At 37.7% G+C, this 72,089-nt stretch overlaps 2 protein-coding genes across 5 annotated transcripts; one reads left to right on the forward strand and one right to left on the reverse strand.

Moving 5' to 3' along the window:
* Nucleotides 1–6,937: 6,937 nt before the first annotated feature.
* Nucleotides 6,938–22,013, reverse strand: CEP44 (centrosomal protein 44). Of its 2 annotated transcripts, XM_086464253.1 has the most exons (12): nt 21,999–22,013; nt 18,619–18,765; nt 17,854–18,001; nt 16,731–16,877; nt 15,651–15,755; nt 14,052–14,180; nt 13,486–13,695; nt 10,448–10,517; nt 9,454–9,470; nt 8,262–8,381; nt 7,962–7,999; nt 6,938–7,142 (listed from the first exon to the last, which is right to left on the reverse strand). In XM_086464253.1, exons 2-12 carry the CDS (start codon nt 18,705–18,707, stop codon nt 7,094–7,096), a joined length of 1,122 nt encoding a protein of 373 aa, XP_086320379.1. In that variant the 5' UTR covers nt 18,708–18,765; nt 21,999–22,013; the 3' UTR covers nt 6,938–7,093. The 2 variants fall into 2 exon arrangements, with proteins under 2 accessions (XP_086320379.1, XP_086320378.1); XM_086464252.1 differs by lacking the exon at nt 9,454–9,470 and having other exon boundaries at nt 8,262–8,389.
* Nucleotides 22,014–22,381: 368 nt separating this feature from the next.
* Nucleotides 22,382–40,755, forward strand: FBXO8 (F-box protein 8). Of its 3 annotated transcripts, none has more exons than XM_086464126.1 (6): nt 22,382–22,397; nt 27,281–27,617; nt 29,830–29,956; nt 37,455–37,573; nt 39,197–39,393; nt 40,185–40,755. In XM_086464126.1, exons 2-6 carry the CDS (start codon nt 27,289–27,291, stop codon nt 40,370–40,372), a joined length of 960 nt encoding a protein of 319 aa, XP_086320252.1. In that variant the 5' UTR covers nt 22,382–22,397; nt 27,281–27,288; the 3' UTR covers nt 40,373–40,755. The 3 variants fall into 3 exon arrangements, with proteins under 3 accessions (XP_086320252.1, XP_086320251.1, XP_086320253.1); XM_086464125.1 differs by lacking the exon at nt 22,382–22,397 and adding an exon at nt 22,840–22,862 and having other exon boundaries at nt 27,279–27,617; XM_086464127.1 differs by lacking the exon at nt 22,382–22,397 and adding an exon at nt 25,389–25,404.
* The last annotated feature ends 31,334 nt before the right edge of the window (nt 40,756–72,089 follow it).

A 72,089-nucleotide genomic window follows, 5' to 3' on the forward strand; every position in this document is an offset into this window, starting at 1 on the left:
ACATCTTCATGAAAAAGGCAATATGTAATACAGGGAACACAGAAATGTTCCAACACAGATGCATGGAAAAACCTACAGAAAACTTGAATCACTGGTCCTTAATTTTTATATCACAGCTTAAAAAGGAATTTGATAAAGTATTCAGGCTAGCAATCTCCCACCATATCAGCACCTATTTTTCTGTAGTTCACACAAAAGCACAACTACTTTATCTGAAATTATCACAGCTGTCAACTAGTTTTATAACTACAAGAAGCTGGAGCTTAAGTTACTACTAATACATGAGCTCAAGTAAGTTCATGAACTTACCCTTTAGGTCCTTCCATAGATTCCAATAGAATGGTTTCAATTAAGCGAACTCTTAAAGCCAGACTACATTTTATTCCATCAGCTTTTTTCCAAAGCTTCCAAAAAAGTGGGCATAAACAATGAACCAAACCGCACAATACTCTCAGGAGGAAAACAAGGGAATCACTTAATTTTACAGTTGGAAAAAGCAAACATAAAGAAGTTACTAAAAGGACTTATGCAATGACATAGCAATAAAGACTCTATGTAATCCCAGATCATAAGTCAGTATGATAGGAAAGGCATAGCACATTCAACTTGATCACCTATGAAACAAACATGCACTGCTAAAACTAAGTGGAGAGTCTTTCTTATATTGATAGTAATGAAATGGTTTAATTAATTTTACATTAAGATATTAATTATATTGTCTAGCTTATCACTTTACAGTTAAACTAAGGCTGAGAGGAGGATTTGTTTCATCTATTTATAATACAGTGTGAACACCTACCTATATGAAATATTAAGTGCCTTACGTGTGCATACATGCTTATAACACAATACGAAAGGTTTCCAAATACATTCCCTGAAGATTCATTTTGCATTTGCCTGTACAAAATTGTCATTTTACATAGCCACAGCAGAATTTTTTTTTTTTTTTTTCTTTAAAACACATGAAAAATATGCCACAAAAATTGACCAGGGCAGGAAAAAATAAGCAGAAGCACATGTAATAAATAGAGTTATTTCAACACTTGCAAACTGACCAAATTCCAAAATGTAGATTCCTTTTAATCCTGTTTTCCATGTTTTTTTCAGACACATTTGCCCTTTCATTCAATCAATTCAAACATAAATTAAACAAACATACAATAAACAAGTTTTCATGAATACGTACATTGAGAGTTTGCATAGGAACTTCCTCACTTCTAGCTCACTATGAGCTCAGAGAAAAAAAAAAAAATTTCAGCAGTAAAACACTAACTTGACCCATTCTCTCTCCTGCTGCCCAGTTATTTATTGACACCACAGCATGCTGCTCCAACTGAAAGTTCAGACACAAATGTTGTATGCAATGTCTTAAGACGGATCACAGAGCTGATGTGGATGGGAAACCAAACCAAAACAAAACCCAAAAACCAAAAAACCCAACCAATACCCCTCACAATGTATTTTCAGAAGAGTATACTTACGTCCCATCAGTTACAAAACACAGTTCATAGCATAGTCAGATGGGAATGAGCTGCAGTGGGAGGGAATCCCTTAAACTGCCAAAAACTTCAGCTTTGTGAAAATATTCTCAGCATTCATGGAAAGTATTCAAGGCTCTCTAACTGCAGTTCTCTTAATCCCAGTTCATATTTCAACTTGCACTCAATGAAGTGCAGCAACACGAGGTAAGATAAGAATAGACACACAAGTGTGAAAGTTTATGAAGAACTTGCAGTATATTTTAGAAATAGAACTATGTCTTTGATTAAAATACTTCAAGGCATAATATTCTTTGATATCGCTTATGCTAAAAATTAATCATTATAAACCTAACATTGGCAAAATTGTATTTCTGCTGATTCCAGAGCCTAGCATCAAAAGTAATTTTGCTTTATGGTACATAAAGCTTCCTTTGTGGTAACTGAAAAGGTAAAAAGGAAGGGAAAACCAACACACGTTGCTGTTTTAGAACATCACTGCTCCACACTACTGGTTATTGTTGTTAACCTATAGAGCAGCTTTCTCCCAGATAGTAAAAAGCCTCACTACTTCCAAATCAAGCATCTGCTCTGGATAGAGTCTAAACAGAACGGCACAACTCTCCATGTCCAGCTCTCCAGGTCTAGGACAATTCTCCGTGGTGACATGCCCCTGTATTCCTTTGGGGCCTGGGCAAAGAGTTCAGGGGCTATTGCAAATGTGCTGTCCACGTACTAAGTATTGACATTCACAGAATTTGCAGCCAACTTGTTCTGACAAATATAAAAATCCTTCTGGATCCCTCCCTAATATCATCAAGCAAGAATGATTCATGCACACCTGGTGTTGGTGAATAGGTCTTAACTCCTCAGGTAATACACGGTCATCCAGGCTCACTGGGTCCAAAGGTGCTGCGTTTGATTTGCCTCTGCCGTAGTTTCCATAAAGCTTCTGTTCTCGGAATTACAGCATGAACCATTGAGCTCAAGTTGGACACGCATGAATGAATAACTTCAGTTGTACTCTCCACCATTTCTTCAGCTCGCTGCTTTATCCCCAGCACAAATCTTGCCATTTCACTTCCTGCTGAAGGAAAGCATGAATGTTGACTGATCTTGATCACCTTCCTCTTCCTGATGTGAATTCTGGCCTTGCATCGTCCTATCTGTTTGTAATGCCAAAATTTAACAGAAACATCACTTCTCTGAGTCCGTTGAGTACATAAAGGTATCCATCACAAACAAACTTTTCCCTCCCTCTCTGGCTTCAAATTGTTTTGGTTTTTTCCCCATCTCACAAGTAGAGCCAAGCAGAATGATTTTTGCAAGGGAACTGTGTACATATAAGGGAATTAAAGTGTAAGAAATAATGAGTCACACGATTTGCAACATGTGCAAGTTGGTTAATCACATGCCTTTGTTATGCTCAGCTATCAGGTGTCCACCTTGCTCTGCAACTGCCTCCCGACAACTGCCAAGCCCCCGCAGCTGCTCTGGTGCTGTTACTGCTGTGTGCATTGTGCAGATGGGGAAGAAGTGCCGCTGCAGCAGGGACTGCTGGTTCCCCACGTTCCTGGTTGCCCAGGGCTGATGAGGATGCTGGGATGGTGGGATGCCATGCCCTTAAGTCCTTCAATGTAAGAAACAACACCCCCCAAAGCAAAACAAAAACAATAAAGAAAAAAAAAAACAACAAACCTCAAGCTGAAGCCACCAAAACAGCAGGCACGCCTACCAGGCAGTGCTCAGGTCGCCAAGCTTTCCCCCTGCACCCAGAGTGGCTCCCCCCGCTGTTCCCCCCGGCCTGCGCAGCTCCTCCTTCTCCTCCCAAAGCAATGTATACTGCAGGCGCCGCAGCAACGAGCTTGCGGGCTGGCCCCCCTCCGACTCCCATGAGAGACCCCCGCAGAGTTGTCCCCGTGCAGAGTTGGCCCGCTCTGAAGAAAACTGACACTCTCATTGGGTACAGCTAAACTGAAGTCACAACATGCTACCAGCAGCTTAAGCTAAAAATAAAAATAAATTAAAAAATTAATGTATATGCAATATTTTTCACATAGTTTTGAAGAAATACTCCAAATAAATATACCACATTACCAGAAAAAAAGAGCAACAAAATTATTCAAATACGAGAATTCAAACAAGGTGGCTCCACTAATCACTGCTAGATTGACGGGGGAAAAAACAAAAAGTAACCTCCTTCCCCACAGAGTCTAGATTTCAGTTCTGCAAATTCCATGAGAGATTTTCTCCTTAATGGAACTGATTTCAAAACAAGTATTCCATATCAGGCAAATTTAAAAGAAAGTAAACCTATAAAAAGCATTTTCAGTCCAGATTTCTTCTACACCATGTTTCCTGTTGGACTAGAAATTGAATTGAGCCTGACACAGGATATGACTGAACCAGAACGGAAACACATAAAAGAACTCCAAGAATAAGCATAAGAAAATTGGATATACTTATAAGGAAACAGGACACACTCCATAATTAAGGCTTTGAGCTTTGAATACACTTCTGATGATGCAAAACAATTCCAAGTTAGGCATAAACACCCAGATATAACTGAACTGAGCCCGTCTCATACTTGGGTACAACGAAACTTGAGTGATCTACAATACAAGTATCAGATCTTAAACATCAAAAGTAACATAAAGAATATATTCTAGTGTCACAACTGCAATAAATTTCCTAGTATTTAAGGCTCTGAGCACTAAATTCCACAACATGCAGCAGTATAAACCCAAACTGAAAACATACCTAAAAAAGGTTATCAGATTCCTTTTCATGTTACAGATTTGGGGTGAGAGAATTCTTATTTTCTATAGCATGTTTTAATTTCAGAAAACACATTAAAGTGCATACTGATGTTAGATAAGACAGACTTAAAAAAAAAAATCTCAATGGGAATCCTGTAAGTTTTAATAAATGTAGAATCTTGCTAAAAAAAATTAAGTATATTTTTAGCATTCAGTTTTAGCATTCTACTTTAATGCAATTATGCTTCATTACCCCACATATAATGCATAAATAGTTTCAGTTATACATGGTGGAATTATTCTATCGATGGTTAAGGAAATAGAGTTGTCAAAACAATTCTTACCTATAAAATTAATAATATATTTTTTTAAATAATAATTAAATTCAGTAACTTCAAGAAACAGCAGTAGCTCCATTAATGATTTATAATCACAGAATATGTATCTTCAACAACAGGAATTTTTTCCAAGTCATTGGAAAAAGCTACGCATGATAGAAACTATACTGAGGAAAATTGTCTGGTTTTATTTAACTTGTGTTTTGGAAGGTACCTAACACTTCTTGTCACTCGGCAAGATCCACCCACACAACTGTCGGCACATGTAGAATGTCAACTCTTTGACTGTCGCAACAACGCTTGAAGCAGCACTGCATCAGTAATTATTAAAAAAAGTTGCTATTTTCAGTCATGACATGTATTTCCCAGCATTGCACTGCTTTCTGAAATTTTATTGTGACATATACCGTTACTAGTACTGTTTCCAATGATAGAACTGAATAGAAAAAAAAACTCAAACATGTAAAGAGGGTTTGAATGAACTACGAGTATTTCTTTTTCAGAAGATGCTACTACCTTCCAAAAGCAAATTTCATTTCAAAAACGAAAGCAAATATGAAAGACCTTCAGAAAACCAGCTCCACTGCCCTAGCAGCAAAACACCCCTGGCTTCAGTTTGATAAAAGCGAGGCCCTGTTTGGTCCTGAGAACAGGAGAAGCAAAACCTTTAATTACAAAAGCTGAATCCCATTGTGCAGAGAAAAGCACTGCACTTAAGCTTCTGGAAAAAGGAAATAGTTGAACAACTCTGGATTTTCAATTTTGCAGTACTAAGTATAGATGATATTAAACTGCACACTTACAGAAGGACCTTTTTCTAACACTTGCTGCATCACTCAGATGAATTCAATGATAAATCCCTGTAACTTGAATCATTTATATTGACTAACACGTCTCATCTTTGCCATAACATCCACGAACAACATTCATTGTTCTGGTTCCTGACACAAACATCATCAAATATCATACAGAATAATTATCTTACTTGACATAAAAGCCTCTTCAATTCCAAGGAAGAGAGGAAAAGTTAAAGAGAGGTAATATGCAAAAATATTTGATCATTACTGGTTTAAAGCAATAACTTTAACTGTATAGGAATATACTTTTTTTGTCCTTTGGTAATCACTCTGGACAGATTTCCACAAGATGGTGCTGTAGTCCTATTTTAGAAAATACCTAGTTTTTCTGTCTAGTTGGTCTAACGTTTAGGGGAAAAATCTCATTTTGTTTCGTTGTTAGGTTAATGAACAGTGATTTGCAAGGTCTATTTTCAATCACGGACTTTTCAAAACATGTTCACAGCATCTAACTTTCCCATTCTTTTTTTTTTTTCTTCCTCGAAACAAATGGAAAAGCAAGTTCTGCTGTAAAAGTCCAAAACCCTTCAACTAAAGTTTATATAACATAATGGATCACCCTATGTTCAACTGTTTGTATGTAAAATGAAGTCAATTTATTTTTCATATGGCTACAGAAAAAAAAAAATCATAATTATTGTTAAAATATATAAATCACCTTTTACAGCACAATGTCAACCAGCTGCTTTCACCTTCATTTGTGAACTCTGCCAAAAAAATCTACTGGTTTTGTGATACCAAACTCCAAAAATCTATTTAACTGAAGTGAGTATTATAGCACAAAGAAACCTTGATATGATAGGCTACCAATTTACAAAGAGTAATAAATAAATCTTACCAAACCTCACACATCATTGTTTTGATTATACAATGTTTATGGGAGTCTTACATCTACTTACATCTCTGAAGAGAAATTTTAATATGGCTTCCAACCATAAAAACGTTGTGTATCTTTGCATAGTGGATGGTCTCCATCTGTGCTGCTGGTCTTAAAATGTGTTGGGTAAGAGCACTAAAACACTCAACTCATCTCTTGCAGTCAAGGTCTATGGACTTCAACATTTTAGCGTTTAGGATCAAACTGACCTTCACTTTGGCAGTGTTAATGGAAGCCATAATGTGTTGGTGCTCTCCAGCTCAGCATGAAAATTTGTATTTAAAAAAAAACTCCAACAAACCAACAGCAAAAAGGTACATATTTGAAATCGTGTATTTAAATTTTCATGAAGACTTATTCAACAGTACAGATGGTAAGATGGTATGTGAGAAAGCCTCTTGGGTGTAATACGCAAGTCCCAGCTGGAATGTTTCCAACAGGATGTAAACCACGGTCCTCAAGCCTGCACTTTAAAAAACATATTACTTAGCACACTGCTAACAAATGTCAACACAGAAATACACTGCTGTAATGACTTCACTCTACAAAAGTTGGTGGGGGGAGGAAGCTATTTGAACAGTTTTTAAAACCAAAATTGGGACCAGGGGGAGGGAAATCAATACACAGATGCATTCGAAAAATATTTATTCAAAGGAATAAAATCACTGGTGATCATTACAAATTTGATATATTAAAAACTTAATGCTGTACAAACACACATGTTAGTTCAGCTATCCATAGGTCTATAGAGACCAGGTCTGAAGACCTGTGCTTTCAGCTCTTCTCAGGAGGTGTTGCTCGATGTTTTCAACAATTCTGAGGTTTCTTCAATTCTGAAAATAAATTTTGTTTACACACACACACACTTATTAAAATATGGTAAAAACCAACTGACTTGCTTTTAACTTTCTAATGAAACCAGAATACTAACAAGCACCACAAAACCTGAAGTTTCCTCTCATCCCCCTTTTCCTCTGCAATTGCTTTATATTTTAAATGCCTACTACATATCAATAAACCTTAAGTACACATAAAGAAGTAACCCACACAATAGAATTAAATCACAAAAAAGGATACAGATTTTTTCAGGCCAAGCACTTACAGACTAGAATTCTCTTGCTAAAGAAACATTAAACAGCAAATTAAACATTTCTCCTCAAGTGCAATAAAAAGATTTCTTACCAAAAAAAATTTCATTACAGATCTCAGGACTAGTATCAAATACACCTAAATACAGTTATCACAATGCTTAGGCTGAAATTGGTTTTACTTTTCCTTAAATAATAAAAAACAGAGTTAAGATACTGTAGTTATTTTTCATTTCAGGAAGAAAAGTTGCAAGTACCAGGGAATGCCTATCAGAAGATAAATAATATTCCTATTCCTTGTCAACCCAATTCTAAACACTCTTTAATCTCTAGTTAATACCATTAAGAATACTTTCTATTGCTTTTCAGAAACCAAAACAGAGCCTCATCCCACAAATACAGAACTGTAAGTGGATTTATTATCCAGTGGAGTCATAAGGAAATGCCACACCTGATGTAGAGACCTTTGAGGTTTGGAACACATATGTACGTTCTCTATATGCCTTAGTCCAGTGCAGCTCCCTCTTGGGAAATGAATTCCTGCTGCCCTTTCCTATTACTTACATTTTACTTATCCTTTCCATTCTTTGTCTTGTTGTCTCCTGCAATTTAAAAGCAACAAAGTTAGTGAACTCTTCAAAGGTAACATGCTTCAGATGGACTTTCAACCCGAAAAATTCATAGAAAAAAAAGTGACTTTAAGCACTGTTTACATATCAAAAGGATTTTTATGAGACAGACCTAGATGTAGTTTTGCATAGTTTTCCTGTTTTTCACAAGTAGTATATACAACTAAAACTAATGCTTACTTGTTCTCTTGACCTCAGAAAGGAAATCAACTAAGCATTTGCCAGTTTTACTTACCTTTGAAATGTCTGTCAGATCATGAGAATTAATGGTCATGGCTTTGGGAGATGGGTCTGTGGATAATAGTGAACTGTATCCAGACGACTGATGATGACTCTCTGGCATCTCCTCCTTCCTCTCTGTATCTATGGAGAAATACTCGTTTTTGTGTCACCTTTGCCTTTTTGCTCTCTTATTGCAAGGTCAGCTATCAAATAGCTTGATTTACAGTATGTAATAACAGAAGAGAATGCATTGTTTAGAGAGGAAAAAAGAAAAGCTACTGGTGAGGGTCCAAAATAGGTTTCTCATTTTCTTAAAACAAGGTAAGTGCAGTATACTATATATAACACACACAAGACAAATTCCAAAAAGATTACTAGGAATGCTATATTTATCCTGATTACAGTAAAACCAACACTTAAGAAAGTCTAATTACTGGATCAAACATTTAATGGTAATTACATTATTTTTATTGTAAACTGCCTGTTCAAACAATGTCTTTAATTTGTGCTAAGTAACCTGTCTTATAAGCAGCAGAAATATAAACAAAATTATCATCTTCTTGCTTAGCTTAAAATTTGTATCAAGCTCTTGCTGTTGCCCTAGCTCTCCTCCTGCTGGGATAGGTTTACCATCCGTCCAGCAGAAACACTTTTCTTTTACATTGGGAAGGCTTTGATACTCTTCGCAATTTTAAAATACTATTGTCAGGGAAGAGAATTTAGTGTTTAGAAAATGAGAAAAAAGTTTTCTCATACTCTTATTTTCAGTAAGGCCACCATCTATGGATCATACCTTTGGAACATGTTTAGCTACACTATTCTGTATTTAAAATCATATTAAATTATTTCTAATAAATTAAAATTTAAAATTGTTTCTTCTGTACAGCTCTGATTCCTGAAGAGCACTACAACCAAAAACAGCATCAAAGCATTCCGAGTACTGTACATCTCAGATTGAAGAGTTAAGACTGGCCGCATAACTTGTATGCCTAGAACTTCCTGAATCATATTTTAGGAAAACAGAAATAATAAATTCAGAAGAATTCCAGGAGTCTGAAAATATGAAAAGTCTCTTTCAAAGACCGTCAGCATGCTTGCTGACAATGAAGTCCACGAGTGTCAGTAACAGACCACTAAACTTATGAAAGGAAGCACACGTTACAAGCTCTCTAAGGTCTGTAAAAAGAAGGTCCCATTTCTGAGACTTCAAAATTGAAACAAACTTTGACATAATCAAGAAACTGCCTTCCTAATTTCCATGGAAACTGGATTACTGCGATTCCCGTTTAATTTCAATGCAACACCCCAACTGGACAAAAACACCTAATAAATGAGAACGGGAAATAGAATATCCTCCTTTCTACTGGTGGGAAGGGTAACAGCTGCCATAGGGGAAATAGGCCAAATTAACAAAGAGAATGATGCAAGGTAAGGGCTGAAGAGCTTCCTCTCACTGAGGAAGAGAGAATTACTTATGGCCTGGGGAATGTTTTTAATTTCTTTTCCACTTCAGGCTGTTTCATTTACTTCTTGTATGTTGTTAAAATTGAGTTGGAAATGGAAGAAAAAGATTTTGTCTTGGTGTTCAAAATAAGAAGTTTTAGAAAAAATGCTAATTGAATAGCTGCTAACTGTTTCAAAAGGGATGGCCCTATAGAGAATATTCAGCAGTGATTTGAAAAACAACAGGGATCATGAATGAAAAAGCCCTGATTTGTCCTGAGCCTTATTATAAAAGTAACAAAAAAAAAAAAAAAAAATTATAAATGCGACGCTATTTTGATTATAACAAAGTTGTGGCAGCAAATATAATGCCTTTTGTGCTTACAAATATCTTATTTTTAAAGCATTACGATAACTGCTTTCAAGTGCAAGTAATGTTAGTGTTTTTCACAGGTTTAGCTACAGCACCTTAATTAAATTTGCACCTTTGAGATTTTTAGTAAAATTATTTGTAACTATTAATTACTGTGAGATAGTTTCATTAATGCTTTAAAAACTATTTCAGTACATAAAGCTTCTAAAGAATAAATCACAAACATGAAATGACTAGCAGGTTAACTTCTAATTTGGAGCATGCATTTAAATTCAGAGGTTACTAAATTGCAATTGTCTACTTAAAAAACACTATTATAGTCAAGGTCAGCAAGAAGTGATTAGCACATGATGCGAATTAAAAAGAAAATCATTAATACTCACCAGGAGAAACTGAAATCCTACTAGAAGTACATTCTTGATTTATGTTGCTGAACTCTGTAGGTAAGTCTCTCTGAAATACAAGTTTATTGCATTTTAGGCATACATCCTGTTTAAATTATCTTTTGACTGAAAAGTATATTTAAGCACTAATTACATATGCATTTGCTACACCATCCAGATACGCTGGCACTGCACAAATGTCTTTACAGGACAAAACCTCCAAAATTTCCATACATACGCTGCATTAAAAAAGCTAGTCTACTTCATGGGGGCTTTTTAATATCAGTATTGCTGTTTGTAAACTGTTCAAAACTAGGTCCAAATATAATTCATGTAATTTAAGTGTGTGTAGAATAAACAGACTGTTCTTGGCCTGTGCTAACAATTACATCTTTACATTGTCTGCTGTCACCTTAATAAAGTAAATGTACCTTCTACTTCTGGTTGGTATTCAGAAATGCAGCTCCTCAGTCCTAAAAAATTAGCCTATAGATGAACTGAAATTCATTCCACTCAAATCCCTATAACTCAAAACTCTATTTTAAGCTAGTTTCCCAGGCTCCTAGATGAAAGAGGGCTCTTTTAAGAAAGGTTCTCAGTTTAGCTCTATCTAGCTTAGAAAAGATTGTTCACAAACAAGGAAACAAAATTAATGTTGCACTAACAATAAATGGTTTTGAGTGCAATTTTCTAATTTCAAAATAAAAAAAATCCAACACTCAAACAACATCTAGACTTTTTTCACCAAGAGTTCCCATTACGATTTGAAATCTCAGCTTTTGGTAAAGTATATCACTTTATATACTGGAGTAACTATATCAGTTAACAGGGTGATATTATACCCAAATAAGTGAATGAGGGAGAAGCAGTAGGTATTGTGTGGGAAGAAGCTGGAAAAAACTGTAATAATGGATACCTATTTAAAAAAAAAAATATATATATATCTGCACTGACTACTTCTGCTCAATTCCTTTCATTGAAACAGCTTTGGTAACTTTCAGACTTTCCCAGAGCTCAATGCACAGCTGCTGCTACTTTGGCAACAGCAAGACAGATCTTACGAGTGTTCCTGCTATGTTGGCTAGATGCCAGAAGTTCCCTGAAAAATGTAAGAGTGAGAAGAAAGAAGTAATTCCGAATTGTTTCTATATCTGTGAAGCACAACTTGGATGGAATTTCATGAAACAAAGCAGCAGCAATTCTCTGGCCCAAAGGATTATTTCTTGGCAGTTTTCAAATGCCTACTGCAAAAAAGTTAGGGTTTTGAAGAGTTTTTTTCCTACTATAAAAAACAGCTTATTCTGCTTTGAAAAAAACACAAGCAACAACGCTTCGCACAAACTACATTCAAACTTGTTTCTGTAGATGACTTCTTTCAGTAACATGCAGTACAGAAATGTAATTATCTTACTGAAAATTTTTGAGTGATATTAATGTTAAGTATTTTCCAAACATTTTCCAAGGTATTTTCCAATCCTTTGAACAACTGCAACAAACGTTACTGAAGTAATAATTAACCAAATTTACAGAAATAAAAGAACAAGCCTAGTCTGAAACACATGCTTTCCCATTCTGCTACCATCACAAATGCAACAACTGTCTCTTGAAGAGAATATGCTTGAAACAGGAGCAAAATTGTCTATGGCTGTTCAACTGAAGGCCTTTTGAGACTGCTGGCAGAAGAAAATGTTCACTGGTGGTGTTATTTGGACATATGTCCACCAATAATGAAGTATAATATCCGTAAGAAATTGATCTCAAACGGTAATTCACTCAAGCCATTACTGACCTGAAACTGTGTTTAAAAAAAAAAAAAAAAAAAAAAGAGAGATTGAGAATATCAATCCTTATAATTTGAGCTACAGCCTTTAGAAATAACCTAGTGATCAGTCTGGATACTTCTCCACTTCAAGACTTTGCATAACTAGCACACTTGCAAGGCATATAGAAAAAAACAAGTCTTGGTATACTAGTATTAGTGACGTTTTCAAATTTGCAGGGCCAGCAACACAGACAGAGCTCTTGGTTACAAGGAACTTCAACATTTTTACAAACACAGAGAAAAACGCAATACTGATCAACCGTTTTCCACATGGGTTTTCAACTTCTGGAAAACATCTGACTGTATCTGAAGGACACACAACATAAGTATGCAAATACATTTTGAAATTAAGCATGTGACCACAAAACTGATGCTATGGATCACTGCATCTCAAAATACGTACATAAGAAATCATAAGTACATATATAAAAATCATATAATATGCATACAAGGACCTTTCAACAGCATGAAAAATAAGTCTTAATGCCACAAAACACTTGATTTGCTCTGACAAATATGTCAAACGTAGCACTTTCACACATTTAAAAATGCAACTAACATCATGGACAAGAAATAGGAAGGAGGTAAGTGGGTGCAAAAACAAAACCATTGATTTGGCTAGAAATTTCAAAGAGCCACAAAGAATAGGACCGAAATAAGGATGAACTTTTCCATTAACCTTGTATTTCTCATTGCCATTTATTTGTGTCATCATTAGTTATAGAGAATGAAGACTTCTGTTCAACTGTATCAACAGCAACAACGTTTGCAGGCCACTACAAGAAATTCAGAATACTGCAGACCAGAATAAGGAAACCTTTAAACGTGTCACTACCATAACGAAACTCTTAACTACAGAAACATTAAGCTTTCAAAGACAGCATAATTAGGAGTCTTCAAAAAGCTTCCTTCTACAAGTTCAGTAGGAAATATAAACACACAGTCATCACTAATGAAAACAGGCTTAGCTATACCTGCTGTTCCTGCAAGGAAACAATTTCCAATGGAGAGCTTTGCTTCACAGAGCATAAGAAAAAAACAGAACTTAACAGTTAAGAAAAAAATACCACCAACTCTATAAAGAGCACTTCCGTTCAGATCATGCCTTTGAAAACAGTGAAAATGCATACATCAGGAGGCAGGAAGAGCAGAAACAGGCTGACAACATTTTGTCCAGGCAATTCTTGTTTCAGAAGAAAAACAGAAGTTAACGTACCTTTTGGGACTGCAACAACATTTCTGTTTCAAGAAGCAAAACTCGACTCAACAAGTTATTCCAGTCCTTCTCATCTATGATCACCTTTCCTTTCAGCTTCTCTTCTAAAACATGTAGTTTATCTTCCATCCCATCTAGCTTATGAAGCTTTTCCTGGCAATCAGCAAGCTGACTCTTTAGGAACTCAATCTGAGAATTATCTTCTATGACCTGAAAACATGGATAAGAACCCATCCTCTAAATTCAAAACAGATATAATTCATCATTTGCTCAATGAAAGTAAGTGGAATCTTCCTCAAGTTCAGTAACCACATACTGCTACGTTAGAATTTTTTTTTCAGAATTGCCATAATATGCCTATTCACGGAACTCAGCTTTTAGACTAAACTGTTAACAGAATTGTCTGTTGAAAGGACAGTACAATTTAACTGTCTTTTTTTTTCCAACTATTAGTTATACTTAAGGAGCACCCAGCTATCTTGTTAAAACCTTTATCCCTCCAGAAAAGCCCTATTAAGAAAATTTAAGAATACATGCAGACAGCATCTCAAAATAAAAGTTCTTACTTGTTCACATTTAATTTCCACAACATCATGATCTAGGCACAATTCTTCTTCACTACCTCCCTGTGCTGGAAGGGGTAGTGGATGAAGGTCACCACTAACTTCATTTCCTGAGTGCCGTTCTACTTGAGGCTTTTTTGAGTATGTTAAAGAAAAAAATAAAAATTCACTGGTGTATTCATTACAAGAACAGTTAAATTTTTCAGCCAAATAACTGACATAAAAGACCTATCATTTTAGTATTTATTTATTTAAATCTGACAATCTTATCCCAACTGGTTGCAAAACACAGAAATCAATGGCAGGCTGTTTAATTTGAAGAAAAATCATACAGACATGAAAGAACTGTAAAACAAATACGCACACACTTTACCGTATGTACTGCGTACCTTGGTTCCCTTCCATAAAGAGCAATGAAGGCATTAACGTCCTCTCTTATTGTAAGGGTTGTTAGATTTCTAAGTGTGGATTGGGAGGTATGAATCTCACTGTATGCATTAACATATGTATAGACAGTTCCAACATAGTAACTGCCACTCAAACATTCAGGAAAAAAAAAGTTGAATTAGGAAGATTAAAACTCTCTCCCTTGATAACTGTCAGCAAAATAGCCCTACTAGCTACACATTTCATTTCCTTTGAATGCTTCCCTTAGAGAACAAAACAAGAGACAAGTTTTGCTTTTCTTTCCAGGTGGCTTGAGTCCTATGATCACTACCTGCCACAAAACAAAATAAATTACCTAATGATTAAGAGTGCACAATGACTAGTTTTGTGCAGCATCTTAACATGTACAGATTCCTAGATGTTTTAGTGAAGCTGAAACTCTCCTCTCCTAGGGAATTCCTAATACATTCACATATATCCCCATTCAGTTCTAGCATTCAACAACTAAAAATGCCAGAGAAGTCATTCAAATTCTTTGTGAAGTCTTCCTCACTGCTAAAAGCAGTATTTTCCTTCTAAATAGAAATCACCAACATTTAATGTGCAGCCACAGTCCTAGAAGTTTTGTACAGTTTTACTTTGCACGCTTTTGACACAAAATATTAGGAAAGCTGTCTCCTCCACTAGCCAAGAGTAGCATAACACATAAGATCAAGTGTTACTCTTGTAAAACCAAAGTCAAGAGGACTGTTACATTAAGAAATCTTTACTGAACAGATTCATACAGAAGAGCAAAAAGTGTTTTGAAAGCTACATTGAAAACACTGCAATGTTAGGCCAAACACACTTCAATCCCCAAACAGGATGTATATTGTTTTTCCAATTCTATCTTCATTGTCATTGCTGTCCCTCCATTTGATACAATTCAAACAGCAAACAGCAGTACTAGATCATTACCACCAAGACTTTGAGATCAACTGCTCAGTAAAAGGGAGAAGCAATATCCTCTGTATTTCAGCTACTATTTCAGTCAACCACACTTTGGGGGGAAAAAACCAAACACACACACACACCCCCCCCCCCCCCCAACAAAATACTAGCCCTGGTCTGATCAAGCATTAAAACCCAAATGAAAGCACACATTCCAGAAAGAGCCTGACTTGCTACAAAATGAGATTAACCTTTATACATACAACATAAAAACTGTTTTCATACCTGTTTGAAATTCAGAGCACTGCCACTACGATCAGCAAGGACATCACAATTTGACCATACTTCACATCTAAAAGATCTGAGTTTTTTTCTTGTTTGGGATTTAACCTTCAAAGTGAAGAGGAGATAATATTATGTTTCTAACACAGGAATATTTTCCAAGGGGGGCAAGACATGGGGACAGGATAACACGTTTTCTGCCACCATTAACAGGCAGGAATATTGCATGACACACACACAAACGCATTTAAACCTCTGCAGTACAATAACATCTGGGAAAAAAAAAAAAGTTACGCATGACCCAGATTTACAGACAAAACAGATCTGGAAGTGAATGCCACATTCATACACCCACATTCATACACTCATTAATACCTATGCGAGGCTGCATCAAAACTGGTTCTAAACAGAAAAGACAACTTGCACCAGAGTTGAAAGACAAACAAATACCAAAAAAAATGTAGTTATGTCCCTAAAAGTGACAAAGGAAGTCTACAGAAGTCCTGAAGACTGTTATAACCTCAAACAAAACAAAATCCTGTAAAATATGAAGACTGAAAATTCCTTTCATAAAAGCACAGATTGATACACAACATACACTGATAAAAAATAATTTCTTAGCAATGTAAATCAAATGTGATTAATTAAAATAATTAGATTTGAGATATATACCACTGAACCACAAACACAAGTGTCTTGTTTAAATTAAATGTTACCAGACCTTCAACGTACCAGATGGTTTTGCTTTGTTTTTAGATCTACCTGCAAAGTTTATCAAATTGCAGAAACATTCACTAAGAAGTGTAAAATAAAATATATCACTTACTGTAAAGATACTAAGTACTAGATTTATCTTAATTCTAATATTTTGCTGTTTATACTACAAAGCTTGGGCAGCTTCACACCTTTTGTATACCTGATAGCATTCAAGCATCTTACACTGAAACTTCATGCTAATTTTCCCCCTATTTTGACTATCAGCAATGCTGCATCTTCAAATAAACTCATCTTCAGCTTCTACCTCCAGCATCAACCATGTCAAAAGAAACTTATCTTATAATAAAGTAACCATTTAATCAGTACCTTATTCGAGTTACTTAACTCCTTATGTTTTTTCACCACACAGTTGATAATGTCACAAACAATCTGCATTTTTCTTTCTGCAAAGCCGAACTGAAGAAATTGCTGTTTTGTTAAAACTGGTTTATATTGAAATTGATCTCGAAGAAGCTGCAACGAAATAAGAGTTTACTTTCAAAATCACCACATGATTTGTTGTAGAAATGCTATGCTCAGGTTCCTATTTTTCTACAATCTTTTCTTTCATTCTACACTTTAGCAGTTAAAACTTTTTTCATTTGGTTATTTATATATTCTCAGCTGTTTCTTCTAACTAGACTTTCAAAATACCTCTTCCAGAAACATTTCATTCTCATCACTCCTGTAAAGTTTAACTCACTCTGAAGATTCATGAAATGAATGATTGTAGACATTAATATTAAAAAGTTAAACAAAAACTTTCCAAGTGAATGCACAATAAAAAGTTGTATTAATCCCAGCAAATGCATCAGTAACAGAGCTAAGTTTGGCTCCCACAGAGCCTCTTTGGAAAGGAGACTATGTCCTCAGATGGAAAACTAGTTTGAGTAAGCTAGTATTCATTAATACATCAAGCCACCTTTTATAAAACTGTGCTTTTTGATATTTTTAAGGATAGTTCAAAATTATTTTCATTCAGTTAAGAATTTGATTCCAATTTTTAATCTGTGAAGTATTTGACTTTATATATTAATATGGCATGGTGTTTTAAAATTGCTGTATTTCTTAATTGTGGTTTCATTAAATTATTGAAATTTGCTGTGATTTTTTGCTGGTTATGGTTTCTTCTAAGGTCACTTCTATAAAACTTATTGCATAATAAATATTTCAGTATTCCTCAAAACTAACATAAAACAAAATATTACTGTTTCTGCACTTGTGTCAAAATTGAGATTTGGCTAACAACATCCAGTCTTACTTTCACTGAAATCTAAATAAAGACTTGCCACGCCATGACTTACTACTCACCTTCAATGCTAACAGAATTGCAGTTTACATCCATTGCCAAAAAAATTCACTTTCTAGTAAAACTCATACTAGATGTTTAATTTTTATGAGGCCATACTCAAAACTGTGTCTCTTCTGCAAAGAACATGAAGACAAATACCTTATAAATGGCTTCAATAAAACGCAAGTCACTCTTTGCTGTGAGTTCCACATCACACTTTACCAAAAGTTCTGCTATGTAAGTTGAAAAAGATGTAAAAGAATAGCTGATGATGGGTAAAAACGCAGCTGGATCGCCCTTTACTAACCTGTTAAGAAACAAAAGTATTTTACACAGCAGAAGATAAAACTTTTTAATTACATGAATTCAAACATCTAACTTGAAAGGTGTTTTAATAGAGGCAGCATGTTATATCCAATGGTCTCCTCCATTTTAAGGTTTTTGTTTGGGTTTTTTTTTTTCCCCAGGCGTATCTCATTCAGCAGTCTTTACTGTTATCTACAGAATGCTCAAAACAATGTTTGTGTGACCCTCATATAATTTTAACATTGTCAGGTCTAAAGCCCACCAGCATTTCCACCTCAATATTCAACACCCTGGGTTTTTTTAATCGTTATAGGATGAGATTTCCTGAAGAAAGTTTTGCTAGCACTTACAAATAAATTATAAAGGTGAGAGATTAATCAAAGAAAAAAACAGCAGAAGAAAGAAGAGCAAGACAGTGACACAATTCAGGATTATTCTAAGGATTGTCAGAACAGCAAAACTGTTATGTTCCAGTTCACATGTATCAAACCCCAACTTCCCACAGCCATATGCTCTGCTTACTCACCACTGGGTGCAATGCTAATATTTATACATATTTTGTTTACACATCTTGCTGTCATCATGTATTAGCATAAATTTATTCACACTGCCACTTACACCGTATAATCCACATCTCTTGGATAATTTAACAAGCGAAGTCCTTGTTCTATTTTCCTTAAACTTCCTTTTAGGTCTCCTGTTGCCATTATTCCAAATGCTATTCTTCTTTAAGATTATGAAATACATACAATATAGCACATTCTCCTTTAAAAAAAATAGTAACAGGATTATGTACACAAAAATTACAAAATTCAATAGAATTACCGCTGAAATTCAGAAGTTTTTGCTCCTCTTTTCTAGACACTACTATTTCCAAAGTGTTACAATACAGCACAGAGCTACGGCTCAATACCAATTAATATCAGTCATCATCTTCATTCATTCTAAATAAGATCAAGCAGTAATCCTCAATCTGACCAACTATCAAAGATCTTTAAAGATATCTGTAAGCACATTAAGAATTTAAAAACTGAGTGAAAACAAGCTTCTTCACTGCTTCAAAGCAGAAACTCCACAAGCAGTAAAAAACCTTTTGCATTCTTCAGTTTAGAATGCTTCTTATTTTCTTCACCTGGCCTCAAGCTCACTGGCCAAAAGAGCAATGTCTGGATGCATAAACATCAGAAGACAGGACTAGCAACTCATCACAGACTTTATTTCTCTACTTAGAGGATTAATTAAATACACTTTAAATTGTTCGGGGGGGTGGTGGGGGTGGTGTAACAGACTGCCCAGGTATTTCAAAATAGGTGCAAGTTTATTGGGTGGGTAACGAAAAGGTTCCAGTCAACTTCCACATTGTGACACACAAGTTGAGAACCTGCTTTTAATTTATTGCGGGCTTTGCTTCGCAAAAGAAAGAGACTCATCTAAGGACTCGGTGCAAACTACAAAAAGGTGCCTTTCTCCCTGCAGAACTATCCTGCAAGGAAACGGCAGACTGCAGGAACAGGGCGGGGGGCGGGGCAAAGACGGCAAAAGAGAATCAGCAAAGCATGAAATCACCACCATCCAAATCAGTTTCTGTATCTGACAAAGGGATAAACAAGGAAGCTCACACTTTTAATACGTTTTACCAAACAGCACCGATTAGTAAATTCTCAAACGGAAGAAGATGAGACCGGGGGCAGGGAGAAATTGCCATGAGAGATCTAAAAATACTGGCAACTCTGCCTGGCTGGCAGATAGTAAACATGCAACACCTGGAGCAGTACCTTCAAATATCAGTACTAATAAAGAACCTTGTCCCTCACTCTATTGCTTCAACATACATTTATATTTAGAGATCGCCTACAAATACTATTGATTGTATCTTGCAACCATTTGTTTATAAGCAACCAATACTAGCTTTTCTCCAACACAAGACTTTAGAAGCACAGACTGGATGGATGATAGCCCAGCTCTTAAGTCACAACTGAAAAACAAACAGCTTGCTTCTTAGCAACCTGGACAGACTGATAGATTTTGAGAAAGTCTATTAGTAAACTGTCAAACTCTGTGTTTTCTGAATCGTTTAGAGAAAAACAAGGGGGGAAAAAAATAGTTAAATACAGAAAGTTTACACCTTCCGAAAACAGTTCTCCTTCCTCACATCCCTGACACCTGCTTGTGACCGGCCTAATCCTCTACAGTACTTCCCCCAAAAGCCTCAGTAAAAGTAATGATTTCAGCTATAAAGCCTTAGAACAGAAATTTACTGTTCAATTTTCTGCCAGAACCTGGGAGATAATTGCCTGCTAGTCTTCATTGAATTTCTTTTCTTGCCAGAAAACAAACACTGTGAAGCCTAGCAATCCAAGCATTGAAGAGGCACTGCCAGACAGCCTATACATGAAGAGATATTCTCAAGATACAGAACTTTATATCATTTCTCTTGCTGATGCATGAGATTCAGACCAAAAGACCGAACGCTCCAAAGAGATTATGTCTAGCCTTGTCAGAAATGAATTCTGAGGGGTACTCCAGTTTGCAGCTTTGTTATTTGGTCCTACCCATTAAAGCAATGAGTCTTCTGGAAAGGAACTTCTTGACCTCACACTTCACTTATAGTAAAAAAAAAAAAAAAAAAAAACAGTTAAAGCTTGAACTCATAATGGTCTGGGTTTGTTTGTTTGTTGTTTTTTCTTCTTGTGCCTCTATGGTGTTTAAATCAGCAATCTTCAAGAATATGAAGATCTTCACATGTGTTCTGCCCTTGTTGAAGTATTTCCTTCCTATTTAATGATAAGGTTCTTCCCCTTTAATCATCAGATTCTGGGTTATTAGTCGTGCTAAACATAAGTACACAACAGTCATTATTAAAGGCTAGCCTTGAGTATTTGGAAATTTAGCCTTAAGTATTTGGAAACTCAGGCAGCTATTCTTCCTGCATTACCTTACAAAGTGATACACCCTAACCAGATCCGAAGTCTCAAAGAGTCTGATATAAAACTGAAGCTCTAATCTGCAATGCAAATACTCCTACCAGATACTCTGATAGAAATTCATCTAATCATATAGGCTGCTTCCCAAAAGTATCAACAATCCTTTCTACACCAGCTGTAAAACTGGCAACTGCCATCACTACTAACTGAATAGCTCAATAGATCATAAAAATAACAGGTTGGCAGAAAATGCTTTAACATCTCGGGAAGGTGAACCATGTAAAAAGTGGCACACAGTTTTGCCCGTAGGAATTCCTGACAGAACATTTGCTATCCAGAACAAAATCAGGTATTACAAAGTTTTAAGAGATGGTAACATAGAACTGTAAGTGGTTTAAAGAATAACTGTCAAAATTGCATATGGTATTCAAAGAACTAATGGACGTAAAAAAAAAAAAAAAAACCAAAAAAAAACCAAAAACCCAACAACAAAAAACCCACATAAAAAACACCGGAAAAGCCCACAAACAACTCATGCAAGTTACCGAGTACCTTAACGCTGTAAACACTGTCTTTGAAACATCTAACAAAAAGGACTTTTGATTTCTTCTAATTGTATTTAGACTCTTCTGTTAGATGGGGCGGGGAGCGATCACACCATTATGCGGAGATGCAAAAACGTCAAGGACAAATACCGCACTTCGCTACCGTGCCAGCTGCAACAGACACACTTCAAGCACACAGGATACCCGCGAAGAAGTGAACTGCACACGGAACCGCGCGTCGTGGGCCGGTTGCCCTGGGCGCCACCGAAACATCGGCGGAAAATAAAGTGTGTCCCGGCCATAGGCAGGGCCGGCGGCTGCGGTCCCGGGGCCGCGCCAGCCCGCTGAGGCGAACTCGCAAGAGCGGGACCAGGGCCGGCTCCCCACCCGCTCTTCCGAGCCCAGCAGGAGATCCGGCCTCCCCCGCTCCGCCCTGGGGCTCGCCGGCCCTAAGGAGAGAGCGGGCCCGGAGCCCCGCCAGCCCCCAGGGGCGACAAACCCCCGCCCCGAGAGAGACCCCGACGCTCACCCGCGCCAACAGCCGCGGGAACCCTTTTCCCGCCGGGCCAGGCCGCCCACCCCGGGGCGGCGGGCGCCTCGCTGCCTCCCCTCAGGAGCCCGCCAGCCCGCGGCGGCTCCCACCCGACGGCGGGTGCAGCCTGAATCAGCCGCCGCCAGCCCTAACTGCCGCTTCCGTTTCCCGCGCGTCCCTCCGCAGTGATGTCACTTCCAGCAACAACAGGAAACGTCAAACCTGCCAGGCGAGGAGACGGGGCGGCGGCTTCCCTGCGTGCCGGAGGGGCTTCCCTGGCTCCCACCGCCTCTCACCGCCGCCGGGGGCTGCTCGGCCCCTCCCTGCCCGGCGAGGCTCACGCACCGACTCGGGCCGGGCTCGTCGCGGCGGCGGTTGGGACCCGAGCTCGCACAGGTACGGGCCCCGCGGGGTCCCCTCGGCGGGGGCAGCCGGGTACGGATGGACGGGCGGCGCATCCAATCGAGAGCCGAGGCCGTTGGGGCGGCCCAATGACGCGCGGGGGCGGCACCCGCGGGGCCAGGCCCGCCGGTATCCGCCGAGAGGCGGGCGGCCGTGCCCAGGCTCGGCCCGGCCGAGGTGCCGGCTCCCCTCTGCGGTGGGAGAAGTGGGACTCGGTGAGGCGGCGAGTAGGGCGGCGGTGGCGGCGGAGCTACGTGGGGCGGCGGGAGGGCAGCCGTGGCCCTCTGCGAAGGGGGCTCCTCGGGGCGCTCCCGTCAGCTGAGGCGGCCTTGGGCGTGAGGGACGGGCTGTGCCGCTGGAGCCGCCGGCGTGGTTGCCTGGAGTCGGGCCTGAAAGGTTAGGGGGTCAGCAGGCCTCGGTTACGAATGCAGCTGCGATGAACGAAGCTTCAGCTTCGATAACGTTGATGGAAGGAGCGAACATTTTCCTGTTCAGATAACGTGCGGTCGCAAAGCAGCAGCTGTAGGGCTCGGCTACCGTAAAGCGGAGGGGGTTTGCATCGAGAGTGTACCTTGGTTTTTATTTAATAAAGTAGAAGCCAGCGCCAGTATGGCGTTAATCTAGATTGCATTGAGCTCTTCAGCACTACAAAAGAGTTTATTGTGCAGTAACAAAGTAGCATGAAGAAGGTATGTTGAAAATTGAAATCAGACTGATAGATGTCAGAGCCAGAGACCATCAGCGATTTTTAAACAGGCTTGGTGTTATGTTTGCTGTGATAGTTATTACAGCCAAGGTGGCAAGAGGTTTCAATTATTAGACAAAGTTACATAATTGAGAGTTTGGAAACATGCAGTTAAGTGGACTATTGAATCAGGAGATTTAAAATGTATGTTCAAAATAATTTTAAAATATGGTTCTGGACACCATTACTTAAAAGGCTTTATAATAACAATGAGTTTACTCATCTTGTTTTAGGACTGAGTTCTGAAAGCGTTCATCCTGGATTACTACAAAGCTGAAAGTAATTGCCTTATGGAGAAAATAAAGTGTGATTAGTGAGTGACATATAAGCTGCTGAATAGCTACATGCATATTAAAGCTTGTGACTTTTTGGTAGCTGGTTCTAGAATGGTTTAAATTGTCTCGCTTTGTTTCCTCTCTGAGTTTCTTCAGTTGCTACTTAAAATAGCAAATACATACATTTCTGTAATTTTTCATGTTAAAAAGACTTTTTAAACAATTTTTGGCAGTGATGTCTTCAGTATGAGTATGTGAGTACGTTATAAGAAGGCTAGTGTCTTGAATGAAATTGTTGGGTTTTTTTCTGTCTTGGAGCCACTTCTAGTGCTAAATGATTTCGTAGTGATTATGTTGTTGGTAATGTATAGCAATTAGCTCTTGTGTGGGGAGAAAAATGTCGATATTCTTGTTAGCTCAGTATTCCTCAGTAGAATGTATTTTGTGGACAGGAACTTCTAGCTGAATATTGCAATGAAGGTATTTAACTAGCAACTAAAATTTAGATATTTGATTTGGGGCCAAGTAGGAAAACTTGGTCCTGTGTGACCGATACCATATTCATTACAAGTAGTGCACGTAGAACAGAAAGATAATCTGACTTTGAAGAGGTTTAAAAGCTACTATAAAATTGCTGGATGCTTACTTGATAGCATAAAGTTCACTTGATAATTGACAGGGCACAGTTTGTTTGTGATTATCCTGCTGGTCTTGCTTTTGTCTTCCTGGTGTATTGTGATTATGAAACTTGTCACAATATGATTCCTAATAATCTTCAGAGCCTTGAATTTCCTATTACTCCTTTTTTTTTTCTTTTATTTAAACCATGACCAAATAATTAGTATTTTCAGAAAATTTTTAACAGTTGGGAGTAAAGAAATGTGTATAGAAATGTGGCTTTGTTATAATGATATAAACTAATGTCAGAAAAGATTGGAAAAATACTGACAAAATAAATTCCTTAATTTGTCTCACAAAAGTTACCTCAAAAAACAGATTTCTGCATTTACCAGAGCTTTCCTTTACTTAACATATACAGTTTACATAGAACAGGTTCTCTCATTACATCTTATAAAATGTAAGGTGTACTACTGTAATGTGGACATGGGGTTTTTTGCTGATTTCTACTGCCTTAGTGGTTAAGGATTTGAAGTAACAATGAGAAATTACAATACCTCACTCCTAGTTGTCTCTGTCCCTGAAACTGGTATTTTGCTGTTTGACTATTTTATCATTTTGTTTAGAGTCAATGCTGTATTTTCAGGCAGATTTTATTTTTGTTTTTTCATGAAAAGCTACACTGAGAAATTGTGCAGATTATATCTTAGTTAGATCTATATGTGTAAGTATATGTTTAGCTCTTTCAAAACCCTGAATTGATTACATAATTGAATTGAAAGATCATTATTATTCAGATCTGTATCTTCGGAGAGTGAACACAGCCTCCAAATTTGGCATCTGTGTATTTGAAAGTATAATGCCTTTTTGGCAGTTACTCACAGGGCTAAGGTCAAAAATTGGTTGTAGCTTCCCAAGATATTTAGATACCTGTTTACCAAGTACCGTATACTTACATAATTAACAAGCTCATATATAGTGCCTAGCAAAATAGGAACTTTATCTTAATTGAGTCCTTTAGTGTGGTGATAGTAGCCCTTTTTGAAATGTTGTGTTTGCTCAGAAACTTTCCTTTTCTGCTCTTTTCATCCCTTAGGAAAGTATCCTTTCCTCCTTCCAGCCCTTGGCTGTTACTGCCTACCCACACAAACTGGTTTTAACTTGATTCTTCACTGCACGCCACTGTATGCTCTGCCTGCTCAGCAGGGGCAATAGCAGCAGCAGCTGGAGTTGGAGCAGCAGGAGACTTGATGGATATATGCTTGTAGTCCGAAATACCAATTCTGGCACACCAACCACTGATACATTTAACAGCTGTTGATTTTATTGCAACAGCGCTTGGTGATCCTCCTTTGGGATGAAGGTTAGTAGCTTCCTTCTCCTTGGAGAGATTTAGTTGTTCAAAACCAGAAAAAGGTGGCACTAAGCACCTGCAGCTCCGGGAATGTCTCTTTTAAAAAAGTTGCTACCTCTTATTTTAATCTAGCTATCCAGTGAAAAATAAAGGCAGAGTTCTTCATCTTGTGAAGAAATATGTTTTAGTTACAGCTAGAAGTTTCATAAATTAATTGCAAACACCAGCATGATTCACTAAGGCCCACTTTCATTGAACTGTTCCTCCTTGTGTAGCCACTCTTTAAATGACAGACTGAGGTATAGCTTCCTCTCGTGAAGCAACTTTACTGGTAGCCCTAAGGACTTTTAGAAGTTTTATGCTGGAAGATGAGAATACCTTCTTTATACATACATTCCTGCAGCCAGTTTTATATCCTATTTATGGTGTGACTCAGTAAGCTTTTTTTAAAAAACTTGCCTGATCGTTTACAGCAAGCAGTTGGTCGTGGTTTAAACTGCCTCTGTATGATAAAAAAAAGAAGCCAAATATGTAACTGTACAAGAAATGAGAATAAAAATAATGATGAATTTATGTAAAATCTTACGTATTACTAAATTGAATATAATACATGTGCCTATAGTTTCTTCACAAGTGTGGTCTTATCTAGAAATGAATTCTTGAACTTCCCTTGAATGGATGCTTATGTAGATAACTGCTTCACCAGCCAGTTGAAACGTCTTGTCTGCTTCCATCTTGCTTATGCTTTTTTTTTTTTCTGTACTTTCTCTAATTTCTCCATTTTTCTCACATAATCACTCATTGCATGCATGGCTTGTTTCTTTCAGCTTCTGTAGAACAGTTTCCATTCTTAGAACAGTTTCCATTTGTGCCCAACCTTTAACAGTGTTAAAGCCTCATTTTTACTTCCCCGTGCTAATGTAATATACATAATTCCATGTATATGTGAGATCCTACCAGACCAGGCCATAAGTGTTTCATTTTTGAAAGTCAGCATCGGGAACCTGCAGATTACTGGTATGATCAGTTTAGTGATCTGTCATCATAGCAAAGCTTGAAAAATGAGACAGATCACCATATATACAGTACTTGTGATGCAATTAAGACAGCATTCCCATACTGAATTAGCATGATTTATTGTACTTTAATCTTCCCTCTTGGTAAATACAGGTGGTTACTGAAATTTGAGTTGTGACATTTGGAAATGCTGATAACTGACTAACATTCAGAATCCGTTCTCTTTATTACCATCTACAGCAAAGTTTGACAAAAAAAATAAACACAGCAATAAGTAAGATACAGAAGCCTTATCATGAAGTTTTTATGCTACTGCGCAAGAAAGCTTGAAAAGATATTTTGGGTGCTTAGAAACAAGTAGCTGAATCCTTAATGCATTATCATTGAAGTTGTTAAGCTTTGTCTTAATGTCAGTCACAGCCTAATTTTGGGTGCTACCCACCACTCAGGACTTTTTTGTTTCTTCTTACATTTTATAGCATTTCAGTGACTCTAAATAAGCTATTTTTATTAAATTTTAAAGGAAGTCTGAAGATAATTCCAAATGTTCTGATGGTTAAGGCTTCTTAACTTGCATGGGACATAAATAATGTTTGGTACTGTTTGCAGCAGCTTATTGTTAATTTTGTAACTCTTCAAGCATAGAAATTTTTGAAAAAAACTTCTATTTTTTTTTAATAGCTTTTGTTTTCAGTATTCAGTTGCTCCTTTGAAGACAGATCACATCATCAGCATAACTTGGACAAAACTCACTTTTTTTCTGTTCAGATCAGTCCTACAATTTTATTTTTTCCAGTGTGTGCTGAGTCTGTGTTACAAATATTTATAAATAGCTGTCAACGCTTAATTTGGATTTTATGTCTGACAGGCTCGCAGATGGGTCAGGGACTTTGGAGAGTTGCTAGGAACCAGCAATTGCAACACCAAGGATACAGCGGACAAGGCTACCTTACCAGAGAACGTGGTAGGAGGATAGCTACTAACAATGCTTCCAGTACAAGCCATCGAAAACAAGCCCAAGGAGGCATTGACATCTACCACCTGTTGAAGACCAGAAAATCTAAAGAGCAAGAAGGATTCATTAATCTGGAAATGCTGCCACCAGAGCTTAGTTTTACCATTTTGTCATACCTGAATGCAACTGATCTCTGTCTAGCTTCATGCGTCTGGCAGGATCTTGCTAATGATGAGCTTCTCTGGCAAGGGTAAGCAAAAAAAAGTATCACCTGGACATAGTAAAAATAATTATTAGAAGTTAGATTTGTCTAAACGTGCTTTTTGTCATTCTAACCTTAGCAAACGTTTCCTAAGTTAAATGAGATTTGACATAGGGGAAGCATGAATATAGTTTAAAAATGTGTTATTCTGGATTTCTGATTACTGTCAGGTTTTGCTGGAGATTACTATATACGCAGGTGTGCTGGTACAAGTGTACATGTATATTACTACACACTTGTTGTTTGATATATCATGGGGAAAAAACCAAGGACTTGTTTTCACTTTTGTATTAGCTCAAAGCGCCTTTCAAACGTTTGTCTTACTACATCTCTGAGTTTCAAACAAATAACTAGCTGGAGCAAGCATACCTATTCAGCTGAAGCTCCAGATAGAAAGGATTGAGAACTCCTCTACTCTACTACAATTGTCTTAGAGCAGCTTAAGTGTATGGTTTTTGAAAGATGGTGATGGAAAGGGGAAAGAAAAGGTCATTTCTGCACATGTGTCAGGTGGAATTTCTGCAGTCTAACAGCTGAAACACATTTATGTAATACATGCTGAGTTTGCATGTCCAGGAAATAAATAAAGGAACATTCTATCAAAGTAAATAGTGTAAGATCAAAATGTCATTAATTTTTTTTTTTTATGTTTTACAACATTAGGAAACACTCATGAAATCATACTTATCTTTAGAGTAGATGGTTAGCAGAACTTGTATCTTCTTTCACAATGTAATTCTTACCCCTTAACTTAACAAGCAGTAAGTAGTATTACTGTAACAGTTAGGTTATTGTTCAGGTCCTCTTTCTTTTCCTTTCATTGTGCTCTACACCTCTTCCTTCCCTCATCTGTTTCTTTGCCTTTGTGCATTTGAATTAAGCAGCTTCTCTTCCTGTCATGCTTTATGAACTCAGCAATAGGATAATGCAGTTATGACTTCTTAATCACAACTTCTTTGCTGTTGGGGACTGTTGTCTTGGCAGGAAACAGGAATTCTAGTGAAGATCCCACTAAGCTTCTAAATTTATGTATATCAGTATGAATTGTATTGTACTTGGTTCTTGGTATTGAAGCTATGCTAAATGCAAATAAATTCCCTGAATGAAGGCTTGTAGATACTATAGCTTCTTAATTGTATGCACTATATGTTCTTAACATACAGGGGAAAAAAACACTGGTATTTTCCTCAGAGTTCATCCTGGGAAATAGCTCAATAATTTTTAGTAAAATCTTACCAAATAATACTCAGTTCAAAGTATACACTTTGGTAGTGAAAACGTGTCCTGATTTAGCAAATTAATAAAAATCTCAATTTGCATAATCTCTGTAGACCTCTTAGTCTTCAATATTCCGCATGTATTGGATATGTTTGAGTTTCGGCTTTGGCAAGTCCTGTGGCTGCAGTTCCAAACTAAGTCCAAATAAGACCCAGGTTCCTGAACTGAGTCTCTCCCATGTCCTCAGTGGCTGCCTGCTGGGTCCTAAGCATTGTGCCTAATTATTTACAAAGCAGATGTGCTGAAGCAGAGCTACCAGTTCAATGGAAAGTGAAAGTTCAAGGGAATTTCCGGTGGTGTCATGAAGGAGACTGAGATGAGGGGCAGAAACTCATGAAACTGAGATGTGGAGTCAGGGTAGGGTAGAAGGGAAAGAAACTGGGAAGTGATGGAAGATAAAGAGGGATGGGGCTGGATCAAATAATTGGACTGGTCAAGCTGGAAAAAGGGACAGTCAGGTGGAAAAGGACAGACAGGGAAAACGGTGAGTTAGTGGCATAATTTTGTGCAGATGTGGTGTCTCACTCACTGCACAACTGGGGCACAAGAAAAGAGACAATTTTTTTAATCTGTCGTACTGCTGCACAAGAGCAACTTGTCGCAGCAACCCGGTATTCAGGTACTGGGAGTGCCACAGGTCTCAGCTGTGTGGGTGTCATTATGATGCCACCTACTGGGATATCTTTTGAGATTGCACTCAAATACACCAAAACCTGTGTGAGAAGAAAGCAATAACCATATAATTGAAGACTTTAGCAACACACATGCAAAAGGCTTTCTAGCAAAGTGATACAAGCAACCTGTTTCTAACTTTTCCTGTGGTTAGAGTATTTGGCTTTGCAGTGTTGATTACATTTTGCTTCTGTAAAATACATGAAATACAGAAAGGAGTTTTGATAATAGACTAATTTTATTTTCATAGGTTGTGCAAATCCACTTGGGGTCACTGTTCTATATACAATAAGAATCCGCCTCTAGGATTTTCTTTTAGAAAATTGTATATGCAGCTAGATGAGGGCAGTCTCACCTTTAATGCCAACCCTGATGAGGTAAGTGAACTATTGCTGACAGTAAAAACAGTTAAAATAATTGATTGTTTTATAATTATAGCCATATCAAAAGCCAGGTTTTAATAGGTGTTTGTTTTACTGTAGGAATGGTTAATACTAGGTTACAGCCCTATCCTGATCTTTTTTCTGCGTATGATACCTGTGCACATCATTTACATGGCTTGCCTCTTAAGTGCTCTGTACAGTGGTCTGACCTATGGATGCCAGAAACTTATAACCACATGTTGACTTAGGAATGAGGCAGAGATCCTAACTGAAGAGACAATGGTGAATTTAGAAAGGGTAGTAATATTCTTACATCAATTAAAATGCTAAAATTCTTCTGCAGGGTATGAGTTTGATCCCACTTCAGTTAAAGCAGGGTGAGGTATAAAGTAACACTGATTACTTGTGACAATTATGCTTTCTTGTAAGGGATGTTTAAATATTTCCACTCTCAAGGAACAAATCTTGAAATATTATGAAAAAGATGTACTGCTGAACTGTCCTAAAGACCAGTTTGATTTGATTTCTGTGGATGTTTGTTATGCATAAACATCATCTTTCTTTATAGTACATAGCAACATGTATTTACTTTCAAAAAATAGCCCATGTCAAACTAAAAGGGTTCAATTTTTTTTTTAATTCATGTAGCTAACTGGAAAAGTCAATTTTTGCTTTTGCTCTGTCACCTTTCAAAGAAGAGGAGAGTTAAGAGAGTAGGCAGCTTTTGCTTGGGAGATGTGCAATTAATGCCCAAGTGACAGTCTCTTTTTGTGTACAAACCCAGACTTCTGCTTCATGTTTCCTAGGAAAAGAAGCTACACAGTACTGAACAAAAAGTAGTATTAACTTCCTGTATGTGTTTATACCTACATATATACATATACGTGTGGTAATAGAGTAAATCCGAAGTAGGAAAAGGATTAAGAGACATGAAAAGGTATACTTCTGGGAGCCAGTGGTTCTGTCTGCTGACGTGATACAGAAAACATGAACTTGTGGCCAAGGGGTGAAATAAATAAAACAGTCGTGTGAGTTACTGCCATAATGTGATTTTGTTTAAATTCTTGCTTTATCTCATATTCTGTTTGATAAAGAAACCCACTACTTTTAATAGCAACAAATTACAGTATTTTGTAATTGCTCTGGTAGAGCTCTGCCTTGAACTGTGATACGCAGTGCTGAGATGTCTTATTAGCACCTTTCCACTTGAGCGATTAGCATTGATTTTTTTTCAGCAGGATTTTAGTAAATTTAGTAATAAATGTAAAGCTTTTCAAATGAAATGCAACATCTAGGTAACTTAAATGTGTTTTCAAGAATATATCAGGTTTTAATTGGTAACAGCTTTGTTCACCCAGATTTTTGTCTTTCAATTTGGTTTAACATAACTTTTCACTTACTATCTTAGTTTATAATATGCTGTTATATTCTAACCTAATTTAAAGTAATCTTGGTACGTTTAAAGCTTTTGGAGCCTTCACAAAAGGCACTGAATAAAAAAAAAGTCATCATTTTTAGAGGAAATTAGGATCTGCAAACTAGAGTTACCTTATAGTATGCCAAAATCAAGTATTAACTTTATTATGCTACACTTGTTTTGTCTGGGTTCATTATGGTTATATGGTACAGCAATAGTACAAACAGTCTGCTTCAGGCCTCGTGAGAGGCAAGAACCTCAGGATATCTCCTAAGGGCTTCTGTTCCTCTCTCCCTGTGGAGCACCGTAGCCTGGTAGGAATCATTCAGGGCCTGAGTTTCAGGAGAATTCACAAATACTATTGCTTTTATTATTTACAACTGTGATACTATTAATCTAATTATTCTTCTGATCTAATTATTATTCTGATCTAATAATATCAGAATTATTATTATAAGGACACTGTGACTGGAATATATGATATGACATTCCACTATTGCAAATTGCGTCTCCGAATTTCCTGCCAAACTCTGCTTTACATTTGATAACAGACCTGATCAAATTACTATAAAAATAGGAATACTTACAGCCACAGGAGCAAGATTCTCCAAAGGACACCGCCCATGTCATGAAAATGGGTAACCAGGCTCCACAGCAACAGCTCCAGAGCTAGCGGTGGCTCACGGGGTAGGGAAGAGCATCTACACACTTTGTGGTAGGATTCTCTGGTTAGCCATTGTTGTGTGCATGGTGTTGTGATATCTGCTGTAATTTAATGTATTGATTGTGTGCATGAGCTTGCATAATTCATAGCAGGTGCTCACATTCTACTGACAGGATGTGCCTAATCACATTACACATAATCTGAAAAAAAAACCCAAAAAAACTCCAGTGCATGTTTGGTTTCTCATTACTTTTTTTGTTTGTTGTTTTGGGGGATTTTTACATATGACAGCACCACTGTAGCCAAGATTTTTCGAACTTGATTTTTGTTTCTTTGGGAGAGGGTGTGGTTTAGTGTTAGTATTAACACTTGAATATGAATATTATGTTGTTTAATCTGCGTTCATAGTCTCTGCTGTGTTTTATTCTAAAGAATGCATGGTGTATGTGAAATGTTTCTCATGCAGTGTTCATTTCATCTCTCATACGCTTATGACTCAGAATTTGTAAGCAACCAGAAGTTACTTCCCACTGTTTTGTATAGTGTTTCTAACTCCCTACAAAATATTTTGTCAAGTTTATTACATGGAGCTATGCTATGTAGTCAAAATTGGAACTTAAGGTGGAAAAGAGAATCCTTTGGTCAGGAAAGAAGATCTAATTTTTGTTTCATTCTTAATGATTCTAACTCATTCTGTTTAATAGCATTTATTTTTATGTGTCTATTGTAATCTGGACTGTAGTGAAACTCTCAGACTTTAATGAGGTCAGGGCTGCCTTTAGGTAGCATAATAACACTAAAGTACAGTGCTTATACTAAGCCTGGCTTTCTACTCTTCTGGTTATCTTATTCATTACCAACTACCCTTAGTTTTTGCCAGGGAGGTCAGTTTTCTGGCCTTTTCTTCATTATAAATTAATCGTTAGCAGCTTGCATAAAGCCACCTTACCTGACTTTTAATTATATGTAGTCTGTAGTTGATGGAGTATTTACTGTGCTGTATATTTCTAACCAAATTTTTTGAAAACTTATCCTATTTCATAGTGATCTATTAGGCAAGCCAACTTTGGGATGCATTGATTTATCTGTCCTAAGAATATCAAAAGTATATGTATATTGTAGAGGGAAGAAGTTATTTTGTGTGATTTATCAAAAAAAGTTGGAATGGACCAGACAGCTGAAACCTTTTGAAACTCTACATTAAAGTCAGAGAACTTTAGTCTTGTAAATTATGAATTATGGATGCCATGTAACACGAAAAATTTTTCTACGTGCTGCTTGTGATTTCTGCCATCATACATGTGTATTGCTGAGACTGTATTTTAAAGACAGTGAAAGAGACACTATTTGAAATGTATGTTCTATATTGTGTCCACATTTGTCACCAAATGATTTGATATGTAACTTAGGAAAGGAATCTTAAAAATTTCTACTAGAAAATATAACATCAGTACTGTGTATTTTGTTCCAGAAGATGCACCATGAAATATATTAAGATATATTGCACTTCCATAGAAAAATGGGACTAATAATATCATACGTGTCTAATTATTATTTACTAATAATGTTACTGTTACCTAGAAGTCCCAATTAGAAATTGAGGCCCTACTATGCCAGATACTGTATATACAGAATAAAACTACAGTCACTGCCCCCAAAGAATTTATCTAAATAATTAAGCTAGTATTTGAACTTGAATTCCTATATTTCCTCAGCTTTTATTTAAGAATATTTTAATTTAATTGGTGATCAAAATCGTCTTTTCTTTAATACAGTACAGACTAAAAAGAAATCAGCATTTTAGGTTGATACTTGCATAATGCTACCAGAATGTAAAAGCGTATAAATCGCTTTAAAATGTTAATGTTAACATTAACATGCTACTAGTGATTTCCTAGTCACCTTTTAAAACCATTTAAGCTAAACAAATAGAGCATTTGAACAGTTTATGTGAAATTTGAAAATTTAAATATTAGGTTAAATTTTTCTTTATTGACAAGTGTATTTATCATACATTTTCCTGCACTAATTTTAAATGTGCATTAGGTAAAAAGCTTCATTGTCTGCCAACTCTGACTTTGCAAACAGTTCCATTTAAATAGTAAAAAGTTAGATCATATATATGTGGAGATTCCAAAATTTCTATGCCGTTAACTTAGAATATGTCTGGTTTATTTTGTATGCATATCTAAACAGACATGTCAAAGGCAACTACAAAAGTTTTAATGTTGACCACTGTACTGAAATGTCCTGAAAGTACTCTTAGCAGAGAAGATCAATGCAGAAATGAAATCAATACTGAAAAAGAAAACTTTAATTTTAGATATCCTGTATGGATATAAATGAGTGGAAAGACTCTTAGAAACAGGTAGAAATCAAGGAAGGAGTGTCAGTGTTGTAATAGAATAGGTTGGTAAAACAGGTGTTGTGTGACTGGAAAAAAAGGAGCAACTGTAAAGAATAACATGTTGAAATACAACAAATGGCTTTTGTTGTTACTATTAGTCTATAGCTGTGATTGTTATTTGCACATATAATTAAAATCAACACTTTCATACAGTAAGATTTTAGCCAGAGCTGTCTGAATTTCAGTGGTAATGTTCTTGCCGCAAAGGCAGGGTATCCTTAAGGCATCTTTCCCAATTCTCTAATGCTACAAACATTATGGTAACAACCAGCCTCCTCATATAAGTTAGGCAAAAACAGAGCTACTGGAAATCTTGGCTGTTACACTGATCAGCTAACTGCTCTTCCACTAATTAGAACATACCATGTGTGCTCATCCTGCAGTGTTGAAAAGACTTCTTCAGTCCTGGTAGATAGTGACACAGATCTGCCCACCTGACTTCAGTCAGATGTTTCCTAAGAGACTCACCAGATGACTGAGAAATAATGTTAGCATAGATTTTAATAGTGTGTAGAACTACTTATTTCAGCCAGTATACCTGCCACAAGCGACCATTTTAGCTACCAAAAGTGCTTTATTTGAAGTGTGGGTTCTGAGAGGAATTCAAGGCAGTGTTTACAGTGTTACAAAAAGCAGATTTGATGATGTTCTGTAAATCTTGTAAATAAATTTCATTTGCTGTGAGCCAAAATTTAAGAACTTTAAAGAGAAATCAGGTTTCTGTTGTTGCAAATTATTTGTGGTTGCTTTGGAAGAAATAAAGAGCAACTAAAAGTTACAGCATGTGCTGAAGTATATTTTATGTACACCCTGTTTATTTGACAAGGAGATGAGGAAAAACAATAATGACACTGTATTCACCGAGAAAGGTATTTTCAAGTATTATGTGTGATGGGGGGAGAGAGAGAGAATTAGAGTCAGGGACTAAACGTGCTTTGCAAAGACTTGGTAGCCTGTCAGGTGAAGATCCTACATTGAGTTGAAGTCTAGTGCATGAAATAAATTACTTATGGCATTTACTGTCACAGAGAAACCGACCCATTGTCTGTCTTGAAGGTCTTATTTTCATCCTACTTCACCTATGACATACCAGGTATTTTCTGGGTATGTTACAGAAGTATTTGTTAAATAATTGCAGCAGGAATACTACTGAGACTTCCTCGCTAGGCTTCGGTTTGTATTACCTTAAGCAAATACTTATTACTGAAGCAAATGCATAAGTCTCATTAAGTCAGGATATATGTGAAGGAGATGTTCTGCTGCTAGTCTTGTATAAATTGCCACCCTACTTGAGGAATTAATATGGAGTTGATGTTCATTTTGATCTCCCATGTTTAGTTTTCTATTTAGCTCTAATTCAGGAAAGTACTTAACCTTATGTTGCTCATCCATATTCTGGGCAAACTTAAATATGATCTAATTTGGACTTAAATTCAAGCATATAGTGCAATACATGTTTCATTACAGTCCTAAATATTCTTCTTAAAATTGGGACCTAAAACTACTAGGATTTTTTTTCTTACCTGATAAACCTTTTATATTTTTATTTATTTTATAAAATATTCTTATAACAAAAAACAAAAGTATGTTATTAACTGCTATTTTCTGTAAATATATAAGCCAAAATTATGGACTGGTAAAACCAGCTAGACAATATTACAGGTGTTTGTTGGCTTTTCGCTTGTGTTATTGATATCTTAAGGATATATTCCAATTTATTTTTTGCTTGATATAACTGAGACTTTGCTTTATTAATCCCCTTCATAAAACAGCTTTCCACACCTGCACTCAGTCCTTTATTTCTTAAGCAAAATGGAAGAGCACTGGGAACTTAGTTTATACACTGGATGACAGGTTGCCCCTACATCTTTATAGATGTAGTGTAAACTAAAAGGGTGGACTTGCAAAATATTGTGAAGTCTGATATCAGAAGATTTATGAAAAAAAGATTTCAGAAGTATTTTAAAGGTGATTTAGGTTGTGGCCTTGGTACATTATCCTATGTAGAAATGCACTGTCTTACGCATTTTACGTTATTTCACCGTTATGGTATGGTGAAGAGATCCTGTACTTCAGTACTATAACAAATGCTCAGAACCACTCCCAGCCCCTGCCAAATTGAATTGAAGCTAGTTGGTTAGTTATTATCAGGTTTAGATTTTTGTTGTTGAAAAATGTGAGCATTTTTAAAATCTATTAGGTTGGCTTTGATTTCTGAGATCATAAGGAAAGTAGTTTTATGCTATGATATTTCAATGAACAGAAAGAATCCAGAATATCACTGAAATATTTTTAAATTAAATTTGGCATGTGTATTCTGTCAGAAATGTGTGCTTGGCAAAGTGCAGAAAATTCTGGAAATCATGACTATAAAATATACACAATTTTTCTATTTTTTTAAATTTTGACTTTAGGCACAGTGTTCTTATTTATGTGTATGCGTATTTATATATGTTGATACTTACCTATGCTTTGAAATCGGCCTGCTTGTGCTTATTTGCATTATTACACATTTAAACAAATGCATTTTATGCATCTATTTGAATGTGGTACATTGTATACATGTGAGAACATGAATGTTTTAATGAAAGGTGTTAAAGACTAAGCACATTATGGCTAAGAGTTTCTTATTTAGAAAAGTTATGAAATTAAAAGTTGTGATCCCCACAGCACTTTAAATACAATTACAAAAATATGAAAACCAAAATACTAGTCTACACGGTAAAGAAACTGCTAAAGAACCATCATGCTTGTTATGGGGTTCATAATTTTAAATTTCCTAGTCTATGTAAAATCTCAACCATAAAAATAAATTGTTTCTTTTCATTTGATTTATAATTTTAGAGCGTATTGTGCATGTTGAAATGTGATTTAGAGGAAGAGGAATCATTCTGAAAAACAGTTCGACTAATTAGTAGGATTCCTACGTTGCCAAATACAATACTTGTTCCTAAACGCATTATGAAGATTAAACTTACTTATATATACATGTATTTTATCTCAGGGAGTCAACTACTTTATGTCCAAGGGCATACTAGATGATTCGCCAAAAGAAATAGCTAAGTTTATCTTTTGCACAAGAACACTAAATTGGAAGAAGCTGAGAATCTACCTTGATGAAAGGTAATTGGAATTTCTCTTGAGACGTTTCCTATTAATTTTCAATGAACAGCACCATTCAACAATATTTTGCTTGTATTGATGTAATTTTAAGGAGGTAAAAATGCAAGAAAATGCAACTAAGTGATGCTGCTGCTATACCTGGACAGTTACTCAGTTCAAGTATTTATGTGACATTATCAGTTTATAAAACCCCCTGAAAATACCACCTGTAAGTAGTAAATCTCACATACTGTGCTTTTTCTGCATTTTTGCAGTTCTGGGCATAAATTGTTCTGAAGTTGTAGTAAACATTTAAACTGCCCAGGATAATCTTCGTGGTGTATGACATTCAGGTATTACAGATATTTTGCTGCTTTTTTTGACATGAGGTTTTTCCAATCTAGTATGGGTGTAATCAGAAAAAGCAGTTACCACTGTACCCAGTGGTGATGGCTTTTTAACTAATGTTGAATCGTTTAATCATTATGTGGTTGTCCAGTATTTCTAAAATGGAAGACTCAATAGAGCATCTTCTTGGAAACAGCATGTGTTGCGCTAGGGAACACTTTCCCTGCTGTAGCATGCTCTTCTACCTCCACAATGCTTTCTCTTGCCCTCCAGGATACCTTCAGGTTGGGGTAGTGCAGTATCAGGAAAGAGGAGCACCAGCACGTTCAAGAGAAGTTGAAAGAGGAGGAGAGTAATAACTGGACCTAAATAGGAAGAGCAGAGAGACAGCAGTGCTTCTAGCAGGAATCCTCTCCTGCTTCTCATCCTCTTCAGCCTGTACCACTAAAAGAATAAAAGGACTCATTCCATAGTGTTGTTATCACTGACAGTCCTGTGCTGTAAAATTTAAGGTTATCGATTTTTTTGGCAATAGAAAAAAATAGAAAACCATTTTTAATTGATGAGATTGCAAGTTAATATTAGCAACCCCTACTGCCATTCTTCTTCCCTTTGTAAATAGAGTGTAATCAGGCACTAAAAATGAAAACTAGGCTTCTACGTGTCGAAACTTCCCTTTTAGTACCTGAAGTGTTTAATAGAAAGGATAAACATAAGAGAATATTCTTTGGTTCACTTCAGATTTTCTTCCAAATTTCCTTCAGATGTCTTTTGCACATCTGTTCATGTAGGCTAGTCTGAATCCTTTAGATGTTTCTGTGTTCAGTGGGAAATACTTGAGAGCATTACACCCTGATGGACTTAGAGTTTCAAGGGGGTTTGTGAGCAATTTTATCTAACTTAAGCCTGGTTTTAACAAGATACTCCTGTAACAGCTTCTACTTGGGCACCAAAATGTGTGACGCATGTGAATCTGTTCCCTTTACTGTCTTTTTTTAATGGCTTTGTCAGACAGTTTAAAGGAAGAGAAGCCTCTACGTAGACTATGATTGAATATGCATATAAAGAAACTTAGAATTCTGATTAATGTCTATTTTTATCGTATTTGGCTACTATTGTAAGTGAAGAATATGTGTTTGTATTATCTTTGGGCTGTCAGTGATAATTTTCTTTCTTTCAGCAAAAAACAAAGCTCAAACTATTTGAAAGCTTTCATTTTTATTTTTAAACCCTACATTTTCATATTTAAACAGTTAAAAGAAACTTCTCTAATTATGTGGGCTTTTATTCTGCCAGGCGAGATGTTTTGGATGACCTTGTGACGCTACACAACTTCAGAAATCAGTTCTTGCCAAATGCACTGAGAGAGTTCTTCAGACACATTCATGCTCCTGAGGAGCGTGGGGAGTACCTTGAGACTCTTATAACAAAGTTCTCTCACAGATTCTGTGCTTGTAACCCTGATTTGATGAGAGAGCTTGGCCTTAGCCCTGGTAAGCAAAAAAAGAGAGCTTTGATTCGTTGGATCAGTCTTTGTATTTCTAGATGATGCTACTGTTTATGGTAGTTTTAAAATCAGCACCTAGACAAATATTTCTGAAAGTACAAACATGGCTTGGGAGTGTTCAGTGTACAGGCATCATCCCATTCGGGTTGGAAAAAAAAAACAAAACCCACATGCAGATGATTTTCTTAGATGTAGCTGATAAGTGGGTTTTATTTTCATGTTATCTTTCCTTCACATTTGCTGTGTTTAAGCTCTGTACTATTTCTAAGTTCCCTCTTGCAAAGACACACTGAACACTTTACCTTGTGGATAGTCCCACAGAAATGAGAGGGAGTTTTGGACCTCACTCAAGCTGAGAAGCATATCTAATTGCTTGGGGAGGAGCCAGTTTTCAGCAGTGGGCCTGCTTACATATTTAAAGATAAGCTTCAGCAGGATGTTGGCCATAGTTTATGAAAACTTCAGGAATCTGTTTAAATGAATGTACATAAAGGCCTTAGTGACTTTTGGATAATGTAGAAATATTAAGAGATTGTAAATGCTCATTTGGCAACGTGCTGACATTATTACTTTGCAAATTGCTGTATTAAATTTTATTTCACTGGGATATCCTTTTGAGTTGTTATATATATTGTGTGTGTGTGTGTATGTGTATATATGTATATATATGTATAAAATTACAAGCCCAGATGATGAAAACTGTAAGGTTGTTGGACAGGGAACAATATTTTTAATGATCACAGTTTTAATTTTTTTTATTTATTCTCTCTTGTCTAGATGCAGTTTATGTATTGTGTTACTCTTTGATTCTGCTTTCCATTGATCTAACAAGCCCTCACGTGAAGAACAAAATGTCAAAGAGGGAATTCATCCGAAATACACGACGAGCTGCACAGAATATTAGTGAAGATTTTGTAGGGCACCTTTATGACAACATCTACCTTATTGGCCATGTGGCTGCCTAAAAGCACAATTTGCTAGCACTTAAAATTTGTAATTTTCAAAAACTTCATCAAGTCAAGAAATTAATTATTTTGTAGAGATGGGGGTTATTTTAGTGCTGGTCATTCTAACCTCTGTATGCAATCAAAGTTTGTGTGTCTAAGTGTGTGTATGTGTAAACTACCTTTTCTATCTATTTGCTGTGGGAATGGAAGGATTTGGAGATTTGTTTTTCATATTTTTTTTTTTTAGTTTTGCACAAAACAATGCCATTAGTCTGACACAGCCATTTACAAATGTTAAACTGACATTACAGTCTAAGCTGACAAAGTGGTGGATTTGTGCATTAGATCTGCTTGAGACTTTAATAAGCTCATTCTTTTTGGAATACCATGTGATGTGTACATATTTAACTAAAGAGATTTATAATCATAATTATTTTATTGTAAAATATTTTAACTAAAATTTCTCCTTTTATCTCTTAAAATAGTGTTGTACTTCTTTCTTTAGCATTTTTTTTACAATGCTGACTACCTCAGGTACATAAGTTAGAGAAACGTTGGTCTGAATACTACAATAAAGTTTATTCTAGGAGTTGACAGAACACATCTAAGCTGATACTTAATACTATATTGACTAACTTGAATTAGCATGTTGCCAATCTGCTCTTCACTCAAGTTTTAAAGACTACAACCTCTATTTTAGATGAACCCTGATGTCCTAGAGGCATAGCCTAGGGAAATCATTCAGTGTACATAGAGAGAGCTAACCTATATTGCAGACACTAGTTATTGGGGACATAGGACAACTACAGTCATCTGTTCAGCACAGAAAAATCTCAACAGGGAAAGTGGTAGTGTTGGCTAAGGTGTTGCTGCTTTCAACTGCTTCCCTGATCAGGAAGTGTCAATGATGGAAATGCCGAGGCAAATATGTACCAGATGACTCATTGCTAAAACTCCTGCAAACTGACGGTGCAAGATTAGAGCAGTGACTGTGCAGAATTGGAGAGCCCTTTCAGACTCTAAATCTGTCATGTAGCTAGATTTTTAAATAGTTGTAGATTTATAAAAATACTTCAAAAATGGTTTTGATCAGATTGTGTCAGGCATTTTCTGAAGTGTGTAGAATGTTAGCAGTGCAATGGCCATGCATGTGCAGGAACTTAGTGAGGATTTGCCTGGATTTTGTCCAGATTACTCATAGAGCAGTGCTTCTCTTACATTGACATAACATGTAGCTGAAATCAGAGCTGTTCCTGATTATGTTTGTTTACATAATATTCAGCTATTGCTAGCATCTGGATTCCTCACGGTAACAAGTAGATTTATCCTTTTTCCCTACCATACTGATTTTTTATGTAGGAAGCCTATGGCAGAGCCAGCAATTGAATGCAGGTTATGCTCATCGTAGGCATGCTCTTTGCCCACATTGCTGCTCCCCGTTTGGCACCTAGTGGGTGTTACATTTGTCATAGATGTGAGAAGAGTGATGACAATGACAGTCCATCTAAGGGCTACATAAATGATGGAGAAAAAAATGTAGTTACTGCTGCTCTTTCAGGTGTTTAATACATTTTGTTTATAGCTCTGGTCCACATGCAAAAATGCACCCAGAAAAAGTTGCATTTTTTTTATTACGTTACCTTTAGTCAAGTGTAAATGACATTTGTATTTGCGTAGCATACACAGACAAAGCCAGGAGCCAGCTCTCTTGTGGCTGTCTTTCAGACGGGTTTTACAGCATGACCCCCCCTCTCACCGGATAACTTCTTATCACTTCACCCTGTGTCATTTCACATATTTTGGAAAGCCCAAGGACGCTCTCCGCAGTGGTCAGTTAATCTCAAACAAGATCAATCTGGTCCTGTAAAAACAAACAAACCCCAGCAGGTTGGAAAACTTTTAATATAATCTGTAAAACCAACAATAAAGGCTGTACTCCTTAAAATGATCATATGTCAAGACTGCAGAATGTGGCTCCTCCTAAGTTACATACTTAAAAAGAAAAATTCAGTGGATTTTGAAATTACAACTAATTTTATCAGGAAATATTTTCTTCTCAAACCAAGAAATGCAAAGCGAGGCCTAATTGTCTTCTGACTCTTATTTATGTTTACATTAGTGATACTGGGTTTGATTTTGCACTGATACAAGAGTAGGAATTGTTAATCTGTGTTTCTCTTAATTTTACGTTACCCTCAGTTCCTGTCACAGATGGAAAACCACAAACAAAGGCTCCAGACAGAACATGTTTTTGCTGGAATAGATGGGTACGTCTATTAACAAAGTTTAGAAAGCTTCAAGGCCAGTGTAACAGCCAAGAAAATCAATTAGAAACAGGTTGATATGGTTGAAGCTTCCATAAGACACAATCCAGAGTAAAAGAAAAAAACAAACAAACAAACAAAACAAACCATAATCACATACAGATAACAGCATCTGATCTTCACAATAGTCAAGATGGTTAGCACCCAACTCATGCTGGACATTGTGTTACTAACTCAGAGTGGAACAGAAAACACGATGTGCAAAGTGTGAATTCCCTTAGAGGTAACCGAGAAACAAAAAATGACAATAGACATTTCTTCTGTCCTTTTTTTCTTCTGAAGTTTGAGTCTTTCGCCAGAGTAGCAGAGAAGTAGTTTTTTGCGTTTTAAGAATCTAGACTTTTCATGAAGTTAGACAATTTTCTGTCTTAAAAAAAAAAAAAAATCATAGGTAGGTGTAACAATACTCCTACAAAGTGAGAAAGATAAAGTTTGAATTCTCCTAGTCATCCTCCAAACACCCTCTAAAAACTAAGTTTTGGGCAGTGTCTTCTTCAGTGCACTACTGACATCTTCATGTACATTTTAAAAGAAAATAGTGATAGATACTTCATTGATCCAGGTGTCACAAAATGGTGCGATGTGGAACTAGCTACTTGATCAGGTACTTCCAAAGACGTAGAGGATCCCAAGCCTAATTACGTGAGCATGGTCATACTTGTAACTGTCAAGTGATTCCTGAGCTATTGCGATTCCACCACTGCATGTCCTTTGGCCTTTGGCCATATGATGTAACCTTCACACTGGTGTGCGGCACAGAAGGAAGAAATGAGCCAGTAGCCCATCCCCCTGCAAACGCTAGTTAATCTGGTCCTAAAAGACGCTGAAGTTGTGCTCTGCATGGCCATTTCTGAAATTTTGCTAACTTCGGTATACACAGATGTGCCAGAAGGACAACTGTTCTTTGTTCATGTAGGGGAAATGAGTGCACTTGTGTCCATGTAAAGTGTCACATAATACAGCTGATTTTTGCCGGTATTAAATTCTGAGACGTCATTGCATTTATTCAAGGAATACGGCATGTATTACATATTCGTGTGGTTTAGTGTCTGATACTCTACATTTTCTCAAAACTCTATTTCTGCCTTGAATACTTCACAATCGTGCTCTAAACAGCAGATTTATACAGCTTTGGCTTTTTAAAATAAATCAAAGCTTCTTCAACATACAAAAGCCCAAACAACTGTAAGTTAGACACATTTGTGTGACACAAGTTTGTCAATTTTGAAGTGGGCAAGATCAGGGAAAAAAAAATAATTTTGTTCTCTTCAACCTTTCCCTCCCACTCCCCACACTGGAAAAAGAAAAAATATATGTTCAAAATACAGATTTAGGAAAATAAACTCTCTAGCTGGGCAAATAAATGTTACTATTTCTTCTTCAGTATACTGCAGTTTACCAATGTTCTTTGCATAAACAAATTTATTAACAGGAATTACTCTTTTTTTGAAGTGGTGATAATTTTGTTCTTTGTGTGAGGTTGTCATTGTGTAACCTGATATTTTTTATAGTTCTGGTTTTGGAAAACAAGTATTAAATTATTTTAACTACTTAAGCAAAATTGAGCAATACCTACTTGATCATGTTTAAATGTCAAAATATTAAATATTTTTAAAAGTCAGATTTACTTGCCATATATTGGATTGGGAATTTTTTTTCTTTTCACATATTACATGTAAGTATCAAAACTAATAAACATTAAGGCTAATGACTTGTTCTCTGCCGTTGTAAAATCTACCACTCTAATCTCAAAAGTACTATTAAAATAGACAAAGGACAGACTTAAAGGATTTCCTGTGTCTCCCATAGGCACATTATGGTTTAATTTTGCCTTAAAGAGAAATAATATACAAACTTTTATAATCTACATAGAGTAGTGATTTTAGTAAGATAAAATTTTATGTGATTTTCTAATATTGTTTATCAGATGTTAAAAGTTAGGATTTACCATACGATGTGTAATTAAATCATAACCAGATAGCTAGGATTTGTTAGAGAAATGAATATGTATGTAAAAAAGCTTCAAAGAGATCACATTGCTCCTTCAGATGCTTCAGTGCTGTTGCTTACAATGATGTTGGTAAATTTACAGTTTTCCTTTCTTATTCATATAAATAAGCTTAGAGAAGAGGTGGATTAGAAAATTATTTACACAAAATACTTCCATTCCCTATCTGAAATTGTCTTACATTAAAAAGGAGGTTTCCGTATTTGCTTTATAATTTAGAAAATAAAAAACTTACAATTCACTGACAGAATGAAGAGGCTCTAATTTTGATATATGTTGTTCATTCATATCACCTAAAACAGCAAATGAGCAAAAAGCACTTTTCACATTTCTTGCAATCCAAGAAATGCATTATTTTTTAAACTTAAAAATACTACTTATTGAGTATGTGAAGAAAACAGAAATGGAGCGTATTTATGTGAAAGCAACATGGTCAGGATACCAGTTCTTTTCAGAGAGAGTATTCATTTGTAAAAGTTAGCTTTCTTCTTGGCAGTGTTGGAGAGGAATGTTGGATTTAATTTAAAATGATTAATGAGATTTTGTCAGACTCCCTGCCTTTACTACCGCTGCAGTTTGTCAGCACAACAACCTGGGAAACCCGGACGCCACTCTGTCGCCCAAAACAGCTTTCCAGGAAAAAATAAACCTGAGTAACTAGTGCCAGGTACATGTCAATAGTATTGTCTTTCAGCTGTTGAAAGTTTAACTCTAAGTTGGGACATTTACACATTCTGAGGAAGTGAACCTCATTCATTATTTCAGTAGTCTGGTTTTGGCAGTGGATACCAATATAAACTTAAGTTTTCAGAGCAGGCATAGCCTTTATTATTAAACTTACGGAAAATCCTATAATCCATGCAGCTGAGAAATTCTTTAAAAGGAAAAAAAAAAAAAAAATCAAAGCTTGTTCAGGTAAGTTTTTCTGGAGAAAGACCATCTATGCAACCTGTCTCCTTTTTTGGCTGTATTCCGTTAGGAGGATCTCATTGTCTGAGCCCTACGCATGCAAACAGGCGGCCGAGTGGCCAAGAATGTTCTGTTGGACTCGAGGCACACACATCCATGTGCACATGTATGCCAATAGCCAAAACCTAACAAGTTGGCAATATTTTTCATGCATGACCATAATGTAAGAAAATGAGCAATTCTTTTGAAATGTAAGGTAGATACTGAAAATTATTTATGATTTGTCTTCTTTTACTTTCCTTGTGGAAATTTATTCTGTTGGGCTTCGGCTTGAGCATGGTGTTCTCCTTACACGTGCAATTGTATTTCTCCTTACACAGCAACTGAAAAGAAGACTTTAATTTCAAAAGCAGCCTTCCCTTTCCAAGAAAGCATACGTCTGCATGTGCTGCACAAGTCCATCTGCAGTCACATAACCCTGTATCAACAAACCGACCTTCCGTTCACTCCTGTGGACCCCTTTATACATCAATTCTATTCACTAACTCAGCAGGCCAAAAACCCTGTGAGGCTTCACAGAGGTGTCAATGGTGAAAAAGACTTAGTATGGTTCTGCTAAACCAGGCAGAACGTGCTCTGTACAGGGCACGGTGCCAAAGGTATTCCTTGCATTACTTTTATCTTAGCTATTTCTTATGTGTTAAAAAAGTATTTTCACAACTGCTCTTTCCCTGTCTTCACATCCAGAATTGAGACTAATTGTCATAATTACATGTACCGCAACTGAATTGAAATATATTTTTATAACTGGAGAACTTCTTACTTGCCTTCGGCAGCGTTAATCACTTCCATGACAAAACAAGCATGGAAATCACAGAACTACTTTAGAAGTGATAGAGAAGCGCATCTCTCGGTGTGCTGCTTAGTGACAATGAAGATGCTGCACTTTTTTTCACATTAAGTGTAACTTCTTATGTCTATACTCTATACTTAGGAATTTGTATCAATAAATCTGTTTGTTACTGTTCCATTCTGTGTAAAATCTCACAGTACCATTTCTGATTTGTGCTAGCAAAAGCTACTTTTGTTGGGGTTTTTTACCCTAGCATAGAAGCAAAATTTGCCATAGATAACAGAACATTCATATATCACAGTAAAAATATGATAAAAAATACTGGAATCTTTTTTCTCTATATGTAAGGTTTAGGTATGTAATAAAATACAGAAGTCACATGATTAGTAAATAGCTTTTGTTAAAGCTTTTTTTCAGCTTTTTAAAAATAAATGTATTAATACATTATTTCCTTTTCTTGATATTAAGTGTTCAGTTTGCTGCATAACATATACTTAAAATCACAGCACTTAAAGGCCTAACTTGAAGATTCAAATAGTACATAGATAGACATTGTGCTGACTTCCTTTATATATGAAGTAGATTTTATTTAAAATCATAAAGACTCTGAAATGTATTGAGAATGAGTAATATTAATTAATATGAAGTTGAATTGTTAAACATAAATCAAGATTTATGGTCTGGGTCTAAAGACACTAATTAGTAAAAGGGGAGGCAAACCAAAGGAAGAAATCTCCTATGATAAGACTTTTCATTAAAACTAAAATTTTGTTAGTTTTAAAGCAGATCAAGACGTATTTCTTGAAGAGGTGAGATTAGTGGTTTCCAGAAGGCTATACCTGGTCCCAGCCGTATTCATGCCTCATCCTTCCTCTTTCCTGCAGTAACAGCAGCCTTCCTGCCCTGTCCAACAAGTCTGCTCCTCTCCACAGCTGTCTGCAGTGAGGCTGAGCAGAGTCTTCCTTTGCAACCTACTCTTCTCTTCCCCCCAAATTAGTAAATGGACTGTGTGTAATCTTGTTATTTTTGAAATGTAAAGTGTTCTCTGTAATTTCTTGACACTGGCTAAATAACAAACAAAAGATATCAGCAGTTAAGATGCACTCTCAGTGAGTGTCAGCGTCTTTTTAAGTACAGACAGTTGTTCTATTATATAAAAGAAGTAGAAAAGGAAGCCCCTGTTGCCAGTCATACAGCTTTATATCAATAACTTCAATCGCATAATTGTACTAAAATCATCCTGAAAATATTTCCATGAATGCTGATTAATGCTCTTTAGTCTATTTTAGAGGTTGTTCACTATATACTTGAACTAAGCAGAATTTTACATGGAATACGAGGTAACACTTGAAGAGGCTTGTCTGTATTATCCTTACAACACACATAACAAGATGCACCCTAGTAAAATTATGGCCCCAGCACTGTCAAAAGCGAATCAGTAACTCACAGGAGTAGAGTCATGATGTCTTTACAGTTTGGAAGAAGCAAAAGCTTAGAAGTGTCTTTAATGCCTCACCTTCTGACAGACCTATGGTCTCAGCACATTGTTTAAGCTGATAAATGTCACTGTGTTATCAATTGTGGCAGCAGTATTCTCAAATCTTTTTGGATAACCTATTCTCAATGAAGAAGAGAAACAAAAGCAAATTGACTCTCTGGAGGCTTTATGGTTACTACAAGTAGTGCAAGTAAAACTGTTGCTTAATACAAGTACTGCTTTAGTCAAAAAGCATTTAACCTCAGAGAAAAGAGATGTATTAAAATTCAATGCCCAATGATGCATAGGAGATCTGTAAAATAAATAGCAGAGTCCCACCTGTATAGGCATAGCAGAATATTGGTCTAAAAGGAAAGATGTCTCAGTTTTACTAAACTATGATCTAATTTTCTCACGCAACACTTAAAGTGCCCTTTTGGTTTCACCCCCTTTGTAGCCAATTCTCAGGGTACAGGTGTACCACATAATCTAGCAAAGGAGGATTTGTTTATAGGCTGATAAATAGTAATCTGTCTGCTATGGCTGGCGCTTCCCACAAAGAGTGTTTGGCAAGTCAGTAGCATTGTCTTTAGAAGTAAGACCTTCCAGAAAAAGGTTTGTCATTTGCCGTATCACAAAATTTAGAAGATATACTCAAAGACTGAAGAAAACCAGGTTGGGTGGGTGGGGGTTTTATACTGTCAGGAATGTGTATTGTATACTTCTCTCCCCCTTTCCTCTTTTTTCACTTGTCTTCATTTTCAAAAAAGCTTGTTTATATCATCCTTAACAATCATTTATCTTGAGGGGAAAAAAAAAAAAAAAAAAGAAAGACTGAATCTTTGAGAGTAAAAACAATGTGTGAGCTTTCACAGTGTTTCTGTAACATTAAAATATCAATCTTGTGGTAGCCAAGAATTTTTGCGAATTTTTTGCGAAAGATTGTGAACTTCATGTGAGCCCAAACTGATCCACTGGTATCTCAAGTCAGAAGAGAGTCACCTTCCAATTACCACCCCAGAAGGTTAGAACATGGAATTGGTATTACTGTGCTTACAAAAATATCAGTTACATCAAAGTTGTTAAATATTTGCAGAATCTTCACCTATTATTTTGGTTATTGTTATTCATCTACTATTTTGATTATTGTTATTCATTTCACGTACTATTTTAACTGGAAATTGTCAATACTTTTATCCCTCATTGTGTCAGTCTTATCTACCACAGATCAAGACAAGTTTCTGTGAAAGGATTCCATAATACGTTGCTATGGAAAATAACACATCAGGTTCACAAGAATAAAGCTTTGACTGATGAAGCTCTCACTTACATGGTGATAAGTATAAATTGTTATACAAAAATGAAAACAGCCTTTAAGCAAGTGAGTGATCCAATCCATTTTAAAAGCAAGTCCTTGGGGGGGGGTGGGGGGTGGGGGGTGTCTTAAATATAAGCAGATGAATAACCAATTCCCTATTCTGCTGACGGTACACATCTTTATACACGTGCTTTTAAGTTTCTGAGAAGCCAATGAAACAAACTTTCCGTAGTATTTCTGCCTGTAAGACCCAGCCAGCTTGGAAGGGCAGCACCAAAACATGAGTAGTATTTGGCTCAGGCTCCTTATATGATTCATTGTAACAGATGACAACCATGGAGTGAAAATGAGTTTGATATCAAGTTTATTCTTGACTGATAGGAAAACTTGCACAATGAATGCAGTAAGTGCAACAAAAGACAAATATGCTGACAATGGCTCCACAGAGGCAACACGGTCACAAGGTCTTTCCTGAGCAAAAAAACAACACTGGTCCCCAGTATTACAAACTTGTTTGGCAGTTTTCACCAGCTGGGAAAAGCTCCCCTTGATACTCTGTGCCAAAGCAGAGCTCTTGCTCTCTGAGTGTCATTCCCCCACCAGGCCAAAGCAGCCCAGGGCTTTCCTTGGTGCTCCCTATCCAAGAAGAAGGGGTCACAGTTTCGGATCATGGCAACGTAAGAAAAACAACCCACTGTTTCTACAGCACCAGCCACTTCTCTATTTCAGTGAAACTCCTAATTTACACCAGCTCGGAGTCTGCCCTTCTTTTTTAAGCCCTGAAACTTGATTCTCTCCTACCTTAATACATAAGTATTCTCTCTGCATTACTGGGATGCTTCAGATCTGTTGTGCTCTTCGTGCTATGGATTCCTTGTTCACCTATGTCCTTCTGCAAGCAAAAGACTCAGTGTCAGAAAGAGAGGGCACAAACTCCATGCTGTGCAGAGCTCTTACTGTCAAAAGATCATAAAAAAATACAGTGCATTTGCAAGGACCTGTCCCTGGACACAAATATGTTTCAAATTAAAGCAAGAGTAGGAATGACTGCAACATAAAGAATACTTTGCTGACTAGAAAATCTGGTAGACTCATGTCTTTTCCAGATATATCTATTGCATCATATTTTAAAATGACCAGGTTTTGTGTCTTTCAGCCACGTACTCTTGAAATTGTGTCCCTGACTGTAACTATAGTAGAGTTTATTTTGTCTTCAACTTGCTTAGACACTTTCTTCTTTCTCTTTTCTAACATTTCCCTTGCTGGTATTAAAACATACAACATAACATAGCTTTGTAACAATTCCTCCTACTTTTTCACTGTGATTTCCTGACTTTGTTGGCATCTTTCTAGATACAGTTTCTCTTAGACAGACTTATTAAAAAAAAAAAAAAAAAAAAAAAAAAAAAAAAAGTGTAAATACTACAAAGTTGACAGCATTTATATGTATATATTTATGTCTTGTGTATACCCTAGGCTCCTGGCCTGCTTCCTTGCCAGTATGATTGATTAACTGCATCCCGAAAGATGTATATGAAAACTGACAGGTCCCATATTTGTACGGATCTGCAAACACCCAAAGAAAACCCAGTGCCTGGTGATCTCGCTGTTGGCTCTATTCTTGCAGCCTCAGGTGGGATTATTATTATGGGAGTGCTTATAACTAATACTGCTGATGAGCTGCCCTTCCTCCTCCTCCTCCTCCCTGGGCTTCAGCAGAGCCCTTGCAGCCAGAGGGATTTGCACAGTCCTTGCAAAGCAAAGCAGCCCTCGGGGATTGCAAGGGCGACCCAAGAAAATTAATCAGCTTGTCCTTGCTCAGGCTCCAAGGAGGCGGAGGTAGTGGGATGGGAGCAGGGGAGAGCGGGGTCTTGGTTTTTCCTACCCTGTTTAAGGAGAGTCCCCTGTCACCACCAAGGGACAGCCACACCACTTAGAGCAAGAATAAAATAGTTACATAAAATCATATGCTGCTCCCAAATTAGGGAGACTAACTCCAAACCTTTATTTGTTTGAAAGCCCGAGCCGAGCTGAGCTCCACCCCACCAGGCTCCACCTGCCAGGGCACAGGGCTGGGAGGATCCCCCTGCCCTAACCCACACCCTCCCGGGGGTCTTTTCCAATGTAGATCCCATTACCATCATTTGCTCCTAGTATAAGGGGGATTAAAGCAATTAGAATGAAAATAATTAAATGATCTTTCAATTTACCCCTTCGTGCTTGTTGCTGATGGAAAGGAAGAGGGGACCCTGCCTCAGGTAACCGGGATAGGGTTTGTGATTTCTTTTTGAGAGGGTTTATTTTTAAAAGAAAGGAAGAAAAAGGGGGGGAAGACAGCCCTTGCAACTGTCAACTGTTTTCCAAACACTAGATTAATGCTGACCAGACCTTTGTCGTAACTTGGCCCTACCGTTTTCAAATGTGCTTTCCAACCTGTAATCATTTGTTAAGTCTCAGCGTTGAATAATGAAAGCTCAAATGCTCTGGGTTTTTGTTGATATTTTGGAGGTGGGAAGGTGGAGAAAATGTTTTTTGGGATTGTTTGTCTGTTCGGGTTTTTTTCCCCTGTGACAAACAAAATCCCTGTATTTCACCATTTGGAATAAAGCCATAATCCTGATTGAAGGAATTAAACATTTAAAAATACCGGACGGATTTTAATCTGGTGAAGGGATAACCATTTCTTCAGCCCCTTTTCTTTTTCAAGGAAAGCACTCCGAATAAGTGACAAAACGGCTTAGATATATTTGCACACACTTACACTATAGCTACATGTTCCTTTATGTATCTTTATGAATCCATACCTCAATCTTTACTGTTTTCGTTTGCACGGACAAAATTAAGGTCTTAGAACCATGTCTGGGAAAAGGTAAAAATTCAAAGGTTAATTAGCCACAAGTGCCTTCGCGCCTTTTTTTTTTTTTTTAAGTAATGTTAGCATTAAATATAGTATTAATATATAGGTGTTCACTTGGGGAAATTCGCGTGGTAGCTTTTCAATGACAAAAGAAGGGTGTGTTCCCAAAGACAGTGGAAGCTGCGCTTACTGAGGCCACATCTGATTTTCCTCGCAGCGGCCCCCAGTGAATCCCAGCCCTGCAACTGGGGCGGGCCGGGAGGCGCTGGGAAGGCAGAGCAGGAAGCCGTCGGCAGCGCTGCCCCTCAACGAAACCTCCTCTCTGCCGCTACCCAAAGATGTGAAGTCACTGGAACCACTCTATTCATTTTAAATGGGCAGAAAGAGCGACGTAACACCCCCCGCACCCCTTCACAACTGAATAACACCGAATAAATTCAAACTCTAAAGCCCCTGAACGGTCCAGTGCTGATAGGGAGGAAGATGAGCCGAGACATTCAGAAAATGCGAAGTTCGCAGCTGTAACGCCTCTGCTACCTGAAGGCACAGCGCCAGAGCGGGTAATCCATTTTACTAATTACTTCGTTTGACAAGAAGCAGATCAAAAATAAAATCTTGTAGGAAGAACTTCAGGATCTGCAGGGGAGAATAACATTTCTGTGCTGCTCCCCGCATACGCGAAAATCCTGGCAAAAACACCGTGGCTGCTCTGCTCTCAACGGCTCTGCGCGTACGCGGCTGCCCGCGGGCAACACTTCGGTGGGGCTTGGTTTAAAAGGTCCTTCTAAAGCCGAAAAATCGCCCTGCGGGGTGTTGTTATTTTTAAAATGGTAGATCCGTCCGGGTGAAATTTAAGTATAGAAGTTTCTTTGATTCAGCGAGGAGGGGAAACGCCGCTTCTTGTCAGAAGTTAATTTTCGGCTACTGGAGACGTTACTGACTTTAAATATTTTTCTTTCCTCTATAAAAGTTACTGGCCTGCTTTCAGAGTTACTAAAAAGTTTATCTGGTAAACCGAAGCCTAAATCCTAGCATTCATTTGGCAGCAGTAACTCCTTTAGTAAATACTTGTTATTACCGCGCAGTGCCCTTTGCCCGGTGGGTCCCGTCCACAAGCCAGGCAGTGTAATTTCTACCCGCTGAAGCGGTCGTTAATGCCAAACCTGCGGGTGCGAGTCGCTTCTCAATTGCCAATAAAACCTTTACTGCGGCTCGACGGAAAGTGTCTGTTGAGAGCCCGCTTCTACGCGTGCGGTGTCTGAGCGCTGCTTTGGCTAATGCCCCCTTTCCTGCTCTCATTACCGGCCGCTCCTGCTTTACTAGTGGTTTATGGACAATAAAAGCTCCCGCTCGGGCCGCGGCGGGTGGGCGGCAGCGGGGGCCGGGCTCGCCGCCGGGCAGGGCGCGGGGGAGCCGCGGAGCAGGTGGCCGCTCCGCGTGATTTTTATTTTCCCCCGTTTTAATACAAAATGGACAAACCCTCCGCTGTACTCCTACCTCCCGCCCGCCCCTCCATCTCTTCACGGAAGAAACGTGAGGAGGAGCCGAGAAGGAGGAGAAGTGCCTTCTCTCGGGATGCCGCCCGCAGCAGCCGGCAGCGAAGGGCCGCCGGGGCCGGGCAGCGCTCCCTCCCTCCCGGTGCTCCGCGGCCGCGGGACTGGGGGCGAAGCTGCGCGGAAGGAGGAAAGGAGGCGGCGGGGCCGCCGGGGAGGGCGGGCAGCGGCTGCTGGACCGGGCACTTCGCGCCTCCGCGCTGTTTCCGCCACGGGCGGGGGGCGGCCAGCGGCCGCGGTGCCAAAGCCGCCTGGCCCCGGCAGGTCTGTGCCATTCGGAAAAAGCCAAGAGGAGGGAAAATGAGAGAGAAGAAACAAACACGCAAACAAACCACCCCAAAACAAAACTCAAACCAAACAAAAAACATCAGACTCCGAACAACAAAAAGACCCCAACCTGTAACGGCCAAGTCAGATTTACCTCCCGTGGCCCGGAGGGGTGCCGTTACTGTCCCTTCTGGCGGGATGGGCTCTCCTCAGAGACGCCCCGTCTCCTCCGGCAGCCGCTCCCTCCGTCCCCTATAATGACACACGATCGCGCACAGAGCGCACCCCGCACCACCCCCCACCCCCCCCCCCCCCCCCCGCACACGCTTCCCCGCGGTTTGGGCTCGGCGCCCCGCAGCCGTGCCCGGGGCGGCTCCCCTCGCCGCCCCCCGCCATATAAGGGGCTCCGGGAAAGCCCTAGAGGACCCGCCGGTGCCAAGCATTGTCCCCGCCGCTTCGAGTCACCCCAGCCCCTTAAACACGGAGAAATCCTCTTTCTCCAACAAAGTCCCGGTGTTTCGGAGTTTTTTAAGGGATGCACGGAGGCTGGGCTCGGCGTGCCCCCTCCGACGTGCGGGGAAGAAACCGCCCACCCAAGCGGGGCTCCCCGGGCACCCCCCAGAGCCCCGGGGAGCTCCAGCCCTGGCGAGGCGGGGGTGAGGCGCTCGGCCGGAGCCCTAGCCTGCCCCGACAGCTCCCGCAAACCGGCTCCGCCATGCGCACGCGGCTGCCGGGACGGCCGAGAGCGGCCTGCTGATTTTAGGAGTCAGGCTGGACCGAATACTCCCTGGCAAGGGTATTTGATTTAAAACTGCCTCTGCAGGAATACAAATAAATAACTTCTTCGGGAGGAGGAAAAACAAACAAACAAACAAAAAACCAAACAAACCACCCAATCCCAAAGCTGACAGGAGCTACAAACACTAAATAGGTGTGGGGAAGGGAGAAAGAGCAAAAGTAAATAAATCTCGGTTACCTAATTGAGAGGCAGAAGCAAGCCCTTTGTGTACACAGCGCTTGAGGGAGAGCAAAACCAGAGAACGGGGGGAGCGACAGAGCGCTCCGAGGCTACCCTTGCCCGTCCCGTCGGCGGGAGATTTACCTTCGCCTTTAGCTCCAGCCCAGCCGTCTCCCGCACCCGAAGAAGAAAAAAAAGAAAAAGGAAAAAAAAAAAAAAAAAAAAAAGGAGTATTAGGAGGAGTCCAGTTAACAAGAGAAAAAGGATGGGAGGCACAGAAACCTTCCCCAGCTGCGGGGAGTGGGGAGCCGGGGGTTATTTATTTGAGAAGGTAAATCGGGAGGCAGTGGTGTCACGGAGACTTGAGAGGGGACCGCTCCCAAAACACCGGTGGGAAACGTGCAACAAGGCTGAAAAGGTGCAACTAAAAGCCGATGAAAGGAAATACCACATTTTTTTTTCGTCTGCAAGTAGCCTGTGCTGCTCGAGGAGTGGAGCAGTTCTAAAGAAAGAACACAGCCTTTTAGCTGGGTAAAAATCTTTGGCAGGGTTTTTTGATTTTCTTTTTAAACTAAATGCTTTGGCAAGTCTATTTGTACTCACGTTTCTCTGCATAGAAGCCAAAAGATTAAACGGGGTCCCCAAAATCAGTTATATCTTAATTATTTAGGGCAAAATCTGAAGCCTTCTAATTCTGAGCTAATATGATAAAGGACTGAATCTCAAGAGAAGGCTTTTTTGGTGTCTCTTGCAAAAAGTTTTTTCTCACTGCCTTTATAATCATGCCGAATAATTCCCCAAACATAGAGGATGATGCATACGACCAAACCCTTTCACTGGAGCTGTGAAGTCATTCACACCACGCTTGTTTGAAGAATTAGTCTCTCACTCTTCAGCTTGAGAGGGTGCATAATACCAAAGGACGCTCTGGAGATGCACTTTCAGACTACAAAGCAATCTTATTACTTCCTGTAATCCCTTGGACATCCACAGTAATTAATAACAACTGCAATTAATAGCTTCAATTTAATGTCTCATAGTGTTCTCCACATGAAAACGTACTGATGATCTGCAGCTTGCAGATTTCAGTGTTACTAGCATAAGCAGAACAATTCAAACATTTCTTTTCTTAAATGTGACCTTCCAGGTACCTCTCTCTGGGCGCCTGGGAAATAAATCAAGGAAACCCTCCGATGAAGGGTAAAGCCAGTCCCAAAACAGTTTGCAATGATTCAGCCTCTTCACAAGTCAGCCTCTCCATGGACACTGATTCCAGCATCATTTCCATTAAAACCAGCAGGCTGGTGACTCCAAAGACAGTACAACCTGTTCCATTCTGCTGTTTCAGTTAAGAAAAAAATCAGTCTGTTAACAAACCTGCCCTAAAACAGAGTTAATGTGCACATACACATATTTCTAAAAAATATCTGTGCTTTTTCTAGTATCTCTCTTGTATTTGTGGATGCAGTCAGAAGTGTCTTTACAACTGGTGTGTAACACTCTTGATATGCAGGTGCATATCTGGATTTACCAGGAACAGAGGTTGAAAAGGGCCTGTTTAGTGTCATCAACACTGTCCAGTGCTGTGCATACACTCCTAATCATATAGTGCAACTGCAGCAGAGCAATGGCCTCTTACCTTACTCCAGGACATTGCAACTGTGACTGCAGAAAATCTTAAGAAAAATAGCTATCACCTTCATCTACTGTCATCATTTCCTGCTATCCCAATTTTCCAACTACCAGAAATAGGGTTTTGAAAATGCAGTTTTCATGCAGAAATACAAAGCTCATCAGAAAAAAAGTTAAGTAATTTATTTTTTAAAAAGTTGTAACCTTTCATGAGGTGCGGAAGTGAAAATGTTTAAGATGATTACTTCAAAAATTTTAAAAAATAGTATTCTTGCTCAAGTTCTCAAATTCCCACTATTAAAATGGAAGTGTACATTTCATTACAAGTTCACTTCTAAGGTTTATGGTATGGAAATGTTACTGGATTATCTGCTGCACAGGCAACTATGGACTTTTGAAAAGGAAATTTTGCTCCAAGAGATCCCATTTGTGACTTCTAGTCCTCCTAACAGAGCACAATGGCTGTTCAGTAGTTAGCAGCATTAATCAAGAGTCTGCATCCCGCAGTTTGAAGCAATGAACGGGTAAGGTAAACAGCTATAAATCCTTATGTCTTAGAGAGAAATCCTGCATTAGTCTATCATATGAGAGGGTAAAAAAGAATGTGAAGAGAGCCTTTTCTAGCTCTGTTGTCAATATGGAAAGTTTCCACACTAGTCCTAGCACCAGGTGAGAGAGTGGCTGGTGTGGGGGAGAATTAGCTCTTTAGGCAATTGAAAATGGCAGGGTCAATGGTTTGCTCACAGGAGAAATGTCATGCCTCAGGAAGTTATAGTGTCAGTCTGGCTAATCAAAATACCTCCCTATTTTTCTGAGAGTCCAGTCAGATGGACCTCGAGTCCCCCCAAGCGGTCTCAGGTGTCGCTTACTGCTCTGTGCAGTGGAATGACGAATCAGGGCACAGGACACCGCCGGAGGGTTCCCAAAGGCTCATGCAAGGACAGGAGTGGTTTTTACTGCCTATGACTGAGGCATTTCTCAGAGAAACCTACCCCAGTGGTCTGATCCACTTCCTCAACTGTTGTGATTTCTCCTCTTACATGTGCTCTACTGAAATATACAGAAAAAGAGGAATGGAAATTTTAAAATAAGCATAAAAGCCATTTTCATGGCTGGACACTTATGTATCAGATTCCTACATTCCTGCTTTTACAGACTTTGGCAGTATGTTCTACGGGTGTTGGCATGAGGTGGATGGTGAGCTGTTTTCCAAAGGAGCGTATAAGAAGCCAGGGCTCCTGAAGAACTGTACTGGTACTAAACCAAGAAGAGCTGGGAGGATGGTGCAGAGTGATGTGAGCTGGTTTGTACAGTCAGCGTAGATATCCAGAAGCAGCATATCTCCATTTGCTGGAGCCAACAACCCTGCCAAACAGCTCGTAAGCCCTGTGGTGGAATTAGCATGTCTTATTATTCAGGCCATGCTTGTTAGTTTGGCTATCTTGCAAATTGTGGCTAGGCTGCTTTTAGAAAGTCACTATGTGCCTGCCAAGAATAGAAAGAAAAGGAGTGACACACACACAAAATTGTGCAATTGTATGGCGAGCTGTATTTATTTTCCTCCCTGAAGATCAGCTCAGTGTATACATATTTAGGAATACATCACTGCCGGTGGAATGACATTTGGACAAAACAGGGTACATCTGAAATGGAGTTACTCTTTAAAGAACTGGGTTTCTTTTTGTGTGTATGTTGTGGGGGGTTTTTTAAGAAAACAGCATGAATACTGTCTGACTGCCAAAAACTAGATATTTCATTGTTACAAGTTCATAAACACCAGTAAAGTTAATCTATATTCTAAACAGCCTCAGGTTTCAGTTCTATTTCAGTTAAAAATGACAGATATGAATTATATACACACTTTCAAGGAAATGTCTATGTGCCAAAGCCCTGCCTTGAATTAGACCTACTATTCAGGGCTCTCTATCCTGTTAGGGACCAAAAAACTCAACCATAGTTCAAAATATATGAACGTTTTAGCTGCCCTGAGTTTGGCTAATCTTTTTGCTGGCATAGCTTGACCTTGACATTCTACCCTGACTATCAGAGGACCTTGGCATGGATGTGAGGACAAGAACAAATTACTGAACTTTTCTTTTCTTGTAATGAAGCATCAGAATACACTGTGTTATTATAGACGCTCCAGAACACATACTGTAGGTAAATCAGCATTTTTCTTATCTTTCTGAAGTCAGAATACCTCCTGATTTGATACAGCATTTACTACCCAGATACTCAAGGGCTGAGTCCTAGGATGGTTACGTGAATTTACAAAACAACTAAACGTTGCGTGATTTGTTTACAACTGCTGAAACCTGCCTATGGGGACAAAAACTAAAAGCCACAACTATGGATTAAGCACAATAAAAGCTTTAAGATTTATGAGTCACAGTTTTGGACTCAGATATTTAATTCTGTTTTCAATTTGTGTCTGTATTACTTAAATTCCATAACTGTATTTTCTGAATCTTAAATTTCCTGTATTTGACTCTGAATAATCGCAACTAAACCCTGAGTCCACCTAGGACCCAGAAAGTATAGATTTCTCCGCAGAAATCCTTTGAGGTGCCTCATCACAATACCTTCTGGTAGTTGCTGGATCAAATTCCTTATCAACTGTGATTATATTTACTGTAAATAAAAAAGAACTGCACACAGTTGTGTTATGGTTGCTCAGCTTAGTCAGACACCGAGGAAATGGAAAATAGGGACTCAATGCCTTTTAAAACCTGAAAGGGCTAGAATACTTTTCTTTTAAGGAAAAACCACAATTTCTGTATTTAAAAGAAATGTAAGAAATGGAGTAGAAGTCAAAGGATGCATGGAGTTGCCTTGACTCTCATCGAGCATTTTGGCTTACAATCCATTAAAAATAGAGCAATTTTGTCCACCCCTAAGTGAGGCAAGTGGAAATAGGTGGGGTTAAAGACACAGCCCTGCCCTCCATGTTTCCACTGGCCAGCGGGTGTTTTCAGAGCATCTGACTGCATCCCTGCACAGGACACTTACTCTCTGCTGCAAGGGACAAGCACTGAAAATTCTTAGCCAAACCAAGACCCAAGCGAATAGTTGCTCATGACCAGACATAATCTTGCTGAGAAACCCAGAGGCAGCTATTACATATTGCAGCGTGTGAATTGAAAAAATCGGAGCATGACAAAGCTGGGCTGTTTCTGCTGGAGGAGGACTAAGGTGCCCCGTGAGCAGCATGGATCTGTGCAAAGGTTCAGGCAGCACCGACAGCAGCTGCAGAAACACTTGCAGCCCTACATTTGGAAAGAAAAGACAGTGCCAGATGGCAGCTGACCAGAAAAGCCAAGGTCTAAACAAAAGTCTTAAAAAAAAAAAAAAGATAAAAAAGAAGGAAAAAAAAAAGCCTGAACCCTAAAGAGGGAACTAGTCTTCTGAGGCAACACCGATTTCATTGAGAGGTATTTAAAAAAAAAAAAAAAAAGAAGATGTCTATGCTGTCTGTTGCTTTTCCAAATGGCACATTTTCTCAGATACTTGCACCAAAAATACCCCTAGCTTATTTGTAAGTCGGAAAGCCACTAAAAAAAAAGTAAAGCTTTCTTCAAGGGGAGTTTGATGTGCTGTTTAGTGTGCTCTGTCATTTTTCTTGTCTCTCTTCATAATCCCTATGCAACCCAGAAACGACCAGTAAAAAAGAGAGACCCTCTGCTTGTTTAATTACTTCCTGAAAATTTGACAACTACTACTTCGGTCTCATTGGATAATCTACTTTTAAATTGCCTAGTCTTTCAAAGACAGCATAATTATTTGAGTACACTTACTTCCCTAGCTATACATCATGCCTATCAAAATTAAATGCTTCCAACATACCATTGCAGCATTTTAACATTTCACTTCTGTAATACATTTAATGGTAAATTGATCCTGTACTTCCTTTTTAACAAATTTTCATACTTTTAGCAGTAAAGCACAGTTACAAGTTGGATCTTTTTTCTCTAATGAGGGAATAAAGTTATTTAAAGAGTCATAAAGAGACTTATAAAATGCAAAGCTTGGCAGCAATGTTTGTGATGTTTAAAAATTATTTCCTTTATTTCTGCTTTAAAAAAGACTATTTCATTGATACAACTCATTTCTGAACAAAATATGTAAACAGACATAACTTCATGAGCTTACAGTTTTGCTCTACATATAACTAGAATAATAAATGTTATCTGGAAGGAATTTATGTGATTTTCCTCTGAAATTTTGTGAAGATTTTTTTTCAAAACAATAAAATGATTTATGAAAATGAAGAATAAACAATTTAATGTACACATTTATCAGACTATTCCACTGACATTCTAACTAGTAAATATGTTCATTTTTAGAAGTACTGTTTTTCTGTGATCCATATGATTATTTCTGCTTCTGTATCATCAGAAAACCAAAAATGCTCTTAACAACACGTATAGATTCATCATCAAAATATGCACTAAGCACGTATTCAGGGAGCAGTCACTGCAATGGGTGTGTGTGTTTTTCAAAGCTGAAAGACTACCCCACAGAGTACTAGGATTTCTCCTGTAGAGAAACAGGAAGCTAAAAGCAGTCACAAACACAGATCTCTGTCCCAGATACTAGCATCGCTTTTGAGCATTCCTCTCTCAGGATATGCTGAACTTGAGGTTGTTTTTTTTTGTTTGTTTGTAGTAAGACATGTCAATAAGCCACATTTTCAAAAGAGAGAGCAGTTTTATTTGCAGGAATGCATGCAGACTCATGATGGATCCTGTTGGTATAAGCACCACATGTGTGTGTATGCATGCAAGCCAGAAGACTGTCTACAGCACATGTGCAGGTCAGTCCAACATGAGCAAAACCAAAAGCAAAAGAGGTAAAGAAACAGCGCGTAAAAAAAAAAAAAAGGAAAGAGAAAGACCCCCTCCTTCGTTCTAAATCATCACAAAGACTGCAATATCCTGTTATCTATTGTAGACATCATATACAAAATAAAGAAACAAATGTTGCCCTTCTGTGAAGGGAGATAATAAAAGATTGATTCATTAAAAAGAAAAAAAAACAGAGGAGAGAAGAAATAGATTGTTTTAAGATATACTCAAGAAAAGCACAGGCTGACGTAACTTATAAGCAGCCCAAATTTCTTCATATTGGCTGTTCCTGTCATCTTATGGAGCAAACAGCATAGACACGAGATGAAAGACAAGTAAAAGCCGTTGGATGTCTTGTTGCCATAAACCTGCTTCTAAACCACGCTATTGGCCTAGTGGAGGTGAGCTTTGTATACCAATCTTCATTTATTTTTACCTGCTACAGAGCTAAAAAAGGCTAAAAAGCACCAACTGAATATGTTTTTTGGGAGCCAATAACAAATGCATTTTACCCTGAAGAGAGAATACTACTCACCAAGAATTAGTGTTGATTTAAAATATCTATCCAGAATGCCTCCTTAGCTCTGTCATTACTGTTACCTAGTGGTAATTAGGTAGATATAAGGAAGGCAAAAGTGTCAAGTTACAACATTAAATGAAGGGAAAATAGTGACACCACTTCAGACACCAATATTTTTTAATTTAATGTCAAAGAATTAAAATCAGTTACCTAGCTGTTTCTGGTTTCAGAAACTCTGGTTTCTGATTTCATTGATTCACCAATTCAAGTTTCATCCTCTCTCATACCCTAAACACACTTACATGTTCAGGAAACATTCAAGATGGCAAATCCTATTAGAACTTATGAAACTTCTGCAGAAATAACATATAAAATAATAAATAGTATGCACAGATAAATCCTACCCCTTCCCCTACTGAAGTCAAAACATGTGCAAAGTGAAAACTGACACAGAAGAACATATTCAGGCACAATCTACGGAACTCACAAGAATAAGCTTGACTCCAGGAATATTTGCAAGATCTGGAAAGAGTGACAGCAATCAACTATGCATAGATTAAGAAAATTTACGGGTTAAGGCTTCTGAATAAAAGCATTAGAGGTATATGCCTACAGCTGGACTCTCAGGATCTTACTTAGCCCCCTAATGAAGTCTGGCCAACAATTCCCACTAATGTTAGTGTAAAGCGTCCTGCACTTTTCGAAAATTGCGATTCTTATTAAGCTGCCTAAATAAGGTGTTTGGTTAGGTAGAAGGCATATTACAGGGAGGGAATGACCCTCCATATCTTGATGTCTGCACACTTTCAGTGTACTTTGTCTGCTACCGTGCATAGTTGGTTCTATTTTTCCTGTGGGTAGCACGGTTTTTAGTCTTACATAGTATTCAATGGAAAAGTATTCTCTGTTTCCAGGCTTTTATTTTATCAGTGGCTTAGAGACAGTGAATGTGTAGATTGACCTAAATTGTTATGTAACAAAACCAAAACAAAAGATGACAGTTTATTTGAATTTAGTTGATTTTGATTGTAGCTGGTTGATTTTGATTAATCATCATCAGATTTGGAAAATAAAGACATCTCAAATTTCTGTAAAAAAGTAAATCTATCTTTTTTTTTTTTTTTAATTCAGAAGAGTATTCCATAATGGTTTTTATGAGCATCCTATGCTTGCTTAACATTTAAGGTCAGAATAGTCACAGTAGAATTAAATCACTGTTCTGAACGGAGTCATGCTGATACAGTGATTTATAAAAACAGATTAGATCTTAAAAATCAATCATTCTAAAGGAAATAATTCCAGGTGACATCCCACCTGGAATTAATATCTAATTAAGTACAACAATCTCAAAATGGAAGAAAATAACTTCTTCAGTAACTTACGCACATGTATGTTGCATTTCCAACTTTTCTCATAGAGAAACTGTTATATAGTAGCTGCCACTCAAGATTTGTAGTTTTGTTTCAGTCCCAATTTTCTAATCCTGTTACTCTGAGTGTCTATTTAAAATAATGATTAAGCACTGCTAAACTTCTAATCCATCTTAAAAGGTTTGTACTAAAACCAATTTTCAAGTAGAAGTTTGGCCCAGAAGTTCTCAAAAATACCTGAAAAAGAAGTTGTTCTTATAGTGATTTACATTATTAATAAAGAAAGAAAAAAAAATTTTAAAAATCAACATTTACGTTCCCTTCCCCGGTTTAGTATGCTCTTGATTGGTTCTTGAAGTCTTAGAATGTTATTTCCTACACTCTCCTTAAACCTCACTCCTCTAACTCTGCAGAGCTGCTACACAACAACCGTGTTCCTGACATACAAATAATTTTCTCGGTTTCAAATTTGTCCTTGTTACATGAATGCTCCTGGGGGCAAGGCCCAAGGGGATCCTCACTTCAGTGAAATCTGTTTCCCAACTTATCACGTCGGAGCCAGAATTTTGTAAAGCAAGTACATTTGTCAGAGATATAATGTTCCTGCAGAGGTAGTGTCATGAAAGTAGAAACAACTCCGCTACTGTTGTCAGAAAAATATTCCCTTATTCTTAGAAAAATAAAATAAAACAACTTTATAAGTAAATGTAATAAGCCCCTTCTAATAATGGGTGATTTTTTGACAATCTGCAAGAAAAAAATATATTGGGCCAGATATTCCTCTTCCCCTTAAGGGATTTCTTTTTACTTATTTATTTTTGACTTTGAAGAAGAGTAAGAATTATTTCTTTAAACAACTGGCCACAGATTAAAATTAGCACTGTATGTTTCAATTACAATCAATTCATCAGGGAATCAAAAGAGTTTGTTTCTTTTTAATTAAAATATTTTTATCAGATAACCTAAGCCTCTAAAGCCATATATTTGATTTTAATTTAAAAAAAATTCTGGTTGTGATCATTGTTCAGAATTAATATACCAAATAAAATATGGGAAGAAAGGAGGTAAGGGGAGGTTATATAGTGTTACCTGATAAAAGGAGACAGTAATATTTAAAATGAGGTAAGTGTTACACCGATTTATGATGTATTTTATCTTCTAGAGAAACCCTAGTTTATCGTAGTGTCGTTCAGTTTGAAACGTCAGCTGTATATCTTTCTGCTTTAGAACGTAACTCTAGGTTGAAAGGAAAAGGTTTGCAGTGACGTGATGTATAAGCAGATCAAAAGCTTGGCATTTTTTTTCTGGGATAATTCACTTTTGTATTGAAGCATTTTTGTTGTCATAAATACATAAATATTATAAATATCTTATAAATATCTTGAAAGAACATTAATTAGTAAAACTTAAGATTCCTCTCATCTTCATGGTACTATACAAACATCTGTTAATCAGAAAGGACAAAAATGTTCCTTTTTAGTCCCCACTCAAATTATCCTGTAAACATCCTCATCCCTAACCCAGTAGCACCAGGATTTGTATTTTGTTCTTTGTTTCAAAACCAAAATAACTTCATGCATAGTTTGCTTTCCTTTGTACCCATAACATATTTGTATCATGATTCTTGCCAGCAAAACAGTGATCTAGTTTGTAAGAAAACAGAAGTGCTCGTGTGGTGGCCTTCTAAATAAAAATATAGTACCCACGTAGCACCATATTGATAATGGATTTATTCTCAGCGTATACTCGCAAAAGTTGCAAATCATACTCTGCCTTTGTTATGTATGTGTTTAAAAGCAGCATAATCCTCCCAGTTGTTCTGGTGCTCACCAAAAAAAAAAAAAAAAAAAAAAAGAAAAATCCAGAACAAAAAAACCCTCTCCCAATTCCCATACCAAAACAGCAGGACAAAGCAAATCAGCCTCTAAATCACACACACAATTCTAATCACTCAAAAGCCACCTTCCAGCCAAGCACCAGACTAACCGGTGTGTTACAGGTACTGCACACAGCATGGCAAGCAGAGGTGGCACTTCGCTTCGGCTGCATACTGCGTACAAGATGAAGATGCTCAGGCTTCTGAGGAAGGTATTGAATGCTGTATTTCTTTTTTTGTTTAAACTAAAACTGTAAGCCAGCCAGGATCCAAGAGTTGCTGTGACTGAAAGAGGAAAGATGGCACCAATCTGCAAATGAGCAGGATTTCATTTCTTTCAAGGTAGCAATTCCTGCCTCTCACTGATTTCCAAATACCATAGAAGCAACAAAATGTCACTTCTTGGTGATGGCTGTCTAAATATCCTGTTGGTTCCCAGCTCCTAAGATTATACCAGTGGACCATATACCATTCAAAATCATGAAAATCGTGGACTGCTGATCCCAATGCTCCAGCGCATGTATCCATCCCACTTCTGTGTGTGCACCCATATAACTGATATAGAATATTTTTCTAATTTTGATTTCATAGATTTAGTAGTATATACATATTTCTAAGAAATTAGCTGAAGTAAGAAAGTTACAAGTCTTCATTTGTACTCTCAGTGGGTTATTTTGCTCTGTGTAAGCTAAGCCAGTCCCCCTGAGCATCGTTGTTTATTTCCATTTACAGCAATTTGTAGAGTAATGTATAGTTGTAGTTTAAGGATTACAGTTGCCTGACACAATTGTCAGCACACTTTATTAAAAGAGTGCCAGCCTGAAGTCCCATGACCTTCCAATTTTCATCTTCAGAAAACAACTTTTGGTCTAGGTTACAGTAGATTTATTTATTACAGTGTTCATTTTTTACATCTCGTAGCTTGTTCCCAGAGTAAATGGGATAATAGCTATTGTAATCTATAAACCATTAACATATTTGCCTCATGAGACTTCATGTCTGGGCTGTGTACTTTAGTGTTAACATCTTGGATGTAAGTACAATGAAAGATATCACGACTAAACCAGGAGGATTAATTTTTATTATTATTGCTCTTTTTTTTTAAAAAAAAAAAAAGCCAAAGTTTTCCAATTTGAAGGAAAAGGAAAGAGGAAAGGAAAAAAGAACCTTGCATAAACCTTCTGGGGACCTCAGCTCACAATTTAAGAACATTATGGTGAATAAGGAATTAATGGCTGTTGAGTACTCATATGTGTTCTGGGGATTTAAATGAGCGTAATTTAGACGTGTACAACAGCAGGATTTCATTTACGCATATGCAGTCACTTAACTTCTCATCACATCAACCTGTTGGATCCATTGGGCACATTCCAAATCAGATTAATTCAAAAGGAGAGTCTCCTATTGACTTGGGGTGCTTTCAATTTCACCCACTGAAGTAAGCATCTCTTGAAGACATTTTCAGACCTTGTCTTGGCCAGACTCCTAGACACATCAAGAGTTTGGAACAAATTTGGAAGTCCCACTTGGGGCGTTAATGCTTTTCTGTTACTGTTCCACTGAATGGCTTTCAGATTATAATCTGAATCACTTATGCACACACCCAGACAGACGTACATGCATAGATGCACACAAAGATGTAGAGTGTGAAGTCTTATATAGGAAACTAGGTGTATGATTTTCTGATTCCCTCCCATGATTCCGAAAAAGAAAACAAAATTTACTTTCTTCCAAGTTTTCTCAGGACAAGAAAGATTCTTGAAAGACCTAAACCAGAGCAGTGACCAAGTTCATTACTGAAACAGAAGCATGTAGGTATCCCTTGATTCTTCCTTCAGTGGTTCGCTGAAGCAGAGAAGCATCTGTTTATTTGCTGTTTGCTAAATTTCCCTCAAGCCAGAAAATACATAAAACTTCACAATATTCAATGTTGCGCTGGTGACAAGTCACAGTTTATTAAATATATTAAGAAAACAAAGCAATTGTAAGTATTTGTAAAGGAGCCAAATTACTATATCTTTCCTTTTTTTTTTTTTTCCTTTTTTCAGAGAGAATTATGCTTTTCAGAAACATTGGGCTACCCTGACAGAGACCAAATACATAATCTGGCTTTCACTTTTCCCTTGTTCACTGTTTTAGCAACTGAGTCTGGAGTTTTGGCAGCTGAGTATATGGGGAAGAAGTTTGCAGACAAACCCCTCTTCTGCCAGCAGGAGTTGGGTGGAACACAAACATGTAGGCCAAACTGCTCCTTCATAATCGGTCAGGGTCTACAAATTACAGGGCACTCCAATAGGCACAGAACCATCAAAAGACACCATGGATCACCAGGGAACAGGAGAATTTACCCCTGCACAATTCTGAAAGATGACTTTTGATCTCACTCTTTTGCATTTTACCATAGCACGCTCTTTCTCTTTCATCGTACCATAGCAGGCTCTTTCTCTCTCATCGGTTTTTACTACTCATAGCACCTCCAAAACAAAGCACAAGCCTTAAACATATATCACTATGGTAGCTGTTGCCAGCCCCAACGCTTTATCACCTGTGTTTTACAAAAGGTGAACCTGGAGCATAGAAAGCCTGTCATTTACCATGGTTTTAAACGAGCAAGTAGGAGAAATAATAATAAAACTTCTCAAGACTCCTATAACCAGCTGCCAGGGCTCTAGGTACGTACCTATATTTTTCCAGTCGCATACTTTGTTCTCAGAATCTGAGGGCAGAAAAGAGCTTTCTTCATTTAAATCCATTTTGATTCCAAGAAAGAGAAACTTTGACTTGTTTGCTATGCTTCACTTGATATTCTGCCTCCAGGGCAATGTTCAAAATGACCTTACATAACAGTTTACATTCGTAATCCATCACTGCAGAGAGAAATCAAAACAACCGACTCTTTCCCACTTCATTCTGAAGGGCTGCTCTTGTTCTATATTGTGTCCTCAGGAAAGAACCAGTGATGAAATCAGATTAGAAATACAAAACCCACAAAACACCTCCCCCCAAAATACCCAAGCCTTGGCAATGTGTATTTGCAAATTAGTTGCAAGAATCAAGTGGCTTAAAAATGAATAAAACAACTTTTCTGCAAAGCTCAAAGACCTTTTTAATGCCTGATTATCAAGTGACAAAGCCTGCTGAAATATCCCAACTATCACATTTAGAACGAATTAAATATATGCACACATTATGCTCTCTTACATGTAAAAGTAGTTGTTTTTTTTTTCAGTGAAGACTGCATTTAATACAGATGTCTTTTCCCTTCCAACTTCCTACCGTACCTGGCAATATACTATTCCAGGATCTTGCAAAATTATATTACTTACCAGAAAAGGAGAAATCTCACCCTCTCTTAACTTGAAGTTGACAATGAAAACCTCCCTCATCCTACTTGTCAGTTCAAAAAAACCCCATTCTTACTCACCTCACAAAGTGAGTGAATAAACAAATATGACACAGCAGGTTTAGAGATAAAAAGCCAATGAATTCATAAAAACTTTGAATTCTGAAGTAGTCTTACTATCACCAGATTAAAATAGTTTTGCTAAACACTCCCCTTCTTTGGTAAAAGAAACAAGGATGGAAGCTTTACAATAGCCTTCAGTGCTTCTTGATAAATAGCAAAAAAACTCAGTGGAAATGTTCAACTTCTTTATGATTAAAACCCAAACCTTTAATGTAGTTTTTGTTTACTGTGTCATAAGTGCAGTGTTGGAAGTTGTTGCCAAAGAATCATTGGAACAGGCATCACTAAAGCAGTGTCAGCCAGCCAGCTCTTTGAAAATGATTCAGTTCCTCTAGTCTTATGACTAAAATAATATCCAGTGGCTCCAGCTTGAAGCCTGGTTAATACATCTGTCCAGAACACATAATTACTCGGTCATAACATTCCCCCGGCCACCAGCCAACAAACCAATCAGTATTTCTTCCTAACTCACTAGAATTTTTGCTGTGTCAAACTGTTTGATCTCTAGGTAGTAAAAAATGCAAAATATGGAAGGACACTGCACTGGAAGGTTTTAATTTAACATAGTTTCTCATGGAAATTAAATCTGAAAAGAAACATGTTTTTGTTGACATTGCTGAAGCTGAGATTTTTGTTCTGTTTTGGGAATGGTATTAACATATCTATCTTGAAGCTTTCCTCTTATCTCTTCACCAGCTAAGATTCTGCAATGTAATCTCACTTTCATTAATTGTTTTCACAAGGAAACTTGTGTTTATGAGAAAGTGAAATGATACCAGCAAATTTAAAAGGCTGTTATGTGTGTAACTACCAAGGAATATGATGTGTACACTGTGCATGGAAATGAAACTGAAAGAGACGAAACACAGTCTGGATTTACACAGATACTACTATCCACAGTCCTCTAATCTTTATTTGTAGAAGTGTATGTTTAATTTTCTGAAGCTAAATTTTGAATATTTTGATCCAGATCCTGAGGCACTGGAATCAATAAAAGCTTTATACTGACTTCACTAGGACACAGGATCAAGAGAACTGTAGCGTTATACTTACTTCCCACATCATGAGCCAAAACTGCAGCCAGGAAAGTACTCCATGCACATTTCAGAGTAATTCAATTTTTTCTCTATACAGATATGGTATTTCTAAAATGGTAAAAGAAATGAATCAAATTTCTATAGCGAAGAACTTAGGCAATACCCTCAAACTTGCATCCTCAAAGAACCCACATAATTTCCAAGATCATAATATGTTTATTACTCAAGTGTTGTAGTTTTATACAGTATCCTTTTTCATGGTGTCTATAGACAGCAAACACCTTTAGCTCATGACCGATGTTTAGAACTTAAAGGCACTGCAGGAATACAAATAAAGAACAATCACCTCCCCTGTCCACACTGAATATTAGTCATTCATTCTGGTGAACAGGAACCAAACAAAGGATTTCCTTATTTTCCTTCACAAGAGCCACACCAGATATAGATACATTGGCTGGCTCTAGATTAGTGCATGGATGAGAACAGTAAGGTGCCTCTGTTCATCCTAAATGGAAGACTGGAAGGAAGAGGATGTACCTCTCATCTGGTTTCTGTGTATAGGTTTTCTCTTCATAGGAAAAAGGACACGGAAAGAGGAGGGATTGGGCGGATCCCTCTTTCAAATGGAACTAGGATGTGGTTGGAGTTGACTTTCAGAGAAACTCAGCAGCTTTCCTGATTTAGACTTCGCTGTTTATTCCTTTTTAGTATCAAATCTTTCAGATTCAGCACCTACTCTGTGCAAAAGCAGAATTTAAGGGATCCAAACAGTGTGTTCTGAGTTTTTGGCCTACTACAATACAGGGATAGTTAAATATTTCAAAGTTCTATAGATTTGTTCTATGAGTGTTAATAATAGCATCATACATTTCAACATCAACAAAGATTTTATGCATTTAGGTGTTAGAGAATCTGTGACAGAACTGCAAAATGGTTCATTATAACCACAAAGGATGCCAAGGAATGATGGGCTTCTTATCACGTATACCACTTCTGCTTGAAAGCACCCTTACTTTCCTGAATCTAAACTTTCAAACTATTATACTTAAAAGCAAAGCTAACTCTTCACAGCACTTTGAGAAAAATGGGAAAACATTGTATAACTTGTATCCCTCAAAGGATACTTAACAAATATTAAGGCTGATGTGTTACGTTTGGAAATACCAGAACAAATATAAAGGCTGATGGGTTAAGTTTGGAAATGCCAGAACAAATATTAAGGCTGATGGGTTAAGTTTGGAAATGCCAGAACAGTATTGCCTGAATTCATGCAACCTACCCACATCAGTGACCTCTTTGTGCAAATGCTCTTTTATCCAGCTTTAATACTATGATCCTGCCTTAGATTTTCAACAGGACTCCAATCTTATTTGATAAAACTGTAATACTGCATTTTTTATGTCTTCTGCATTCATTGTATGCTTAACTATTACACAGAGAGGCCTGTTATCCAAGCACTGCTTTGAATACAGAGCTATGAACTTCATATTTTTATACCCACTTCCAGCCTTCTCCCTCACACCCAGATTACCAGAGTGCTTTGCAGATTTGTTCTTGCACCACCTTACTATTAAGACCCATGAGATTACTGGTATTTTTATCCTCATAGACAAAAACCCCAAAAATTGAGTTCAAGAGCAGTCATAAATTTGCAAGATCATCTTAACATACACAGTGCTGTGAAAAATTGGACTTTAAATACATAGATTCTGCAAATCAGTGCTGAACAATTTTGGCAGTAGTTCTGAGGGCTCAGTACCCCTGGAAAACTGGCAACAGGTGTTTCAAATCAGTTAGCAGAAGCAATTATGACAATAAAGCAAATATCTGAATGAGAGCACTAGCACTTGCATACTTTGTTGTTTCCCTCATCTATAGGAGTGAAAACACTCAAAAAGGGGGATCTAAAGGCACCATTCACTATTTTTTTCCTGACCCCCTATTGTTTCATCGCTTTGCAGTATCTGTGATAAGTAAGACACAATTCCTACAGGCAGCCACCTTAGCTACAACAACCTCGTCCAACTTGGAGCAGGGCCACAATGTAGTACTACTGTGCAGCACAGAACCAGCTTTCTGGCTTCAGTTCTCATCATCCTCCCCTCTCCTGGTTTCTTTTCTTACTGCATTGAAAGAAAAGGGAAAAAGCATATCCTCCCTATGCCCTCCTTCTTAAGAAAAAAAAAAAAAAAAAAAAAAAAAAAGAAGATATATTGATTATTTTATCTTTTGAGAAGCAAAGCCAAGTGCCCAGGCTCTGGACTTGGTCAAATTAGCTCTGGGGATACTGTGTTTAGTTTGAAGAATGCTACATATTTTAGGGCAAAGGCATATGAACATCAAGTTTCTTATTTGGAAATGTCTACAGGTTTCTGTGAAAGTATTGACATTGCTGCGGTTTTAGCTGAAAAAATTGTCCCTCTCAGTAATATAGTCACAGGACATTTTATCTTCAGTACAAAGTGC

This window comes from Leptosomus discolor, chromosome 4 (genome assembly GCF_034619465.1).
Source record: "Leptosomus discolor isolate bLepDis1 chromosome 4, bLepDis1.hap2, whole genome shotgun sequence".
NCBI classification, from domain to species: Eukaryota; Metazoa; Chordata; class Aves; order Leptosomiformes; family Leptosomidae; genus Leptosomus; species Leptosomus discolor.

What these genes read in the sequence shown, in the direction of transcription:
- FBXO8 (XM_086464125.1), top strand. Translation starts at nt 22,840, where the DNA reads ATGAACGAAGCTTCAGCTTCGAT. An exon ending in AACGAAGCTTCAGCTTCGAT is followed by an intron (nt 22,863 to 27,278) that starts AACGTTGATGGA and finishes TTTATGTCTGAC; the next exon opens with AGGCTCGCAGATGGGTCAGG. An exon ending in AGAGCTTGGCCTTAGCCCTG is followed by an intron (nt 39,394 to 40,184) that starts GTAAGCAAAAAA and finishes TCTCTTGTCTAG; the next exon opens with ATGCAGTTTATGTATTGTGT.
- CEP44 (XM_086464253.1), bottom strand. Translation starts at nt 18,707, where the DNA reads ATGGCAACAGGAGACCTAAAAGGAAGTTTAAGGAAAATAGAACAAGGA. An exon ending in AGAGATGTGGATTATACGGT is followed by an intron (nt 18,002 to 18,618) that starts GTAAGTGGCAGT and finishes GTTTCTTAACAG; the next exon opens with GTTAGTAAAGGGCGATCCAG. An exon ending in TGTTGTTGCAGTCCCAAAAG is followed by an intron (nt 10,518 to 13,485) that starts GTACGTTAACTT and finishes CTTGTATTTCAG; the next exon opens with AGAGACTTACCTACAGAGTT.